The 54,766-nt window shown below is 39.0% G+C and overlaps 8 protein-coding genes and 1 non-coding gene across 14 annotated transcripts; 5 read left to right on the top strand and 4 right to left on the bottom strand.

Annotated features, from left to right (window-relative positions):
* Positions 1–2,766: 2,766 nt before the first annotated feature.
* Positions 2,767–2,839, bottom strand: TRNAF-GAA. The gene has a single exon. It is a non-coding gene; the product is annotated as a tRNA-Phe (tRNA).
* A 240-nt stretch (positions 2,840–3,079) lies between these two features.
* Positions 3,080–6,742, bottom strand: LOC112170561 (cytochrome b561, DM13 and DOMON domain-containing protein At5g54830). The gene has a single exon (XM_024307895.2). The coding sequence runs from the start codon at positions 6,315–6,317 to the stop codon at positions 3,597–3,599; it is 2,721 nt and encodes a 906-aa protein (XP_024163663.1). The 5' UTR covers positions 6,318–6,742; the 3' UTR covers positions 3,080–3,596.
* Positions 6,743–8,071: 1,329 nt separating this feature from the next.
* Positions 8,072–9,655, bottom strand: LOC112173025 (probable CCR4-associated factor 1 homolog 7). The gene is made up of 2 exons (XM_024310570.2): positions 9,481–9,655; positions 8,072–9,360 (listed from the first exon to the last, which is right to left on the bottom strand). The coding sequence occupies exon 2, from the start codon at positions 9,123–9,125 to the stop codon at positions 8,301–8,303; it is 825 nt and encodes a 274-aa protein (XP_024166338.1). The 5' UTR covers positions 9,126–9,360; positions 9,481–9,655; the 3' UTR covers positions 8,072–8,300.
* Positions 9,656–13,943: 4,288 nt separating this feature from the next.
* On the top strand, positions 13,944–16,135 carry LOC112172046 (probable signal peptidase complex subunit 2). The gene is made up of 5 exons (XM_024309213.2): positions 13,944–14,096; positions 14,281–14,432; positions 14,755–14,836; positions 15,524–15,663; positions 15,827–16,135. The coding sequence occupies exons 1-5, from the start codon at positions 13,992–13,994 to the stop codon at positions 15,921–15,923; spliced, it is 576 nt and encodes a 191-aa protein (XP_024164981.1). The 5' UTR covers positions 13,944–13,991; the 3' UTR covers positions 15,924–16,135.
* Positions 16,136–16,337: 202 nt separating this feature from the next.
* On the top strand, positions 16,338–19,214 carry LOC112172045 (B3 domain-containing protein REM9). 4 transcript variants are annotated; one of them, XM_040509306.1, is made up of 5 exons: positions 16,338–16,607; positions 17,404–17,534; positions 18,062–18,350; positions 18,455–18,573; positions 18,808–19,214. In XM_040509306.1, exons 2-5 carry the CDS (start codon positions 17,475–17,477, stop codon positions 19,099–19,101), a joined length of 762 nt encoding a protein of 253 aa, XP_040365240.1. In that variant the 5' UTR covers positions 16,338–16,607; positions 17,404–17,474; the 3' UTR covers positions 19,102–19,214. The 4 variants fall into 4 exon arrangements, with proteins under 4 accessions (XP_040365240.1, XP_040365241.1, XP_040365238.1 ...); XM_040509307.1 differs by having other exon boundaries at positions 16,338–16,822; positions 17,410–17,534; positions 18,062–18,344; XM_040509304.1 differs by having other exon boundaries at positions 16,338–16,822; positions 17,410–17,534.
* A 195-nt stretch (positions 19,215–19,409) lies between these two features.
* On the top strand, positions 19,410–24,067 carry LOC112172044 (chaperone protein ClpB3, mitochondrial). 2 transcript variants are annotated; one of them, XM_024309208.2, is made up of 10 exons: positions 19,410–19,780; positions 19,850–20,068; positions 20,192–20,429; positions 20,591–20,786; positions 21,060–21,114; positions 21,352–21,502; positions 21,591–21,899; positions 22,030–22,295; positions 22,373–23,302; positions 23,424–24,067. In XM_024309208.2, the coding sequence occupies exons 1-10, from the start codon at positions 19,511–19,513 to the stop codon at positions 23,736–23,738; spliced, it is 2,949 nt and encodes a 982-aa protein (XP_024164976.1). In that variant the 5' UTR covers positions 19,410–19,510; the 3' UTR covers positions 23,739–24,067. The 2 variants fall into 2 exon arrangements, with proteins under 2 accessions (XP_024164976.1, XP_040365237.1); XM_040509303.1 differs by lacking the exon at positions 19,410–19,780 and having other exon boundaries at positions 19,942–20,068; positions 20,167–20,429.
* Positions 24,068–26,294: 2,227 nt separating this feature from the next.
* Positions 26,295–29,590, top strand: LOC112169350 (U-box domain-containing protein 13). The gene is made up of 3 exons (XM_024306369.2): positions 26,295–27,092; positions 27,657–28,606; positions 29,278–29,590. Exons 1-2 carry the CDS (start codon positions 26,506–26,508, stop codon positions 28,570–28,572), a joined length of 1,503 nt encoding a protein of 500 aa, XP_024162137.1. The 5' UTR covers positions 26,295–26,505; the 3' UTR covers positions 28,573–28,606; positions 29,278–29,590.
* A 2,179-nt stretch (positions 29,591–31,769) lies between these two features.
* LOC112169095 (stromal cell-derived factor 2-like protein) lies at positions 31,770–34,032 on the bottom strand. Its single transcript, XM_024306048.2, has 6 exons — positions 33,694–34,032; positions 33,472–33,612; positions 33,231–33,371; positions 32,963–33,012; positions 32,736–32,865; positions 31,770–32,049 (listed from the first exon to the last, which is right to left on the bottom strand). Exons 1-6 carry the CDS (start codon positions 33,790–33,792, stop codon positions 31,966–31,968), a joined length of 645 nt encoding a protein of 214 aa, XP_024161816.1. The 5' UTR covers positions 33,793–34,032; the 3' UTR covers positions 31,770–31,965.
* Positions 34,033–46,227: 12,195 nt separating this feature from the next.
* On the top strand, positions 46,228–53,059 carry LOC112169778 (dentin sialophosphoprotein). Of its 2 annotated transcripts, none has more exons than XM_024306833.2 (14): positions 46,228–46,504; positions 47,210–47,413; positions 47,505–47,686; positions 47,834–47,960; positions 48,063–48,257; positions 48,756–48,800; positions 48,903–49,925; positions 50,038–50,142; positions 50,665–50,741; positions 51,204–51,255; positions 51,370–51,456; positions 51,533–51,576; positions 52,032–52,106; positions 52,182–53,059. In XM_024306833.2, the coding sequence occupies exons 1-14, from the start codon at positions 46,403–46,405 to the stop codon at positions 52,747–52,749; spliced, it is 2,886 nt and encodes a 961-aa protein (XP_024162601.1). In that variant the 5' UTR covers positions 46,228–46,402; the 3' UTR covers positions 52,750–53,059. The 2 variants fall into 2 exon arrangements, with proteins under 2 accessions (XP_024162601.1, XP_024162600.1); XM_024306832.2 differs by having other exon boundaries at positions 48,885–49,925.
* The last annotated feature ends 1,707 nt before the right edge of the window (positions 53,060–54,766 follow it).

Genomic DNA, 54,766 nt, shown 5'->3' with positions numbered 1-54,766 from the left:
TAGCATGTCCTCTTCTGTGCCCTAAACCCTAATGCAGAAAGTTTTTGTTGATTTACTTTGCTCTTTTATGAATAGTTGTATGACTTTTTCTTTGGTTTGAGATTGGATTTATCTTGTATTATGAATATTATTCTCATTGTTATAGTTGGTTGAAAGAAGAGAAAATTTTATATAATAAAAGTTTATAATTGATTTTGCATGATCGGATGAGTTTTATTACGTTTTCAATAAACATGTGTTTACTTTAATTAAGATATGTTACTTGTTGCGACAATCTCGCGATATACCTTACCTTTAAAAGAACGCACTATTTTTTTGTGTCGAATATGTTGCTTGTGTGGTAAGTAACATGCGCAGTAATTATGATTATAAACCAAATGTACAACGTGTGTCAAGTGTTTGGCACATCCTACCGAGAAAAAAAAATATATCGTGTATGTTAAATAAGTATCTTGTCCCTGTAATCATTTAAAATTATGACATTTCGCTTATGAACGTTTATGTTCCAATATAAAATGTTCAATTTTTTGTTTTGCTTTAATAAACTCTTGAACTTCAGTGATAGCCAAAATATTTTTAAAGACAAATGTATTGAATAACAATACCAAATTTACTCGTTGACAATACATGTTGAGATTACAGATGAAGTAATCTTTGTGAATGTCGCTGGACTAAGTCAACTAATCATCAAGTTTGTAACATCAAGTTTATTTAGTTAGTGCTTTACTAATTTTCATGTCCAACAATATGAATGCAAATTTCTCAATACTTACAACTCTGCAAATGCATACATCTATTTCATGATTTGTGTCTTCACAGTTCATCACAAGGTCTTGTAAGCACTTTCCTAAGTAACCAAATAAAAAAGTTGAGAAAACTATGAATACATGAAGCTCATAGGGAAAAAAAATTACTTAAAATCCTTAGAGCAAGTGCAGCGGTTGCACTTTGCCCGGGCAAAAGCAAGGAAAACCGACGTGGTGACCGGGCAAGAGCAAAGTTGGTCCTCCACCGGTGAAAGTTTGCCCAACAATTTATTGGCTTTTCTTGACTGAGGGGAAGAAAAAAGGCAACACAGTGACATTTTTCTTGACTGGGGAAGAGGGGCTGCCAGCTCGGCCCAAGGATTCACGTGGGCGACGTCATCACCAGACCCTCCATTGCGACGCGCTGAAGGCAGCGACTGGCTCACGAACGCATGACGGGTGGCGCCGCAAAGCAGCTCGATTGACGCCACAGAGCAGTCGGAAATTTTGCTCCGCCTGGGTTGCTTGGATCTCGGCCTGGGGGCAGCTTCTGGGCGGTTTGACGCCACAGAGAGGCAGGACGAGGTGAGGCGACCTCGGGGGGGCCGGGTCCTTGGCCGGATGACGCCGGAGGACGGAGAAAAATCAGGGTCGGGTCGGACGAAAAACAACGGGTCTGGTGCAGCTGCGAGAGAGAGAACCGGATGGGGGGAAAAATGAAAAAATTTCGTCCTTCGAAATAAAATAGAATTTTTTTTTTTGCTATCTATAGAAAATTTACAGATTTCAAAAATTCATAATAAATTCATACGAACTCCGAATATTGCGTTCCATGTATGCACGAGATCGTATCGACGATCTCTATAACTTTCATGAAGAAAGTTTTCCCAAATTATGTATGTGTAAAAAGTCGATTTTGGAGACCTCCCTAAAATTATATAATAATGAACAGTGTTGACCGGGCAAGAAAAACAACGGGTGTAAACCCATGTCCAGTGGCAGTGAATAGTATCTTGACTGGTCGAATTCTTGACTTCTCGACTTTGCCTTTTCTTGACTACGGGTGAACTTGCTCTTATGGACCGTTTTACAAATATTATAAAATTGTACTTATATGAAGCGAGCCATTCTCATGAGGACTAGTCAAAGATTTTTATGTTAGATCCACTTTTCGATCACATTTCCACAAATCAACCGTTACATGTTTAGATATCTATGTGTAGATCATTTATGCAATTTTTCAACCAAATTGAAAATCGTGATTTATCAGTTATAAACATGAACGATTTATATTTGACAGATTTGGTTCATCCATTAATTTGATCTAGTTTGATACCTTAACGATTAGCAATTTGAAAGAAAATTTCCATAAGTGATCTACTCATGTATACATAAATATATAACGGTTGATTTGCTGTAATGTAATAAAAAGGTGAGTCTCCCAAACAGTTGATTAAGAAGTTCTCAACTAATCCTCATTATAGTGACTGCCCTCATATGAAATACGTGTTTGTATGCCAAGTTTGCCCACTAAAAATGAGGACAACAAGGTTTTAACAAAGAAGGCAAACTAATAACTCATGCTGGATTTCTTAGCTTTTTTCAGGAGTACGTAATTAATGCCCCCAAAACATGCTCACATGTGAAAATGATGAGTTTTCTTTTTATGTTCATATGTGAAAAATTATGAGTTTTCCTCTTATGCTCATATGTGAAAATTAATGAGTTTTGCTCCTATGCTCATATGTGAAAAATAATGAGTTTTCCTTTCATGCTCAATGAAAATGAGGAGTTCTTCTTTTGAGGAATATGTAGATAGACAATTTTGTATTATCCAAGCAGAATACATGTTATCTACATCATAATCTCATAATAATATGAAGCTTGATTAAGAAATCAATCTTAAGCATATCCAAGTCGCTTCAATACAATATCTAGAGAAAAGGAAAAAAGAAGAAAAAAACAATAAGATTAAAAAGTAAGGGAAAAAAAATTAAAAAATAAAACTTGAAAATGAAAATGCGGTGAGCGTGGATCGAACACGCGACCTTCAGATCTTCAGTCTGACGCTCTCCCAACTGAGCTATCCCCGCGACTGTCAGTTAGTCAAACACTTAAAAATTAAACTTTGGCTTATGATTTACAATTACTTTAACGAGTTCAGCAACGAAAAACTGAAACATTATCATAATTAATAGTAACATGTCCAAACTCATATGTTATTACTCTGCAGAGGCCAAGACTATATGAAGTCTTAATCACACGAGGATAGCAGAATCCAAGTTCAAGAAATTCAACTATATGAAGCTCTCTTTGAACCCCAAAATACAAAATTTAGCATTCATCAAATGCCGAGGGCGAAATTGTTTATTTTCTCAACGGAGACTCAAAAGCAAGACAAGAAAAACGACATGGTCAGAAAGAGCAGCAAGCATCTGATGTAGGTTGCAAAGTATCATGCAGCTTCATATTTTACAGGAAAACTGCTTCCATTTATCCTAGAAACTCTTCTTTCAAACACAAATCTAACTAAACATTCTAAGCTACTGTCCGGCGTAACCTAACTCTGCTTACGTTTTATAATAAAAGGCAACATATAAAATGATATAACCTTCCACTGTGTAAAAAGATGTATCAAGTATCCAAAGAGTGCATGTCATGGGGTGAATAGTCTTCAGAATAAATGGTTGCATGGAGCTGAATGTGGCGATCATTGAATGAACCTCCCTTTGACAATGCAAAAGGACCTTTGAAGCAAGTAAACAGGCCTTGTATTCCCCATATATGTGAGAAAACTCTCAAAATCGGTGAAGAGCAGGAGCTCATATCAAAGAATAACTATCTATCTACCTATCTGTTCAGAGGCTCTAATTGAACTTCCATTCTTCCTGATGTATGTGATTCTTTCTCTGAATGTATTCCATTTGGGCTCAACAAATCAACAGAGTCATCCTCCTCAAGGTTCCCCAGCACCCAATTGCTTCTGCCGATACTTCTATTCCTCCTTCTTTGCCTTTCATAGTATTCCAGATATATTACTATCAATACACAGATCAAGAACCAAACTATCAAAGCCAAATTTAGTCCATCAACATTTTCACCGCCATATCTATCACCTAAATGCTTCAGTCCTGTGAAAAGTGCTCCAAAACCTACTACAATGGCAGATCTGCCCCCGATCACATGAAGATACTCCCATAGAACCCTTTTAGAGGAAACCTGCTCTCCATTATTTGGTCTCTTTGGCCTTAGGTATGCATTCACTGGTTGCATACAAACCAAAAATATAGCCGTAGTTCCAAATTTAACATGTAATGAGCCGAAAAAGAAACCACGGAGCTCAGCAACGGCAAAAAGAAGGGCAAGTAGAACGATTACCAAACCTGAGTACTGCAAGTATACATGAATCCGGTACCAACCATCACCCTTAACATGTTTTAAGTATCTAGCCGCCAGTATTCCACCAGGAAGCAAGATAGCCCAAGCGAGAAACATCATAAATCCATGCACTGCTAATACTGGCTGTAAATCCTGCTCTGCCTCTGCAGAACCACGCATAAGCAGCACCCTTATAGGCCTACTGCTGGTAGCAAAATGCATATTTTGATCACCAAGATGATCATCAGTCCATGTAGCACCCATTGCCCATATAATTTTAAGAGGAGTAGTTGGATCGATTATGTTTTTACACTCGGGCTTATCACTCTTACCACATGATGGTTTCAAAGGACGAGTGAACTCGAACGTAATGATCCCATTTTCTGACCTGCACCTCACATATGTCAAATTCTCATGTGTTGGATGCACACTTGAGGCATCCTTTCCATCAATCCAGTAAGTATTTACCCGCCCTTTGCCAATATTATCAATCCAACCCACATAAGCATAGCTGTTCACCATTCCCCTACCAAATCCTATTGCCACGAAACCGCTTTTCTTCTCACCCCGGACTGCAATAGATATAGAATCAGGTGCCAGTGTCCAAAATAAGGTAACTTGCTGATCATCCAAAATCACACTGTTATTATACATATCTGACAGACCCCCATCAACCACCTGTACCTTCCATCCCATTTTCTGGTCATAAAGAGATTGATAGTACACTAGGTCTGGGGTATTCCTGTCTGGTGCCCAAATTAACTCCTTGGGACTGGCTTGAACTCCTTGAGCTTCCGATCCTCCAGCATACACAGTCTCGCTTGCATTCCTCAGTGTAGCATTCCCACCAAGAGGATCTGAAGTAATGTAGAGAGCAACATCATGCCCAGCTTGTATTGAAAACGTGACCGGCACCCCTCTTTCGACTCTCAACACCGGAGCCTCTTTCTTGTTAATGTAAAGAACCTTTGAAGGATTCGGAGGGTCTGGATAATGCACTGCCTGCCCGGAAGTAACCACAAGCGGGGCCTTTGCATCCGCAATAATGAGGTGCTGATCCTCCTTGTCATCCGCCTCTATAGGACCATAACAGTCATCCACATGCTCAGACACATTCAGCTCCAAATGGCCATAAACCACATCCTGGGGTCCCCCATGGTTTTGGGGAAGATAGTAAGGCTGAAGGGTATCCGGTGGCCTGATCGGCCCCACGGCCCAAATCACCGTCCTTTTCTCGGTATGCTTCACCGCCAAATCATACTTTTTATCAGCTGATTCCAACGGCCTCTGGTACCTAATAAACGACACGGCGTCCCTCCGGTGGCCGTAAACCAATTTGGTATTGTTCACCAAGCCATTCGGGGCCGTCCCTTCGTATCTCGTATCGGGGCACACCCCTTTGACGGAGCCGTCCTTGTACACGGTGCACTCGCTGTACTTTGTGATGTAAAAATCATCCACAAACGGCATTCCGTCCTCCTTGAATCCGGCGACGGCCACGTCAGCTCCGAGCATAAACTGGTGTGTGATATTGGGGCGGGCCCACCCGAAAGCCATGTAATTCGTCGACCCGGTGGCAGCCTCGAGCCCAATGTCAATCACATTCTCCTCAGGACGCAGTGTCCATCTAACCCTAAAATCGTCGGACAAACTCTTGCAATTCACCAACATAGTCGGCTCAGTGTGAACCTGACCGGTCCCATTCCCTGAATCGCTCGCCGGCGACGGAGAAGGAGCCAAATCGGAGCTGCCGGACGATCTGTTTACTACATCCCGGAGCACGATGTGACCGAAGTCGGAGGAGGTGGGGAGGTCCCAGACGGCGAGGACTTGGATCTGATCCCAGGTGACATTGTCCCTCAGGCGCACAGTGAAGCTCGCGCTTTTGTATGTCTCGTTGAGCTTCTGGTCGGAGATTACGAAGCCGGCGGTGAGATTATTGAAATCGGGGGCGACGGCGCCCCACCAGTGGACGTCGGAGCCGGAGAGCATGTCGAAATTGGAAACCTGGAAGGAGCAATCGTCAAGTATCTTAACGGAGCCTCTGAGCTGGTGCTGGAGCATTTTGAATTGCGATTCCAAGTTGACGAGAGGGCTGGTTTTGGGGCAATTGGAACCCGGATCGGCATAGCAGAATGCAAGGAGGAGGAGGAGAAGCACTAGGAAGATGGTGGCGGTGGGCTTGCGAGGCATGAGGGGTGTGGAGATCCGGATCAGATCGGATCTTTGGTTTTCGGGAGTTTGGGGATCCAATCAGCAGTTGCTATGTGTAAACAGGAATTCAAAGAGAGAGAGAATGACAGAATCACACCTGATGATGTTGATCGGAGAAACTAGAGAGATGGGGCGGAGGCTCTCCGGTGATGCTCCGGTTATTCAGTGGTTGCTTTGTTGGGTAAAAGAGTAAACAAGAGAAAACGAAAATGGGGTGACTTGGTGCGTTGCGTTGCGGACTGGCACTTTTCAAAAAGAGGTTCGCCACGTTCTCTCTGGAGTTCGAAGATTTTTGGGAACAATTTCATTTACATCCACGAACTATATGTTTTTCGGTGGCCAGGTGTCCATCGTTATTGCTCATACTCATACATGGTATTCGTTAGGTATTGGTTCGTTTTATACGTTCTCATCTTAAATTAGAGACCGAGCAAATATAAATTCTAGAAACATATGCTTCAAGGTTTCAGCGCGTCGGAAAGTCTTCGGTATAGGGCGTTTAACATAACTGACTCTATACATGGAGGGCTGAGATTGCATAATTGTCAAATGTGAATTTGCACCGTCATGTGTAAACGAATTTTCGTTCAGCGATGAGTTGAATCCAAAACTTTGTACTTAAATGAGAAACTCGAGTCATGATCATGAATGAAATGCTTTTGATTTGATTATCTACCAAGACCAACACCATGTTATTGGACGTAGCTTTTGGATAAAAAATAAAAAATAAAAATTGTAGACCTTGTCTTATGCGGACGTTATTTACTAAAAGCAATAACCTCGAAGTCTTCGAATTTGAGATCATGAGATCCCAATATTTAAGCCTTGTGCAGTTTTGCTTGATGTTTCGTTAGTAAGAAATGCAGTGATTTTCATCGTCAACGCCGCCCAATGTGGTAGTCGCAACCTAAAGGGCGCACAAGCCAATCAGAAACTAACTGTTGTCTTTTCAGACTTCCCATTGGCCAATCAGCACAGACGAGCACTTCTGCTAAATGACAGAATTACCGGAGAAAACTACACAGGCTTTTCCGGTGAATGAATTTCTGCACTTGAACTGCAGCCTGTAGATTTTCTAAATAACTGCTTCTTCGACATCTTTAGGCACCACGAGTTCTGCCGACTCTATACTTGTTCAGCCACAATGTTACAGACAATGCTTTGATTACAGCACTATTCTGTTCAGCGAATTAGAAGACTTAAAACGTCTGCAGAACCTTACTTTTAAGTATGAAACTACAAATGAGCGAAACAATTTTTTCTGTTCATACATTTGGGATTCTTGTTAATGAGAACAATTTTTGCTGTTCATACATTTGGGATTCTTGTTAATGAGAACTACGATGAACCAAACCTCGTTATACCATATGTGCATCACAGACGATAGATTTGAGTTTAGAAAAGATTCACTTGGACCACAGATAATCTGGCTGCTTCTGCCAGCTTCCCTTCATTTTGTTCACTCACTACTCTGTTCATATTATGCACCAAGGAAATGACATGAAGGTATCTCACTGCTGCCCCCATACATGCATACAGATATTTCAGGAAGATACATGCGTGATAATTGATCAAAGAACAACTAGCACCTTATAAATAACTGCAGAATTACAAATTATCCAAGAGAAGCAAAGAACAAGAATGCATAGCTTTCCAAGACAGAAAAAAAATGCACAGGCTGAAGATAAAGAGGGAAAGAGCTAATGGAGCAAGTTCACTGGGGGCAAGTTCACTGGGGAAAGTAACTCATTAAACGGAAACTTTTATTGAAACACTAACTGCAATAATTTACAAGAAACTCAACGCTACAGAACCAGTTAAGGTTTCAGTTACAAGCAAGCAAAGATGACAAGTTAAAACTAAAACAGCAACTCTTTTGCGAACAGTGTACAAGGAAATGCTACATGTCTCACACTCAATAGTCTACAAATATTCATCAATCTTTTTGATAATTATTTTCTTTCAATTAGTACTCTGTCCATTTTCAACACCCAGACCATACAAAACACCTGCATATTTCTCGGTAGAGCCACTGAAGAAGGTATCCCTCAATTTCCTAAAGGTGCAAGCTGTAAGCAAACTGTCCGAGCCTGCTTGATGGCACACACCAACTCTTTCCACATCCAACAGTTCTGCAAGCTTGTTCAACCCACCATGGAGGCTGTTGCAAAACTTCATCAAATGCTTGATATCATACACCATTGGGAAGTATATCTTGATCAAATCAAAGAAACCGGCTTGCGTGTCGGGCAAACTCCTACAAGTCAATAGCTTGAGCAGGTATCCAAAATCATACCCGCTATGGAAGGTGACCCAATGCACAGCATCATTCAACACAATCCCTGAAGACATCAAAAGCTCAGCAAACCGATTCACATCAATACCCTTCTCGCTGTTCTTCTTGAAGTCAATCCCACATTGACGCAACAACTCAATGGAATCGCTGGCAAAGATGTCCTCGGTGACATTGAACTCGCGGAAATTGAACTGCCAAATGAAAAAGTTTTCGGTTCCACAGGTAGGCAGGTTCCCATTCTCATCCGAGAAAGTGAGGCCCAACTGAATCAATTTCAACATATCAACATTGTCTTTCAGGGTCTGATAGTTGTAATCACTAATGTTCTTAAAGGCCCCCACAGGGCGAAGAACCACCCCTGGGAACTCGGTATCCATAGCAACATAGTTATACTTGTCAACAATACCACGGATTATATGAAACTCTTCCTCAAGATTATCATTCCACACCTCCCGGATTTGAATCGAATCCCCTTTCGGCAAAATTGACATTTCCAATCTATCAAATTAAGCAACACAGCGACGACTACTCTCAAACCCAGATCTTTAAACACACCCTAATCGCTCAAGAACGAACCCCCAAATGAAAACCTCAACTTGGATTAAGAAAGTTTCCAGCTTTCAGCCAGATCTAGACCAAACCCAAATAAACAAGATATAACAAGCAGACAGAACCTCAGAACCTGAAGTGAAGATCTTCCAGATTGAGTCGCTGCAGTTCTCGGATCTGAAACAGAGAGAGAGAGAGAGAGAGAGAAAGAAGGCGTGAATTAAAGAAGAAAAGCAGTGATTAAAGTAAGTAATAGTGAGAAGCGTAGTGATTAGGAGGAGGGAACAGAGATCTGACCTTGGCTGTGTGAGTTTGAGGGTTGAGAATAACGGATCTGGGAGTTGGGAACAGTGATTTGGGGGTCTCCGGTTGGAAAGTTGTAGGTCAACGAACCCAGAGGAGAAAGAGGAGGGTGAGCAAGAACGTGGCTTCAGACCTTTACTGGAGGGTGGGTTCTTAACGACTGTGAGGGACGGGGGCCCGATAACTGCAAGTGAATGGATCAAGCTCACACGAAACGACCGCGTATCGTCCATTGACGCTGAAACGACGGCGTTTGCCAGGGTCTTCACTTTGCTGCATTATTGGGATCAAATTTTTTTATTTTGTTTTTTTATAAGGGATTTTGTCCATTTACCCCATTTCTAGGGATTTTTTTCCCACTTACCCCATTAAGTTTTTTTAATTCTCTCTTACCCAATACACTCTAAGGGAGTCTTCCCTAATACCTTTTTTTTTGTTTTTAATTTTTTTTTAATACCATTTTACCCTCACCCCCTTGTTACTTAGAGAGAGAGAGAGAAAAAATAGAAGAGAGAGAAACCATGGGAGACTTCCCCGGAGCCCGTCACCGGCAGCCGGAATCCGGTCACCGGCCGCCGGAATCCGGTCATCGGTCGCCGGATTCCGGTCACCGGTCGCCGGATTCCGGCCAACTTTCGCCGGAATCCGGCCAACTTTCGCCGGAATCCGGTCACCGGCTGTCGCCCACTGGAACTTGCTGAAAATCTCACCGGAAAGTTTTTTTGCCCCCAATAGACATCTATTGCCCCCTAATAGAGGGGTAATAGACGTCTATTGCCCCCCAATAGACGTCTATTGCCCCCCAATAGACGACTATCAGCCATGTATTGCCCCCCAGTAGACGTCTATTGCCCCCTAATAGACGTTTAGATTACCGAAATAGTAATTAATCTTCCTAAAACTACACAAATAAAACTTTGATTAAAGAAAAAAACGAGGAGATTACATCAATTCAAAACATCTATTGCCCCCCAATAGAGGTCTATTGCCCCCCAATAGACGACTATCAGCCATGTATTGCCCCCCAATAGAACTTTCAGTCACCAGAATAGGAACTAATCTTCTTAGATTTAGATAAATAAAACTTTGATTAAAGAAAAAATGAGAACATTACATCAATTCAAAAAGTCTATTGCCCCCCAATAGACGCTTTAACAGACTTCTATTGCCCCAATAGAACATTTTTTTCCTTCATTTTTTCTTTCTTTCTAGGAATTCTGCACCATTTTATGAAAAAAAAAAAAAAAAAAAAACAGATAAATTGATCTGGGCACCCAGAGAAAAGCTCTGGGCACCCATGTCATCTTCTCCATTTTTGTTGCAGTCGAAACTGTGCCAAACCTGCCAAACTGGACTCGAATATAAGGAACCAACCATGAAGATCCGAATTCCAACAAGGCGAAGCCCTGACCGGGTCGGGTCGGCACCGTCGTCTCTAGCATAAGAGTCGCTGGTGATGATTTTGTGGTGGTGGTCCTTCTTGCGGTCCTCGGCTCCATGGCCGGCGTTGAGATTGTCAAAGAGGGAGTCGGTGCAGTTGACGGTGTCGCAGGTGGTGAAGCAGAGGCGGAGGCGCTCGGAGACGATCTCCAAAACTGGATCCAACAAAATCTCCTGGCCTCCACGACGACCCAACCCATTCCGGCGACGTTGCGAGCCTGGTGAGACCGGCGGCAGAATTTGAAAATGACGACGGAGGTGAGAGAAAGCAGATCGGAGAGGGATGAGAGAGAGAGAGAGAGAGAGAGAGAGAGAGAGAGACTGCAGATCGCAGAGGGATAGGGAGAGAGGAGAGAAAATTGATGGCATATGGATGTAATTCATTAATTAGATGGAGGGTAAAATTGTTATTTTAGTTCAAATTGGGTTAGTGGGAATTAAAATCTGTTGCTGGGGTAAGTGGGAAAAGTTTGGCTCATTTTGGGGCTTTTGGGCAAGGACCCTTTTTATAATGATCACCCTTTCTAAATCATTTGATTGACAGTATGCTACCTTATAAATACAAAAGTTGATAGGATGGATTGTACTGTGTTATTTATGTGCCAAAGTTGTATCATTTAGAATTTTACTTTGAAATGATAGGCGGATTTTGCCAATTATATTCTCAGCTGAATTCGTTAAAATTCAAAGTGATAGACCAATCAATACTTCTGAAGAGACTTTTAATACATTTCTTCATTAATTAGGCTAACTGTAACGGCTTAATGACTCCAAGAATGATTGAATGCAAACATCATTTAATTAGGATATGAGAATAAAATCAGCGATAAATCGGAGCCAAATATACCTAACATTAATACTTGACAAACGAATATTTGCAACTTAAATTTATAGGAGGAAAAATATCTATATTTATTGGCTGAAATACAATTCCGATAAGAATTGTGTTTAGGGTCGTACTTGATAGGCTAGTGCAGTCAACGCGTTGAAGTCACTTACTCGTTTTCAGCCCAACTTGTGGCCCTTCCAGAATAAGAGCAAGGGTGAGCGAGCAACACTTGGGCTGCTCTACTTCAGTGTTTCAAACTTTCAATAAAGAAATATTTGGGCCTTGTCACTATAATACAAAAGGGAGACGAGCACCGATTGTTGAAAATGAAGCTCCTTCTAACAATCATGAAATTAACATATAGTTTATAGTTTTTTCAGACGCATATGGTGCTTGATGACTGAGGGCCAAGTCAATAAATATGGAGCCAACACTTGAAACATATCTATCCTTTCAACAATAAAAAGAAAAATACTATGATAGAATACAAATACTGATTTTTTTTTTATTATTAGAACGTGATGTCCACTCTTCTTTTGGTGCCATGCTGAATTGCTGATTTGAGTATCAAAAGCTTGTATAACAGTTTTTACAATTGAAAAAAAAATCTTCTAATTTCAGTTCCAAAAAAAAAAAATGCTTGTATAACAGTATCATTTTTGGAATTGGGTGAAAAAGATAACTAAATAAATAAATAGAACAGAAAATTGAAAGTTTCTAATATAGATCATGCATTGTTTTTATTTTATCGATTTCCCTTTCATATGCTTTTTCCTCAAACAGAAAAAAAAAAAGACTAAAGAATCGAAGAGGAGGTTTATTGTAAGAATTGGATAATGATTTGGTACTTAACGGACTTCCCTCGACCATCCAAAGGCATTTATGTTCTTTAGTCATTTGACTCTCGTATGGATTTCTTCTTCCATTCCACACATCATTGATGTGTTTAACAGAAAAAGTCACATCTATTGTTTTTACAAACGAGAGTTAGACACCAATAAAAAGCAATGTGAAGAAATATCTTGAGTCTATATTCATTATTAAGCTCGTATTTGCTCTAATTTGTTGGCGCTTGATTTTAATATGGATCGTTTGTTTGAATTTATTCTCTTGATAGAATAAGAGCAAAACACATGAGATTAACTAGGACGTCAGATACGATCTCATTACAATAACAAATGCTAGAAGCAATAACACTTAAATAAGGGTTACATTAGAGTTACTTGAAATCAGATAAATAAGTCATGGTGGAGATTTTATTTCCAAGTGCTAACACTTGAAGCATTAATCACAAAAAATGATACTTTGTGCATTGCATTATTTCACTTTCTTAAATGAATATGCAATCCATTATATTAAAATAGTGAAGTAATTTAGTTCATTCAACATGGTGTTCATATGACCTAATAAAAAATGTTAACATACCATACTCTTACCTTAAGTATTGTTCTTAAATAATAGATGAAGAATCACCCCCTAAGCATGATATTCAGGTACATTCAAAAGAAAACCCAACGTGAAGCCAACTACAGGGCGCGTACCGAATGAGAGAAGGCATTGGATGGTAAGTACTTGATACAAGAACAACTCTAACTATTAGAACTTTACGTGTGTTGTCTCTTGCAACAAGTACAACATTTTTACATATATTTAACACAAGATATCACACCCATTAAAAGTAGGGTATCAAGTGCGTTAAACCCATGATCTTTACCTTTGATTTAAATTATAGAGCTGAGCTCAATCATCATCATATTCAATTCAACTTGTCTCGCTTGCAAGTTGTTACAAAAATTTGATTACGTTAACCCAAGGGGTTTAATTAAGTAGAAACCTGGTTACACATGCAAGTTGGGCAAATGTGAGCTGGATACTCAAAGAGGTTCAGCGTTCGATCATCCGCTTGTGAAAACACCTCTTCAGAAGAGTTTTATCCAAATTAGGTCCCGTCTCAGATTGATAGCACATTTTACCAGCATCTTGTTTACAAAAATTACAATTCAAGCAAATCACTAAAAAATTATAATTATTAATGAGTGAAAAATGGAAAAGAAAAATATGAGCGAGTGACATGGCAAAAAAGTGTCACGTGCTATTGCGTGGCGAACTTTGATAGGTGGAGTTGATGTCAATACTGGAGGCAGTTGAATCAAAAGCCAGTCCCAGACTCTTGAGAGTTGAGAGAGAGGAGAGAAGCAGAACTTCAAAATTGAAAGAGAGAGGTCGAAATCCCAAAATGCAAGAGACAAAAGACGCGAGCAGCAAGCCCAAAAACCCTAAGAAGGCCAACCTCTCAGATCACAGTTCCATCAAGCACCTCCTCGACGAGTCCGTCTCCGAGGTCGCTCTTTTTTTCTCTTCAATCTCAATTCCTCTCATACATTTTTGCTTCAATTCCAGAAATAATTGGATCAATATATGCATGTATGGATATAGATGGAATATTGTACGATTATCAATCTCCGTGTTTGATTTCGTTCTCTGATTTTTCGACTGTAATGCGGTATTACTGGTTGGTTGTGTAGATTGTTACGAGTCGGGGATATGTGGAGGATACCAAGTTAAGTAACTTGAAGTTGTTGATTGGAACCATTGTGATAACCATTGCTCTATTTGCTCAGTTCTACAAGAAGAAATTTCCTGAAAACCAGTACTTCCTGATTGGATGCATTGTATCATATCCTTTTTCAATGGCCAGCCTTCAGCTCTGGTTACATTGTTCATATAAATCTTTGCTTTTTCCAATGTTGGAAAATCCTAAATGAGCCGCTAGTTTTGCTTTCTGCTTTCGACAGTATTTTATTCTGATTATGTCCCTAGTTTTCATGTCTCTTAAAGATTTATATCATAAAACTATTGCTATTTGATATATTTGGTTTTCAAAGAGGTTTTCGGGAGAATTTATAAACAAATTTCTTGGTATAAAGCATATGAACATGATCGGAAAGTATATGCCAGTTCAAATTCCCTCAAATGTGTTTAATCTTTGACTCTGGCAAGTATATTGTCATCAATGGGGTGCTACAGCTGATCTCCTACATGAAGGAGAAAAATGCAATATTGTTCACTCATCCTCCCGTGGTAAGCATAGTTTCTTCTCTTCTTTTTTTTTTATGTTTTTTCATTTTTTATTGGGTTACGCTCGTACTTTTTCAATGGAGTTGCCATGAGATAGTCAATTGATAGCCTAGTGATACTGTGAGGGATGTTTTTATTTTTGGGAGTGATTCAGATGGTTTTGCAGACATTTTGTTCAATATCTATTACCTAAACATTCCCTTTAGGCAATAGCGTGGTTGTGAGGAAGAACCGAAGAAGAGTAGTCATATACTTTATTGCTATAATTTTGAAAATTCTGCCTTGGTTGCACTCAAACTTTATCTTGGCTTTGTTTACTTAACACTGTCTTGCATTAGATAATTGAACTCTGAACTCGCCAACTCTTATTTACAGACATTACACTTTATCACATCAATATGGCAATGTAACCAAAAGTTTCTTATTTTGGTTAACTATGGGATAGAAATAGACTCAGTAAGAATGTTTAGAAACACAGAGAGTTGGATTTACAATTTCAGAATTGAAGGAATCTGTGTAATCGCTCAGAATTTCTGGCTACAGTTCATCATATCCTCTAAATGGGATGCACATTAAATTTATTTGTGACTTGGAGGATATATAAAAGTTGGAATTTGGTTTATTTGCCTTTGGGAAAGGAAAGAAAGTTGGCTTTGTTGTCCATTTCTAATTTCTTATTCATTTCTGCAGGGATCCTTTAGTACTGGGTTGGTGGTGTCTTCCAAATTACCAAGATTTTCTGACTTGTACACTCTTACAATAGCAAGTGCAGATCCAAAATCAATTTCTGCAAATAAACCGGTGGAATTCACAAATAGTGTTACTAAGTGGTCTCTCTCTCTCTCTCTCTCTCTCACACACACACACACACGAATGTTAATTTGTGTTCATATCAGCATATGTTTACCAATGTTTTGGCATTGCTTCCTGGAGTTTCAAATTGGCTCTAAGTACTCTACTTTCTCCCTCTCTATTGCTCTATAATTGTTTCAGGTTTACCAAGGATGGAGTTTTGGTGGAAGGCTTGCTGTGGAAGGAAGTAGATGGACTAATAAATGATTATGCAAGAGAACCAAAGAAGAGCAAGTGAAATGAATTCCGGTTTTGGGGGAACTCCCGTATGATTCAATTCGCATACACAACGAACTGTTGTTGTATGTGTTGTCTTTTAGAATGAACCTTTGGAAGTGTTGTCATTCAGCATAATATGTAGTCTAAGTTACCATACAGGCCAATTTACAATGAACATCACTCATCAGGGTCCTAAGCATATTTAGTATTTAGTTATTTCAACTTGATCTAGATATTTGCGTACCCAGTATTTACTTTAATGCTTTTGTAGCTGACCAAGCCATGTTGAGCGTTTAATCTCAGCACACACAACATTTAATCGATTCTCACAGAGAAGTAAACCACAAAGGAGCCTCCCAAAATAGAACTAGTGTAGGAGGAAAAACCAAATCAGGTCCAATAGAAGCAACGGCTATCCGAAAATTAAAACAACTCTGCGCAGAATCTTAAAGAATCAAAAGGAAGTGACAGAAGCACCAAAAGAGAAACCAGAAATGACTATGCTTATCAGACTAGTTTTGTTTGAATTGAATTGCTTTGCATTGGAGAATGGGAAACTATTACTAGTAGAAGCACCAAAAGAGAAACCAGAAATGACTGCTTATCAGACTAGTTTTGTTTGAATTGAATTGCATTGCATTGGAGAATGGGAAACTATTACTAGTAGAGCAAGCAACCTATTAACCGGTTTTACAGATGGGAGGTATTCATTCATCTGCTGGTCATGTCCTTGTGCTCTGTTCATTTCAGCCTTTTTATTTTTTAATTATCTTTTTTATTTATGGTCTTATTTTGCCTTGGTGGTTGTTGTTTTATCTCTGTGTTGGGTTTGCAAGACTTTTGCGTTTTCATTTCATCATTTCCTGAAAAATCTTGTGGTCCGCAGTCTCCTTCTGCTGCTGCTGCTTCAGCCTTCAGGTTCACTATCTCCTCTTAGCTTCATTACTGTTTCTTGTTCCTTTTCTTCTTTCTTCCTAGTTATCTACATTGCAATCTAGGCTTGAGAGGGTTCTGCATTTTCTGTTCTTGTTCTTCAAGGGTAGTTTTTTCTCTTCTTCTCCTTCAAGTTTAGGCCTCTTTTAGTTTTTGTTTTAGGAGTTTTCATCTGCTCACTCCTATTCTGATTGTGTTTTGTGCCATGCTTTCCTTTACCTTTGTTTGGCTCTTTTACCTACCAACCACTACAATAATCTGAAGTCATCTGAAAGCTGTTTCTATTATCCAAATGAGGATAGCAGAGAGAGAGAGAGAGTTGAGCCTAAAAGGCTAAAACCACGTCTTAATCTCAAAAAACCCATGTAAAAAATTTCTAAACCATATGAGTAAGATATTTCCCTTCAAAAAAAGAAAAAAAAATGAGTAAGATATCTAACTATATATTTGTGCAAGGCAAGATGCTTTTAAATTTCATCATAACTGTTTTTCCTTTACTTACCAGTATAATTTATGAAAATGTAAGTTTTGGAAACACATGAAGCAATTGTGACCTCATTATATAGCTGCAGGTATTCCCTGGAGAACCAATTGACAACCTCGGTGTTTGTCTCTCTACTCTTTGACACAAGTTCAAATGGCTGCTAGCAAACCAGCATTTTTCACGGTCCTCATTGGTGATTTCTGCCGGCGCCTGGTAATGTTTTCGGCTCCTTTTGTGTTTTCCAGAGAAATTACTACAGTCATAAGTTGCCTCATTTTGATTTCCTTATCATTTGGAGAAGAACTTAATTTTCAGCTTGGCTTTGTCCGATTTAATCCACTCATTAGATTGTGAGTCATATCTCATCTCCACGTATTTTGGTAAACATCTGTAACGCCCTTAGGAAAATAGTGTTAATTATGAATTGGTTTCACCGATTATGGGTGAACAAGTGATGAGAAGCTTAGAAGAAGTATACATTTACTAAATAATCTCAACTCATTTTCTCATTGACTCAATGACTAGTGATACTATTATAATTGAAGGCTTTCAAACACTTTGATTAAATTGTTTTCTATGACTAGTGCTTATTCTTGTATAACTATATGAATTCTTTGTAGTGAGACTTCTTCAGAATGCTCTTTATGTGAAACTATGCCCTTCTTTTGATTTGATACCCTAAAATCTCGTCTAGTTATATTGTTATGTGAATTCAGCTGAGAAGCAATTACATTTTGTAGAAAATGCCAACTGCGTTTGTGGACAAGTTAAGGGGAACACCACCTTGCAAATGTGTTCTTAGAGGTCCCAATGGACAAAGTTGGAATGTGGCACTGGAAGAGAGAGAAAGTGGTTTGTTCTTCTGTAAGGGTTGGCGGAAATTTGTGAAGTATCATTGTTTGGAAGAAGGGGACTTTTTGGTCTTCCATTATACTGGCAAACTTAAGTTTGATGTCACAATTTATGATGAAAGTGCCTGTGAAATGGATTTAGAAGTATCCAAGAGGAGAAGTCTCGCTGATGGTAGTAGTAAGTTATACTATGTTGAGCACTTGTAGTAATTTTGGTGTGTGTTGATTTATCTGACAGAACATCTCTCACTCTAAATCTTGTATCAATTTGGCTCCGTATAGGCGATCAAGTCATGTCTGGGAAGGCTGTAATTGAAGAAACACCAACTGGATTGACGGTGTTCCAGTCAAGGAATTCATGTTTCATGAAAACTTTGGAGACATTTAGACGTTATGATCTGGTAAGTACTTTCTACATATTCATTAGCCAATTATGTTTCTAAAAACCTTTTTCCTATTGTAATCGGAATTTATGAATCATTTGAGTGGAAACACTTGTCGCATGATCAAAATGGGTTATCGTGGATCTAAGTTATCGTCCATGTTAATTAATCTCACTCAACATCCTTGATCCATCAGCCATTAGTAATGGTTTCATTCTCTTTATGTTAATACCAATGATGTTCCAATTGCAGACGATTCCGCAGAAAATAGTGAAAGCTGAGGGTCTTAAGGGACACATGTCTCTAACGCTTCGAGATCCAGAAGAGAGATCACGGATTGTTGAGACTGATGTCACCGTAGATAAACGTTTGAAGCTGACAAAAGGTTGGTGCCAAGGATGCAGGGAGTTCAATATCTCAATTGGGGACAAGGTTGTTTTCGAGTTTGTCAAGCCAAATGTGATTCAACTTCATATCTTCAGAGGCAAAGATGTGCTACTCTCAGGTCCTAAAGTTGTGGACTCTAGCAACTATAGGCAAATCTAGTTCACTGCAGTTTCTTTATGATGCTGTGATTGCAATCTTTTGATTGGAGATGATCTTGTATTTACTTTACTTTAACCAAACGCTATTTATTATCATTCCCCAGACTTAATCTAGGAGCTGCTTTATTGGTTTTGTCATCATCTAAATTTATCAAAATTCCAATTTCCAAGGGGATGGCTTGAGACTTGGGTTGGGTCTATTGGGCTCAATCTTTATTGGGTTTGGGTCAGTTATAAAACAAACGCGGCAGCCGAGTGACGCAAATACTAGTAGACACTAGATTCTCTCTTTCTATAACCTTCTTCTTTGCCTCTTCCCCAAGCCAAGACAGTGACGACACACACTCTCTCTCTTCTCATCTCTCCAAAGAAAAGAAAACCCTCAACAATTCCTGTGGCTATTGTTACTCATGGCTAGCCGGCAAGCGATGAAGCTCAGCAAATCGGCGATGGTTTTGGCGGCCATGAACGGCGCCTCCAAAACCTCAACAAGTTCCCTCTCTCGGTGTCGTGAAACTGCAGTGGCCGCCTCCAAGTTTTCCATGGGCGGCTCCGTGGCTCCCTTCAATGTCGTTTGGGATCGAAATCATGTCGTTTCGGCCAAGTATGCGGCAAACACTCTCAGTCGGAGCTTTCACTCTTCGGGTCCTCGTTTCAACTCCGCCAGCAGCGCTGCTCAGGTCACCAAATGTTCAATTTCTGATTGATTTTGAGATTAATTATGAAGTAAATTGGAGTCGTACTTGCAGGCTCAGCAGAATGAGTTCACTGAGATGGCATGGGAGGGCATAATTGGGGCTGTGGAAGCCGCCAGAAATAGCAAGCAACAAGTGGTGGAATCTGAGCACTTGATGAAAGCTATCTTGGAGCAGAAGGATGGTTTGGCCAGGAGAATCTTCACCAAGGCTGGTGTAGACAACACCACTGTTCTCCAGGCCACCGATGACTTCATTGCTCAGCAACCCAAGGTACATTGTTTAGTTCCACAATTCCCCTCACATATTATAAGCTTTTGAAATTCTCTGGTGTATCCAATTCGGGCATTTCGTTGTTTATAAAAGATTAGATTGAACATTGTGTTCTTGTGGTAGGTGATGGGTGCGACCAGTGGACCTATAATAGGCACACATCTCGGGGCTCTGTTGGAGAATGCCCGAAGGCAGAAGAAAGAAATGAATGATGATTTTGTGTCTGTGGAGCACCTTGTGTTGGCGTTTCAGTCCGACCCACGGTTTGGGCAGCAATTGTTCAAAAACCTCCAGCTTACTGACAAGGATTTGAAGGAGGCTGTTAAACATGTTCGTGGAAATCAGAGAGTCACTGATCAAAGTATGATTCTACCTTGAATTGTCGGTTTCAAATTCTTTGTTCATAGTTAGTATCATAGAGCTTACATACTAAGTGATTGTTTATAGATCCTGAAGGAACAAAATTCTTTGCTTGTTGAGTATTCTTACATGCCTTATATAATGCTTTTTGTCTTTCCGTAGATCCTGAAGGGAAATATGAGGCTTTGACTAAATATGGGAACGACTTGACTGAGCTCGCCAGTCGTGGCAAACTTGATCCAGTTATTGGACGGGATGATGAAATACGGCGTTGTATCCAAATACTGTCCAGGAGAACAAAAAATAATCCCGTTATTATTGGAGAGCCTGGTGTCGGAAAAACTGCAATCGCTGAAGGGTAAGTTTATTTGTTGTTTCATCTTGGTTCTTTAGTAACTTCTAAAAATGTAAACCTTAGTTTCTTGTTGATTTATTCTTGTAAATTGTTTTACCTGATGCATTAGTCTAAATGCTACCAGCGCACTTTTCAAAATCAGTTTAGTTAGTGAAATCACCTAGATGTTTTGCTATAGTTCCCCAGGTGTCATACTTGCCAGATTATTCATCATGCATCCTTTGCATTTTTCTGCATGCTTTCCTTGATTTGGTATAACTTTTATATTGTCTGCAGATTAGCTCAACGGATTGTGCGTGGGGATGTTCCGGAACCCCTATTGAACAGAAAGGTAGTACATTTGTATTGTATGTGGAAAACAAAATTTTAGTTTCAAAACCTTTATCGCCCTTTAAATTTGGATCCAAATTTTGCATTAATTGTTCTAAGTTGGCAACATGCAACGTTCTAAGTATTTTACCATGGATTCAATTCATTCTGAACTATTCACAATTTATTCTATTAAATTAAAAAGTTCCTTGATGTTCTATTTTGGATCTAAATTTGCATTTTGCCGTGTATTCTACAGTTGATTTCTTTAGATATGGGTTCATTGGTCGCTGGAGCCAAGTTTCGTGGTGACTTTGAGGAAAGATTGAAAGCTGTATTGAAGGAAGTTACTGCTTCAAATGGACAGATCATATTATTCATTGATGAGATTCATACTGTTGTAGGAGCAGGTGTGTGTTTTTCTGGCAAAACTAGTTATTTTCTAGTTAACCTGTGAGATTGTCTTTTTATATTCTTGTACACAATTGTTTTTGTTAGGGGCTACAAGTGGTGCAATGGATGCTGGGAACTTGTTGAAACCAATGCTTGGGCGGGGTGAACTACGGTGTATAGGAGCAACCACGTTGAATGAGTACAGAAAATACATTGAGAAGGATCCTGCACTGGAGCGTAGGTTTCAGCAGGTTTTTTGTGGTCAGCCATCTGTCGAAGACACGATATCCATTCTTCGTGGGTTGCGTGAGCGGTACGAGCTGCATCATGGTGTGAAAATATCAGATAGTTCCCTTGTTTCTGCAGCAGTTCTTTCTGACAGATACATTACAGAACGATTTTTGCCTGACAAGGGTATGGTTATAGGCTTATAGCCTTCAGTTTAACTCTCTTTCTTTTTTCTTAGAGGCTTGGAGCCATTATTATATAGCAATATTTTCCAGCTATCCCTGTTTTAGTTTGTAACTTAGCTTCTTTATTTCAGCCATTGATCTTGTTGATGAAGCTGCTGCAAAGCTGAAAATGGAGATCACATCCAAGCCAACTGAGTTAGATGAGGTAGACAGAGCTGTACTGAAGTTGGAGATGGAGAAGCTATCTTTGCAAAATGACACAGATAAATCATCGAAAGAAAGGTTAAGCAAGCTGGAGAGTGACCTCGCATTGCTCAAACAGAAACAAAAAGAATTTAATGAACAGTGGGATCGTGAGAAGGCTCTCATGACTCGAATACGATCAATTAAAGAAGAGGTATTCCTCAATCTTGTCTGGAAAAGCGCATCATTTAATGGCTTGATTTTCTGATATATGGGTTCTTAATTTTGTAGATTGATAGAGTAAACCAAGAGATGGAAGCTGCTGAACGTGCATATGACCTAAGTCGTGCTGCTGAGCTCAAATATGGAACTCTAATGTCCCTGCAACGCCAGTTAGAAGAGGCTGAGAAAAACCTTTCTGAGTACCAGAAGTCTGGAAAATCTTTCCTACGAGAAGAAGTCACCGATCTTGATATTGCTGAGATTGTAAGCAAATGGACTGGTATACCCTTGTCAAACCTTCAACAGTCGGAAAGAGACAAGCTAGTCATGCTAGAACAGGTACTTCATAAGAGGGTAGTGGGTCAAGATATAGCCGTGAAGTCGGTAGCTGATGCAATCAGACGTTCAAGGGCTGGTCTATCAGACCCAAACCGACCTATTGCAAGTTTCATGTTTTTGGGACCTACTGGTGTGGGGAAAACAGAGCTTGCAAAGGCCTTGGCCAGCTATCTCTTCAACACAGAAAATGCTCTGGTTAGGATTGATATGAGTGAGTACATGGAAAAGCATGCAGTTTCACGTTTGGTGGGTGCTCCGCCTGGTTATGTTGGTTATGAAGAAGGTGGACAACTAACAGAAGTGGTTCGTCGAAGACCCTATTGTGTAGTGCTATTCGATGAAATAGAGAAAGCACATCAGGACGTGTTCAATATTTTGTTACAATTGCTGGATGATGGAAGGATAACCGACTCACAAGGAAGGACTGTAAGCTTCACCAATTGTGTTGTGATAATGACCTCAAATCTTGGCTCCCACTATATACTTGAAACTCTTCGTAATACTCAAGACAGCAAGGATGCAGTATATGAGTTGATGAAAAGACAAGTGGTTGAATTGGCGAGACAGACTTTCCGCCCTGAGTTTTTGAATCGAGTTGATGAGTTTATCGTGTTCCAGCCTTTGGACTCCAAAGAGATCTGTAACATTGTTGAGATACAGGTGATCAATCTTCTACGAGTAATGCTTTTACTTTCAGTTGTGATCTAAGTTAGTTGTCCTTTTCTTAGTGACTCGTATTTGAAAATTTGAAATATTTAAAATGCTTCATTTCCTATTGCAGATGAACCGGGTTAAAGATAGGCTGAAGCAAAAGAAAATCCAGCTTCATTATACAAAGGAAGCTGTGGAGCTTCTTGGTAAATTGGGCTTTGATCCGAACTTTGGAGCAAGGCCAGTAAAGAGGGTGATACAGCAGCTGGTTGAGAATGAAATTGCAATGGGACTGTTGAGAGGCGATTTCAGTGAGGAGGATGCGATCATTGTTGATGCTGAGGTGTCCCCATCCGCCAAAGATATTCCTCCACAGAAGAGGTTGCGCATCAGGAAATTGGAGAATGCTTCTTCTAGTGTAGATGACATGGTTGCGAATGACTGATTTTGGAATTCTGAATTGTACATTAGCGGAAGAACAGGTTTGTTTTAGTACGTCTGTACGTGAAGACTTTCTGGTCTTACAAAAGTAGGATTTACAGCAAATGTTCAAGCGAGATTGTGAGAAAAGGAAGAAAAACGAGAAGTGAAGGCTGAACATGAAAAAGATGTGGGAGGCCGTGGTCATTGTCTCCCACATCGTGGATAGCCTCTCCTCTTTTTCCATATATACAGAGCCCATTAACTAAGGGGTAGCTCATGTTTGTGGGTACCCAAAATAAACAAAACAGAAGGACAATAATTGTGTATATAAAGGGTATAAGTAGGGACTTATGAGTGGACAACGCATGGATGACAATGGCGCGAAACCAAACAAACGTGTATATGGAACTCGATCCATATCCAATTAGAGGAATGTTAGAGCGGTAACCCAAAATTTGGGTGGACTTTGATACAGTTTGGAAATGGAGAAAACAACACAAAAGTTGAGGGAGCCTTTCCAGTGTGCTTTAGCTTGGCAGGCATCATCCAACTGGTAAACAAGGAGAATATGTTGACACTCGTTTGCTGACTTGTTATACAAATGTGAATCCACAACATTCTCCTGGCCTTGTACAATCAACGCATACTTCTTATTCTTCTTCTTGATGAATCATATAACCAGATGGTCTATAGATGGATCGCGTGGCATGCATTTCGGCTGGTTTTCATGAATGCGAGCCGTCTGTACTCTCTTGGACCTCCCTCAGCCCAAGATGATTGATACATCCTTGGCTCCTCCCCATCTTACAATACAAGTTATACAACTTTACTTGGCTTTCAAGAAAATCTACACCAAACTTGTATTCTTTTTATTTTATTTTATTATTTATTTTTTTTGAAGGAAAATAATTTACTCATCATTTCATTATACTCAATCATGAATACAAGGCCCCAAACAAGTCACGGGATGGATCGTGGAACTATATGCACGGCAGTACCCAACAATTGATAATTATATCTGCTAGACTTGGGCAATCTAATAATCACTCTATTTTTTAATCCAACGATTCTTATCACTGTGACTAATAATTATATAATGTACTATGAATCAGTTAACTTTTGCTTTGAAGTAGCAGAATATGAATTATGCAAATCATGCCAAATTACCAAGGTTAACTCCAAGTAAATAGAAAAAAGCGTGTATGATTGTACATCCACTGGCAACAACAAAGAAACAAATCATACGACATATGGCTGTAGATGAACATGTAAAACAAATCATAGAACATCTTGTTGGCATTGAAATATTGATTTTGTTATGTGAAACTCGAACACAAACAAAACCACCGAGGAGCCCAAATTAGAAGAACGAATGAATCCAATCCAATATAGGTCCCAACCTCGGACTCTGATCTCAAGTAGAGGAGAGAAGCTCAGAATTTGCTGCACGCACTTTCACACTAACCCACTCTTAGAAATCAACAAAATACTCTACGTGCTTGTCTACCTGGTTATAGTAGTAGACCTTCAAAACGATCTTGGGCCATTTCTGGGCCCTGCACGAAGCTTCTTTAATCAACACATATATTAGCTGGACGGCGTAATAATAATTGAAAGGACGGAAGTGACGGTGTTAGTACTCTACACAATAGCGACCTTACACAGTTACCCATGCAAAACTAATGGCTTGCTTTGGAACCAGACCCTCTCCCACTGTTCACACGACCCCACACAAACCAGAATTAGCTTTTTTCCCTTTTTCCAAACTTTTTTTTTTTATACTTACATCGGAGATAAAGAAACTTTTATTATTTTTTCTTGTTTTCACAGCCACCGGAGAAAAAATGACACGTTTTCTTGTCTTCAAAACAAAGAAAAGGATTCTAATTAAAAAAAAAAAAGGAAACTAAAATTCTTGTTTTCCAACTCTTGTTGGTACTGTATGTTTTAAGCACTCTTGTTTTAACATTTATATACTATCAAGTAAAATAATACTTAACAGAAAAGATAGGAGTTTTACGGATAAAAATTATGGACAAAATTTAAAATTTTAACATTCGTTACAAAGTCGGTTATTCATGTCATTAAAAAATAGATTTATAATTATGAGTACGAAGTCATAAGCAACTTTTTGACCCGTGATTTAAATTTATGAAAGACGGTTATATTATAATTTGCAAAAATAACATCTCAAAAAACTTCAAGGTCAAAAATCTTAGATGAAATTGTAATAAGTGGTTTATCGATCAGTTACTGAAAATATTATAGCACAGATTTGAAAGGATTATAAAATGTCAAAGTTACAAACAATTATAATCCACAATTTTCAATAATAAATCAAGCTCAGAAATCTCAACAAAAAAAAAAACTTTAATGCTTAATAAATAGACTGACTTCTTTGGATAATAACTCAAATAAAAAGAATAGAAAGAAATATTAATATTTTAGAGAGAGATTTATATTTTCTTTTTTATTGAGAAGTGAGAAGATTTGTTTTCTAAAACAAATAAAGTGAGATAGCCTTAATTTCTCTCTCTTCAGTATGAGTGCTGCTGCTCGAGCAGTAAAATCTGCTGCTGGCACTGAGCAGTGAGCAGGCTATTATAAATAATGAAGCCACGAAACAAAGTTACACTCCCCCTCAAGAGGAGACTCCCTGCGTTTTTCTTCGTATTAAATAAACAATATATAAAATCTCACTCTGGCATTTTAGGCTGCCCTGTTTCCGTGCAATGTAGTTCAGTTCAGTACAACTGAAGAAGAAGCTACTACGTACTCGATCAGACCAAATGGCCAAGTGTCACCGCAACGACGTCGGATCTATTGTCCTAGACCGTCCCTCCACCACCGCCACCGCCCACTCCCGCCTCTGGTCTTCCTTCTCCGCCGCCTCATTCCGCCGCTTAATCTTCGACGCCGTCAGCTGCGGCGCCAGCTCCCGCTACCGCCACCGACACGAAACCGACGCCGCCGCCCCTCCCGCCAGTCCTCCCGCCGGATCAACCCTCAAGCAATCCGAAGAGCCGGAGAAGGCAAAGCCGAAACCCAAGTCCGAGAAGCTCTCGGATCTTCTGAACCTGGCGGCGGAATGGTCGGAGGCCGAGAGCGACGCGGTGACCAAGAAGAAAGTGGAGTCATTGGAGGAGCTGAAGCGCGTGGCCAGGGAGTTGCAGGTCGAAAACGACGCCGTCGAGAAGCGGAGAGAGGCGGCCAGCCACGTCAGACTTATGGCCAAGGAAGACTCCGAAGCGAGAGCCACGCTTGCGATGCTCGGCGTCATTCCGCCGCTCGTCGGAATGCTCGACGACTCCGATGACGTCGATGCTCAGATCGCATCACTCTATGCTCTGCTCAATCTCGGCATCGGCAACGATGTGTGAGTTACTTCAATTTTTCTCCAATCTCATTTCTAATACCTTTTGATTTTTGTGTCTCATAATTCTTCTGGTTTGTTGCATGCACTTTTTTTTCTTTTCTTTTTTTTTCATTTAAAAAAAAAAATTTGTTTTTACCCACTTCTATCTTTGATCAATTCAGTAAAAGTTGGATTCGTTTATGTTTAATTCGCATTCTGGTTGCTGTCATTTTCTTCCCATACTGTTTCATCCGCTGTCTTCATCTAGATTTTTTTATTATTAGAACGAATGTCAATTGAAGCTATCTTTTCAGGTCAATTCTCTTTAGATTGGGAGAAGGGGAAGTGTTAGGGTTGAATTCTAGTATAAACCCCTCATCTATTTTTTTTTTTTTTTTTTTTTTTCTGAAACAACCCGGTTCTTAATTGCCGGACTGTAAAAAGTTTGCGACTTTTGTTATGTTGTAATTATTTTCCGGCATTCAGTTAATTTGTTTGTCTTTATAATTTGCAAATGAATAGCATTTAACTTTTGTGAAGTCAATAATTTCATTGTGAATGATTTATGGACCACCCCTGTTGCAGGAACAAAGCTGCTATCCTCCAAGCAGGTGCTGTGCACAAAATGCTGAAGCTGATTGAATCTCCAAACTCATCAGTCTCCGAAGCAATAATTGCAAATTTCCTTGGCTTAAGTGCTTTGGATTCTAATAAACCCATTATTGGATCATCAGGTGCCATACCTTTCTTGCTTAAAATCCTCAAGAGTTTGGACAACACAATTAGCAGCCAAGCTAAGCAAGACGCCTTGAGGGCTCTGTACAATCTTTCAATCTTCCCATCCAATGTTTCCTATATACTGGAAACCGATATGATCCCATTTTTCTTTAATGCACTGGGTGACATGGAAATGAGTGAAAGAATCCTTGCAATTCTAAGCAATATGGTATCTACTCCTGAAGGCCGAAAAGCAATCAGCAGTGTGCGCGATGCATTCCCTGTATTGGTTGATGCATTGAATTGGAACGACTCCCCCGGGTGTCAAGAGAAAGCATCCTACATTTTAATGGTAATGGCGCACAAGGCGTTTGGGGATAGGCAAGCCATGATTGAGGCAGGAGTGGTATCAGCGTTGCTCGAATTAACGCTTTTGGGTAGTACATTGGCGCAGAAGAGAGCTTCGAGGATCTTGGAGTGTTTGAGAGTGGACAAAGGAAAACAGATCTCACAGAACTTTGGCGGGAGTGGAGCGGTTTCTGCTCCAATTTGTGGGTCTTCATCATCTTCTACAAACCCTAATCTAGGTTCCAAGGAGTGTTTGGAAGAGGATGAGGACATGATGAGTAATGAGAGGAAAGCAGTAAAGCAATTAGTACAACAGAGTTTGCAGAGCAACATGAGGAGGATTGTGAAGAGAGCCAATTTGCCCCAAGACTTTGTTCCGTCAGATCATTTCAAGTCACTCATCTCAAGTTCAACTTCAAAGAGCTTGCCATTTTGAGATGATGAGGAGATTGAAGGGAAGAATTTGAGAAGTTAGTCTTCTTTTCATACAATCATATATACTCTTATTCCAGCTTCTAGGCCTTAATCTGTAGCTTTTGTTAGGGTATGAATCTTTTCAAAATTTATATAGTTATCCTAGTAAAATTCTTGTTTAGTCTTGTTGTGTAAATGTGTCAAATGCTTCCTCATTTTGGCTTGAAGATCAATGGCATGGCTTGCAATATTGGGAAATTAGCGGGGAGGGTATAGGCATATAATATTTGTTATGATCATCCAACACCCCACAATGGTCATGGGGTCACTTAACTTTCCACGCCTCCCCATTAGTAGAGTTTTGTCCAACCCTTCGTCCCTACTCAAATTTTAAAAATTGCTAATACACCATACCTCTGTTGGAAGGGGTGTCGGTCATTTTCTAATACATGAAATAGGGACTGGTCAGAAGTCAGGAGTCAGGACCCTTCTTCAATTCCCATCTGGGAACCTTTCCTTTGTTTTTGTTTCAATGTGTAAAAGTCTTGTTTAGAACCCTGCATTTATTTACAGAGTTGAAACTTGAGTGAACAAAAAAAAAAAAATCACAGTTGCATTGCAGTGAGAACATGGATTGTTAATGTCAACCTCCTTCTCGATCTCGTTTCGTTATCAATTGCTTGCTTTGGCCTTGTTTACTGAGCCGGTCTCTATTAATGATTTACAGATCCGACTTCATCTGAGCAGAATAGAAGACTTTAGCAAGCAAGATATTGTGGTTTTCAGAGTTGAGCTGAGCTAGGTGGCTGTTCATCATTGTTCAAATTCATTACCAAAAAAAAAAAAAAAAAAAGTCATCGACATTTCGTCCCCATGAGTGATCAGTTATATCACAAATATTAGCATATAGTGCGGTGCTGTACCCGTATGGCGGTATGGGCATTTTGTAATCTTTGTATAAAAGTTCATAATCTGGCTATTTTGTCCCTGCTATGTGACTTGATTTTGATGTAAATATTTATAATGTAAGATTCATGATCTGTGGGCTGTGGAGTTTTGTTAAGTCATCAAAAATTTAATGAGCAATGCACAGCAGCACAAGTATAATTTGGTTAGTAGAATGATTAAATTGAGGGTGCAGTATATACAATATATGAATATAAGACCATGAAGATGCATAATTTACAGTAATATAGAATGTGCGTAATGAAACCAGATCTGGACTTGCCTTTTATTCAAGGCAGATCGTGCTTTGCATCGTCTCAATGAGATAAACTATAGTAGATTATCATTAGTGGTACTCGGCCCACTTGTATTCTGAGTACAATTATGTATGAATTATATTCTATTTACTAGCTTGTTGCTCCATATGGAAGCAGAAGTTGGTGGCTAGGTCGAAGACTCGGTCCTGCAGCGTCCTTCTAAATTGTGGTGCAGCATGGTCCTGGTTTAATTTGTTTATGCACCAAATGAATTTGCATGTGAGCCATTTTAGGTGCTTTACTAAAAGGTAGTTCAAGACTTTTAAGTACCTGTCTGTCTAGCTAACTAAGAAAGACTACAGCTTAGTTCTCATTAATGTCATTGATTTTTTTGGTTATATACATGGGCACGAGTAAATGCAATTCGACTGGTAACGCTAAAGATTTGTTGAGAGTGTATATGATTGAGGTGTAATTTGTAACCCTTTTGATAATTGGAATAGCTTTTAGGTAAAATTTGATTATGCGATTTGTCCGATGGGAATTCGGCACCTGTAGGTAAATATGCCAATATATCTGAAAGGCAAAGGCACAAGTAAAAAATGTAATGCAGGTTTGTGTTGCTGGTCTTCTATAATTTCCTCGACAGAGACAGATCGATATTAAGTATGGATGGATGACAGAAGTGACTTAGTTACGAGCAAACGGCAATGTGGCCAAACTTGCAACGAGGTGGAGGAGGAGGAGGAGGAGGAGGTTGTTCCCTTATTATATGCCAACTGCTTTGGCGTCTTGCAACTAAAGACTGCTTGTACCCAAAAGAAAGAAGACTTGAATATTCAACCACCCAAGCAAGCTAATTAAAACCTTTTTTAAAAGATCCATCTTGTACCTATTTAGATTGAAATGGATTGGAATTTGCCACCTTTTAGTTGGTTGGGCTCACTTAAGGAAAGTGTTAATGACGTAGTAGGTTCTAGTTTTCAGCTGCTCTATCATTCACTTTTGATTACATGATGTAGCTGGTATTAAAAATGCACTGGTTCTTCCCCTCTAATCACCCGGATGTCATCAAGTACCTGGAAAACAATTTCAAATGGAGCATCGTCTCTCATACAGTCATACTAGACATGGAACAAAACAACGGCTACGTGCTGGACCATTAACTGGTCCGGACAGTTGCTAAGGTCCTTGCTGCATGAACATAATATAATAGGGACCTGGTTAAGGAAGTTAGGAATTGATTGATTCATATGATTAAACTGCCAGCAAGCAACGCCCAGGTTTACTTTATACTTGGTCGTGGGATCCTTGGGAAAGTGAAAAACAGAGGAAAAGGAAACGGGGAGGACAAAAGGGTAGGCAGGCTTTTCCTCAATCAAGCAAGGGAGCTACACACCAGGACAAAAGGGTCTGCTCTGCTTCCCAGTGCTTAGGGACCTAATTTCTAGTCTAGCTAAGCCGTATTTCATGTCTTCTTACGGCACTCCAGCTCTCTTTAAATGCAGCCGTGCATAGCTTGCCTTGATCTGAGCCAGTTCAGTTTGCAGCCGGTTAAACCATATGGTTAACTCTCTCACATCAGATTGAGCAACAATGATATTAGCGGTGGTAAGAAGGTGGTACGTAACACAGTGGGTTGCAACTTGCAAGGAAGAAGGAGCCCAGCGGGGCAGCCATGTTCTGTTAACGGTGGTGAGACCACCACTTTATTCAGCAGTCTCGTCAAATTCATCACTAACGAATTGCGACCACTCGGTTTCTCCAACAAAGGAAAAGGACTAAAGGAGGAGTACTACGAACCAGCCACATGGTTAAAGGTTTAAAAAGAAGCTCAAGGCCCTTTAGCCTTTTAGTAAAACCCGAATTTGGATCCATGCTTTACTACCCAACTTGCTGTTCTCACCCCCAACCTCCAAAATCACAAACCGCAGACAAAAAATTTCCACATAAGCCACTGTCGTGCTCTAAATGCAGCTTCCATCATCTAATTTGAATTTTATGATACAGCTAAAGCTTATTACTCAAAACATTGTTCTCTATTAAACAAAAGATCTAACGGTGAATAAAATCTATTAGATAACAACATCAATAACAGTACTAGATAACATTGTATTCTTAAAACATCTACTACAACAGTTGTGGGCAGCCACCAAAAATTTAAATCTCGTATGCCTGTTTATAAGAGTGATCCATTCTAAAATTAACAATCTCTACTTGGTTTCAGTAACCGGAAGGTATACACCTTCTGCTGCCAGCCAAACATTGTCAGCACGTTTGTCTCTCACACCACAAACCTGCATCATGGTGAATCAAACCATTTCAGTACCACAAAATTCATCTCCACCATTGTAACAAATATGACATATAAAAATGTTGTAGTTGTATTTAAAAGAGTGATTCTTCCGCAGCTTAATTGCTTAACTTGCAGAAACATTTTAACTACAACTGACTTTCTCAATGATATCAATCTATGAATCACTGGAGAGACTGCGAGACTATAGTCCTAAGGATATGTATACACCCAGGAAGTTTGGTGCATGCATAAATGTCTAGGCTTACCCTCGTGTGATTGTTCTCATCCAAAATATATATCTCTTAAGTAGTGAAAGGTTCATTTTCCATGAAACTATGAGGCTTAAGTAGAACCCATCTATGATGTATTCTGGACATTCATTGTCAAAAGAATACGGGCCAGTGCGAACTTATCTGTACTTACACACATGACACATATAGTAATTGACCCAGGATACTCAACATTATTATAACTCCTTGATAATATCATAGATTCAATCACTTATCCTCAATCAATTAGATTTAACAGATTCTATCTACCATTGTACACTCACCAGGCCATCATAATAGGGAATATATAAAGATGAGTTTCATTTTCTCATTTAACCAGCAAGCAGCCAACAAAATTTGAAATTTCAATTTTCATTCAGTGTATTGAATAAATAGGGTTGAATTTCATTGTTCTCACCTCCTGCTGTCCCCCAGCTATGCGTTGGTATTTCTTGTCATGACTGTGTAGGTAAGCACCAGTGTCAACATGCTGAAGTCGAACCCTTTGATCTTGCTTCCAGGTCTTCCCACTTCCTTCAATCATAACCCTGTGAATTGCATAACAACCCAATGCATCAGCAAGGCTTACAAGCAAGGAAATCACTGAGGCACGCCCTTTTATAAATACATCAATTTGCTTCTCACCTCCAGTGATCACCAGTATCAGATTCATGTTCTCCCCCAAAGCAGCTTATCTACACCCACATCGGTTATACAAGTCAATTGAGAAGTAAACCTAACGACCCGAAATTGATTTTCACACAATGGTTCTACACTTGATTATATAAAAAGCAGAGTTTTAAACGTCTACGGATAAAAGATGGAACACCAAATGCCAGCTTAAAGTAAATTGGCAACCACAATCAGATATGCAAATCATTATGGTAAAGGATTAAACAGAGGATTTTGAAACCTCTTGGTTGCCTGATATCGGGGATGCGTGCAAATGGCTGTGCAGCCATTTCCTAGTCCTCATGTGATGCAACCTGACGATCGTCCCACTCGGAATGCTGTCACCTTGCCTGGCAGATGTTTCAAGCTGAGGTCTAACAATCTACAAACCAACACCACACTAACTTGATTATCTCCAATCAAACCGCAATCAAATCGAAAAGCACGACACAACTAAATACAAGAAATTTGTACTAGCATACCCAGTAGCTATTAGCATCGTCGACATTTGGAAATCCAGTGACAGACTGCTGGCCACTGCCAGAGCCATACGGCACGTCGTGCGAGTGCAACCGAAACTTGGTCCTCTCGTGCATCAGCTTCAGCACAGTTCCGTATGTGATCTGCTCAATGCCAATTCATATCCATAACAACAATCAGACTCCGAAAACAGAAATCAAAATCAAAATGTAAACAAAACAAACCTCGACGCCCTCTGAGGTAGGGGTGGTGGCCGCGTAGCCTGTATCGAGGTCGAGGCCGAGGAAGAGGAAGACAGCTAAGCAGAGAAAGCCCATGGCCATGGCCAGGAGTAAGGCTATGAACCAGGTCTGTTGCCAAAACGGAAACTGAGGCTCCGAAGCCCGGCTGGGTATAGTTACTCTTCCCACGACCCGACCCGGCTCTGTGGAAGAAGAAGAATAAGAAGAAGAGGAGGGTTTTCTTCGCGTCAAACTTGGAGACGCTGAGGAAGCCACGGTTATGGATTTTACAGCAATCTGGGGGTTTCGATCGATCTGGGGTCTCCCAGGTCTACTCTTCTGTGTGATTTTTTCTGTTTGGAGAGCGAGCAGCACGTCGGGTGACATGGCTCCAGCCAATCGGAGTGATACACGTCCGCGGTGAGCTGACATGGAGGGATGCTACTGGACGGATAATTTAAAAGCCACGTCGCCACGACCCAACGGACTTGGAATCCTAGAGGAAGTCAGCCCAATAGCCTGAGTGGGTTGGGAGACTAGGTTCATCCCCAGCCCATTGCCAACGTTTCCACATCATGAAATAATTTTCATCACAAAACATAACGTCTCAAAAGCAGTGTTTTTCTTGTTTAGGAAAATAATCAATCTTAACCATAAGTACGAAAATTATAGTGCCCAGCTAAGCATTAGAGTATAACCGATGAAAACACTCGTTACCAAAATTAAATTTAAACAACAAATGATGGAACGCGCCTCACGTGCTTATCAATTTGGGGATTTAGGGTTTCGAATCACCATCTTCGTTCACAGACTTTCACTGTAATCTTCTGATCTGCTTGGGTCATCACTTGGCGAGCTAACTGGCCTGGTTTCGCTAAACCTAATCGAAAGCCTCCTTGGGCTCTTTGTTGTTGTCGTTTGTCCTCCCCAGGCCTACATTGGTTTTTGGAGAAAGGTTCCCAATCGATGGCGATTGCAATCATATTACTCTGAAGTGCACTTTCCAAACTCGACGCTCCTTTTTTAGACATAGTCATCTCCAAGTAATTATCGCCTCCATCGGATCGACATCAACAATTACTTTTGGACTTCCTTTTCGTTTCATCTTCTGATTATTGATGTCAGATCGAGAAGTCCCAAGATAAGTTTTCTCTCATAATCCTTCTATATCTGCTATTTCTCTTCCTTTTTCCAATTTTACTTAGAATCTATCTTAGTCGCTTGCAATAGGATTGTATCTTTAATTACAGGGGTTATGTATTTAATTCCTGAGTGTATGGATTCTTGACATGATTCTTTGTTTGATCTTTTTCGAGAAATAATCAATACTCTTAGTTTAATCATAATGAAAACCTTTTGGTTTCTTGATGGATTCTGGAGCAACATGTGAGGATCTTGGTTCATGATCTTTATGTATGCCCTAAGTAGCTCTATGGGTATAAATCCCAGTGAAGAGTTCACCGGTTTCACCACCAGAATCCTTACTCTTATCCTCTTCTTCTCTAGTGCTTACCCAACCGCTTTGAACCCTAATTCCCAAGCTCAGGCGATCTCTTTCCGAAGGCCTTTTCCAATAAGGCCTTATACCCTATTTCATAGAAATGCGATAGGAAATGGGTCCATCCTGATTAACTTTGGAGATGATAACCTCAATGTTGACCGGTTTGCGGGTTATGCAGACATGCCATCACCACCAAAATACTTATATGCCCATTACTACAAATTTTGTCTCTTTGTAAGATCTTTGGAAAGAAGCTCCACGCTAAAGTGGTCCTAAGCCATGTGTGTGTCAAATCTATGCTTGCTGGTGATGTGTCTATTGTCTTCCCCCAACCTCTAGCTGCCTTCCTATTGGTGAACCTTATTATGAGGAGTTTGAAGACCCTAATGCTACACCCAAGAAAATTGTGTCGAGAAAGGGGAAAGGGAAGGCTTTCCACTACCCTAAGAATGGTTTCTATCCCCGTGAAAACAAGAAAACTGCTTCCATGAAGCCTGTTGTGGTGATCCTAGGCCATTCTTTTAAGGATGCTACTATCAGCAGACAAACTCCTCTTATTACCAACCTTCCGAAAAACAATGAGGTGATTGTCCTTTCGGATTATTCCTCTTAAGAAGTTGACCAGTTTCTTGATGCTGTGGAACCACCAAAACCTAAAGAGTTAGACATGTTACTTGATGATGTTTGTGAAATTAAATTAAAAATTATAATTTCTATATGAGAAACTCGTTGACAATAGGCTGAGGCGCGGGTATCTCGCTCTCTTTAAGGAGATTCAAGCCCTCTATGGAACAATGCCGGTGGACCAGTAATCTCTTAACTTGTCCCCTCCATGATACAACAGCCCAACAACAAGTTGTATGGCTCACGCCAATCTGCACAAATTGGAGGAACCCAAAGCTCCACCAAAAGAACACTTGTCTTTGGCCAAAAAACACACAAAACACTTTGAAATTTTTTTTGGGAAAGTTGATGGGTGAATAATAGAGTAAAGGTTTGGAATATCTAAGCATGCAGCAAATGATGCTATTTATAGGCTGTTAGGACACTCCCTACAATTAATAAGGTAGTAACCAAATGTCATAGGTTACAATAATTAAAACCCAAAATAAATCAAAATAAAACACTATGAGTTACAAAATAAAATTCAAAATAAATTCTAAATTTAAACACATAAATAAATTCAAAATTTAAACACAAAATAAATTCACCCAAATTTAATTTCAATAATAAATAAAATATTAAAATGTAACAACATTCCCCCACTCATTTTAATATTTTAAAAACAAATATAAACCAAAGTTACCAGCCAAAGACGAACCATTATGCGTCATGATTCATGAAGGTGTGCTCTGCATTGAACTTTCACTTAGTGAAACAGTAATCCCTACTCCAGAGTTGATAGTGGTCTCAGACTTGAACTACAACTGCTTAAGGGAAAATAAGAACTATTGCTCACACATAATAATTCAGGTGTTAATATGAGCTTTATTAGCCAGCACATTACGGCCTTGAGCTTATCCCGGTTTTCATGAGTGCATTTCAAGAATAAGCCAAATTCTCATAGAGAGCGGCCCCACTCTCACACTCATATAAGTAAAATCAGTCAATGATGCTCTTGTAACTATGACATCTCACTCATATGAGCTACAGATTTTATGAAGAGTTTTAAGTGAACTCAACTTTCATATACGTTACAAGATTAATGCACTTACATCATAGGGATGAGTAAGAAAATATAGTGCATTTTTCTTACGGCCACCTTATGATTCATTTTTCCCATTGAACCCAGTTTTTAGGATCTCTAATCACCGGGTTGGGTGTCCTCATATATGGCTCATGACAATATAGGCTTCAATCCTATCCTCCTTGATTTACTCCAGACCTTATCTATTGCAAAACCCTTAGTTAAAGGATCTGCAATATTATCACATGATTTAACATAATTCATATTAATAATTCTATCACTCAAATATGATTTCACAGTACTGTGTTTTCTTCTTATAGGAATGGATTTACCATTATAATAATTGTTATTTACTCTACCAATAGCTGCAGTGCTATCACAATGAATCAATATAGGTGGTATAGGTTTTTCCCACTAGGGAATTTCATGCAATAAATCTGAACCAATTTGCTTCTTCACTTGCTTAAGGCAGAGCAATAAGTTCAGCTTCCATGGTTGAATTAGAGATTATTGTTTGCTTATTTGATTTCCAACAAATAGCACATTCACCTAATGTAAAAATATAACCGGTGATAGAGAGAGAATCACCTGACAGAGTATTTCAATCGGCATCACAAAAGCCTTCAAGTACAGTAAGATATTTTTTATAAAATAATCCATAATTTTTAGTACCAAGAAAATATTTCATAACACGATCAATAGCATGCTAAGTACTCAAATTGCATGCGCAATGTCAGGTCTAGTGCAGTCAGTTGCATAGTGCAAACTGCCAATTATGCTAGCATATTCCTTTTGATTAATCACATCATTTTCACTTTCAACGGGAAATAAGAGAACGCTAGAATGAAAAGGAGTAGACACATGCTTGTGCCATCATAATCATATTTCTTCAAAATTTTCTCAATATAATGTGACTGATCAAGAAAAATACCATCACATATTTTTGTTATTTTCATGCCCAAAATAACATTAGCCTCACCAAGATCTTTCATATCAAAATTGCTCTCAAGCATAGTTTTTGTCTCATCAATTACATGAAAATTGAGCCAAAAATTAACAGAACATCCACATAGAGACTAATAATAACATGTGACTTTTTCCAAGATTTATAATATTTGCACTCGTCACATTTATTTGATTTATAACCATTTTCAATCATGCATGAATCAAATTTTTCATGCCATTGTTTAGGAGCCTGCTTTAAACCATAAAGAGATGTAGATAACTTACATACCTTGTGCTCTTGATCAAGTTCTATAAAACCTTCTAGTTGGTCCATATAAATCTCTTCATCTAAATCACTATTTAGAAAATCTGTTTTCACATCCATTTGATGAATAATTAAATCATGAATTGCAGCAATAACAATCAATAATCTAATTGATGTAATCCTTGTAACCGGAGAAAAAGTATCAAAAAAGTATAGATCAGGTTTTTGCTTAAAGCCTTTAGCAACTAGTCTAGCTTTATATTTGTTTACACTTCCATCCGGTTTGAGCTTTTTTCTAAGGACCCATTTACACCCAATGGTTTTAAAACTTGTTGGTAAATCTACTAATTTCCAAGGATTATTAGAAATTAGAGACTCCATTTCATCATTCACAGCCTCTTTCCAGAAAATTGCATCTAGTGATGATAAAGCTTCATGTAAAAAAATAGGATTTTCCTCAATATTATAAACCTAATAGTCAGGGCCAAAATATTTTTCAACTCTAGCTCTCTTACTCCTTCTAGGTTCATTGTCATAAGTTTCTTGAATATGTAAATTAGAAAAAGAAGAACTAGGGTGGGTAAAAATATTTTGTCTAAATTCTTGACGCCTACTATTTTTTGATTTAAAAGGAAATTTTTCTTCATGAAAAATTGCATCACCAGATTCAATCACAACACGATTTTTAACATCGAGAAATCTATAGTTGTACTATTTAAAGCATATCCAACGAAAACACAAGTAGTAACTCTAGCACCCAATTTTTGTATTTTAGGGTCAGTTAACCTCACAAAGGCTAGACAACCCCAAACTCTAAGATAACCCAAAATTGGTTTATGCCCATTCCACACCTCAAAATGTGTAATTTTTGTATTTTTATGTGGCACTCTATTCAACACATAACAAGCAGTTAAAACTGCTTCACCCCAAAGATTAGAGGGGGCACCTGAATCAATCAACATGTCATTTGTTAACTCAATCAAAGTTCTATTTTTTCTTTCTGCCACACCATTAGATGCAGGTGAATAAGGTGGAGTAACTTCATGAATCACTCATAAAGATTGAACAAAAGAATTGAATTCAGAAGAATCATATTCTCTCCCTCTATCACTTCGGAGCATTTTAATTTTTCTATCAAATTGATTTTCAACCTCAATGAGGAACTCTTTAAATTTGGCAAAAGCATCACTTTTATTTTTCAACAAATAGACATAAGCATATTTAGAACAATCATCAATAAAAGTGATAAAATACATGCTACCTCCACGAGTTAAAATTCCCTCAAATTCATACAAGTCTGTATGAATTAATTCCAATAGCTCGGTATGCCTTTCAACATTTTTGTGAGGCCTTCTAGTAATTTTTGCTTTACTGCAAGTCTCACATTTTTCAAAATCTTTTTGTACTGAAAGAATTAAACCCAAGCTATTCATGATTCCCACATATCTACTATTTATATGACATAAACGTGCATTCCAAAAATTCAAAGAAGAGAGCATATAAACTGAAGTAGATGCTTTATTATTATTCTCAACATTCAATTTGAACATGTCATCACAAGCATAACCTTTGCCCACAAATACACCTTTTTTGTGATCACACATTGGTCAGCTTCCATAGTTTGTTTAAAACCAGCATTATTAAGAAGATAACTAGACATCAAATTTTTTCTCATGGGGGGTGTATGCAACACATCTTTCAAAATTAGCACCCTACCAGAAGTAAATTTGAGTTCCACCTCACCAGTTCCAAGCATATGAGTAGTATGTGAATCTCCAAGCGTAACTGTTTTGGGCTCCTTAAAAGAAGTGTATTTCTTGAACCAATCTTTATCATAGCAGATGTGTCTATTAGCACCACAATCTGCCCACCATCATTCAACACTTTGAACCATATTTACATCAGTTATCATTGCCACATATGGTTCTTTAGTGACGTGAGCTTGAGGAACAGTCTCACGTTTTCGATAATTGCAATTTCGAGCAATATGCCCACTTTTGCCACAAACATAACAACTAACAACAAGTGTATTGTTGCTTATTTTCTGAAGGAGGATATTGGTTCTTATTCATATAGTTTGGTTTACCTTTATTCTGTTGGTGAGATTTACCAACTTTTTCATATTTTTCTTCTTTGGCTGCATAAGATAATTTTTCTCAAAATGACTATTGAGTATATTATTATTGGAAGATACTAAATTTAACTTGGAGGTGTCATTGTTTGTATCTTGCATAAGAACATCTTGACCTCTTGCTTCCTCCTCAATGCGGATGCGAGTCATCAAGGTCTCCAAGAAAATCTCCTTTTGTTTATGACGCATGGATTTTTGAAACTCTTTCCATGAAGGTGAAAGTTTATCAATGATACCAGCCACCACTAGATTTTCACCAATTTTGACACCTTCAGATGTAACTTCAACTACAATTATTTGGAAGTCTTGAACTTGCTCCACAACCGACTTGCCATCCACCATTTGATAGCGGAAAAAACGGCTTGCAGCATATTTTTTCGCATCAGCTTCCTCGGTGTCATATTTGCTCTGTAACGCTTTCCAAATTTTCTTGACAGAAGAGTATGTTGTATCATAATAATCATCAGCAAGACAGTTCAAGAGATAGTATCGACAATTATACTAAACGTTTTGAAAATTTTCAACTTTTTCTTCATGAGCAAGGAGTTCATCATCCTTCATGCCTTCGGTACTCTTCTTTGATGGATTCTTCTCAGTTAGCACATAGGCAACTTTGAGAAGATTAAGGTAGAAGATAACTTTTCCCTTCCATCTCTTGAAATGTGCACCTTTGAAGTAGAAAGGTTTGTTGAGATCTCCCACATTGTCAAACGGCTTCTCTTGAGTACGCTCCATCTTGTTGAGTTCTCCTTAAAATTGTTGGTGAAATTACAATAAAAATTATAATTTCTATATGAGAAACTCATTGACAATAGGCTGAGGCGCGGGTATCTCGCTCTCTTTAAGGAGATTCAAGCCCTCTGCAGAACAATGTCAGTGCACCAGTAATCTCTTGATTTGTCCCCTTCAGGATACAATAGCCCAACAACAAGTTGTATGGCTCACACCAATCTGCACAAATTTGAGGAACTCAAAGCTCCACCAAAAGAACAAATTTCTTTAGCTAAAAAACACACAAGACACTTTAGAATTTTTTTGGGGAAAGTTGATGGGTGAATAATAGAGTAAAGGTTTGGAATATCTAAGCATGCAGCAAATGGTGATATTTATAGGCTCTTAGGACACTCCCTACAATTAATAGGGTAGTAACCAAATGCCATAGGTTACAAGAATTAAAACCCAAAATAAATCAAAATAAAACACCATGAGTTACAAAATAAAATTCAAAATAAATTCTGAATTTAAACACACAAATAAATTCAAAATAAATTCTGAATTTAAACACACAAATAAATTCAAAATTTAAACACAAACTAAATTCACCCAAATTTAATTTCAATAATAAATAAACTATTAAAATATAACAACAGATAAAAAGTTGGGCTTTGACCATGCTGGCTCTAGTGGTCCTAAGAAAAGGTTTAGGCATATGGGGATGAGTAAGGACAATGCTCAGGGAAATCCTTCACCTCTTAGTGTTGGCAAAGATAATGCTCAGCTAGAACAGCCAGGGTAGTTTCCTGGCCGGGCTTTCTAGCTCAAGTGCAATACCTTGTTATTGCTTTGAAAGCTAGACATTTTGTGTATCCTAGACACTAGGATCCTTGATGAAATTCAGGCAAATAAAACAATCTCTAGATTGTTCTTTTATTTCAATAAATTTGCTTTTATTAATTATGTTGGCCAAAAGTGGTGGATTGCTTCTATTATGGAATTCTTCTACTGTGAATCTTAATATTATTTATAAACATCTTAGGTTCATTCATTGTGAGATTTCTGATCCTTTCTCACTTGGTATATCACTTCCCAAGAGTTTATAAGCAAATTTTTGGGCTGATATTGCTCATTTTAAACCTGAGAATAATGACCCTTGGATTCTAATGGGTGTTCGATTAAAGCACCCTCAAGTATAAGGGTCAAGTTATAGTGTAGTGGGGTTTTAGATAAGAAATATCGTACCCAAGGGATTGGTAAATCTCACTCTAGTTAGGGAAAACCTAGAGGAAAACTAGAAAGAATATGCAAATGTACAATCACAAACAAAGGCTCACAAGTGAACCAAAGTTCATGGTGAGTATGTGCAAGATGGTGTGTAGAGAGTTGATTTTGATGTTGAGAATGGTTTCGATTCAAATTGAAACAACTAGAGCAAGTAAAGCAAACTAAGCTAAGCTAAACGAGTATCAAATGAATGGGAGTTAGAGCTTAGGCTGTCCACCATAGTCTCCCTTGTAAACATTGATGCTCAAACTACAAGTGATGTAATTCCAAATACCCAATTATTCTCTTAGCATCCGGGTAAGAGTACTAAGGCTTAAACTCTTTTGATTTTATCAATTCCAAATGGGTGAGTCTATAATTGACTACCTAAGAACAAATCCTATTATCGGATAAGTTTCAATTCACTGTTCCTAGATACATAAAAATTAAAGTTTAGATAACCAAGCCAGCAAATTAATCATAGGTCTAGGTGATTTTAACTCACTACCCTCACATGCACACACGATGTGCTTTCATGCTTTCAATGTTTAGATGTGACTAATCTCAAAACACTAAAATTAAGGATGTGAACTCCAACTTGTAAGCTCATGCCTAGGAGGCATAAACCATGACGTGAGTCCTCCGCGCCTTTGAGAATTTAGGAACTAAGTGATGAACTGCATGCCAAAGCACCATTCTCGAGCTTCATAACTAGCTAAAGCATAAAACTCAAGTCCATGACTGTTTGGGATCTCCATTGCATATATTTGTGTTTGAAGGCTCATCCCACACGAAATTCAAGCTAAGTGCTTAATGAGCTTGTTTTTCTTACGGTGGACAATGTACATCATTCTTTCACGTTTGATCACTTTAGTTCGACACCATGTTAGATCATCTGGTAAATCCGAAGTCATTATGTGACCGGTTAATGTCGGAGTCCTATGAGCATAACCAATTTTTAATCATTGCTTAGTTGAAAGAACAACTTGGTATGAGAAGAATAGTTGGGAATATCCCTATCCATCCACCCACAAAACTCTGACAACAAAAAAGGAAACGTGGTAGCAACATAGTTAGAGATTATGACCAATAAACCACATCGTAGGTGATTGGCACCAAGATATCTCTCGGGAACTAATCCACGACACGTATTCTACAAAGAGAATGTGGTTAGTTTACAACATTAGTTTTTTATTAGAGAAAAATGCACCATCAGTGCCTCAACTCTTGTGCATCGGCCAAGTTGATACCCAGACTCTCAGTGCTACCAATGTGATACCTGAACTCATATTTCGCTATCAATGAGGTATTTCCGTCAGATTTCGCTGACGGCTCCGTTAGACGTGTGATATGGCAAGTATGTGGGCCCCCAAAATGCCATGAAATGACTTAAATGACCCTAGATTTTTTTTTTACAATTTTCTCTCTCCTCCTCCTCTTCTTCTTCTTTTGTTCTTGTTGTTGCAATCTCAATCTTCCCAGAAAGCTTTACGTTTTTTTTTTTTAGTTCAAGAATCAACTTTCATTAGTCCATAACAGAATTATAGTATATATAATGTTTACATCAACCCTAAGACTGATTACATGGGTTTTAGAGGAAGAATAGCTTGGAAAAAGTCTGATGCACACATAAAACATTACAATCATTTTAAATCAACCATAATGCAATGGTACATAACTAATTGGGGATAAAAATTGAATCAATCAAGTTCCCCTTTCCAGGGCACATTTGAGGGTACAAGCTTTTGCTGCACCAACTGGACTGGACATATTCGTGGGAATTGAAACATCTTCTGATCATTGAGGAAGAACTGGAGGGGCAATTGTGTGGGTGTTGTATAATTTGCAGTGGTTGCATTTTTGGCCAATAATGTGGAAGTAAACTTCAGTTGTGTCATTGCAGTCATTGCACAGGATCCAAACCTTGTTATTCCGGTAATCCTCTGGCATAACAGTGGCTTCAATCTCTTCATCTATTTTCTTCTAGGTTTTAGACATGTCAATCACTGACTTGAAGCATATTGGACAACAATATTTGTCCCGCTTTATCATTTCGTTGTAACATTCACAATGCCTTGTGTGCCCACATCTCCTTCTGTATGCTTGTAGCAGTAACCCATCTTCCCAAAACTGGGATGTTCGTTGTGGCCTCTCTCTCAACTTCAATCCAATCCTTCACTCTCTCGCCCAGCAGCTCTGCACAGGACAACTCAACATCAACACCACTATCTGTATCATCAGCATTTCCATCAAAACACTGCATTCCAACCTCACCAATAGTTTGGCCTATGAATAAAGAGAGAAGTGAGATTCCAGAAATCATGAGAAACGCCATACCTACCATTGAAGCCGCTTGGACTACTTGAGCTACGCTCTAAGCTTTGGAACACCATTTTTCCCGATGAGTTCATTCTCAGGCTGTTCGAGCTCCGTCCCACCCTCACCGCCTGATCCGCCACTGCTCTCTGCTCGATTTCCTGAATCTTAACTGCCATTTTGGCCCGCGCCGTCTTGCAGTAGAGGGAGAACATTGGGTTCAAGTTCGGATTCAGGTTCGGTTTCATGGTCATCGTGCTCGTGCCCTGAGGATGAGGATGAGAGCAAGACGCGCGAGGAGATGGAGATGGAAACGCCATACCCATAGAAATTGCAATTGGAAACCCTTGGTTTATTTGCTTGTTTCTTGATTTTGGGGGTAGGCTGAATTTTCTTTATGGGAAGTTTGAGATCACAGCAACAAGAACAAAGGAAGAAGAAGAAGAAGAAGAGGAGGAGAGAGGAAACTGTAAAAATAAAATAAAAATAAATCTATGGTCATTTTAGTCATTTCATGGTATTTTTGGGGCCCACGTGCTTGCCACGTCACATGTCTAACGGAGCCGTTAGCGAAATCTGACGAAATTACCTCATTAATAGCGAAATATGAGTTCAGGTATCACATTGGTAGCATTGAGAGTCTGGGTATCAACTTGGCCGGTGCACATTAGTTGAGGCACTGATGATGCATTTTTCTCTTTTTATTAAGTGATTATGCATGAGACAACTAGCTGGTTCAATAAATATATATATATATATATATATATATATATATAACAGAAATTCTCTTCGTTAGTAAATTTGAACTTATGATATTATTGCATATTAGATAGTAATTATACTTGCATAATAATTTTGGTAACAAAAGTATGCACAAAAATGAGAAGTATTTGTGTGCGGGTGTATGAATATATTTAAAGCACGCAGTGGCTTCCCTCCAATTATACACTAGTTCATACATCTTCCCGCTTAAAATTAGACTTCACTCAATACTATGATGGTATCCCAAGGTATGAACGGGGATGGGCCATACATGTCATAGCAATTCTGATCTTATATTCACTTTACTAAAGAGAGACAAGGGTAATATATTATAGGAGGGGTTACAATGCCACTATTCTTTGTTGTTTAAAGGATGTCTGCTGTGTAAATCGCTTTTCATACTGTATTTTGGGTGACAATTGTTGAAAAAAATTTGACAAAATTGAATTTAAGGCCACAAAAATTAAATTAATTGATGCTAATACTCATTAAATTGGCAATTAAAAAATCTTCATAGAATCATTCTATCTTAGTCAGAAAATCTTTCTTAATATCATATAGGTATGATCAAGCCTGGAATTGGTATATGATGATAAAAATTTGGACTCTCTTTCTTGGTGTGAATTTTCCGAAGGGAAAAAGGAAAGAAAAGGCCTAATAATAATATTGTTTTTTCCAAAATTTGTTTTAAGTCTCTCCCCAAGAAAAGGGGAGAAGCATTGATTTGAATGCAGAACCCACGTGGGGCCTTCGGCGAAGAAGATCCAAAGGCGGATTTGAAATCCACATTCAAATCCAATCCACAATCCCGCGGATTCCGAGCCCAAGCCTCGTTGGATTCTCTCCTTAATTTACTTTCACATTCACAATAAAAAAATCAAAGAAAGACAGTCTTGAACCGGAGCGAGTGAACCACATTTACATATATATCTTTTTATTTTCACTTTACCACTCGAAAAAATAATATCCAAAACTCCCCCAACTCAAAAGGTCTCTCTCTCTCTCTGAAAACAAACCCTAACTTTCTCTCTCCTCGAATCCGCCTGCGAATGGTGTGAGAATTAGGGCTAGAGGTTTGAGATCGTGAAGGATCTAGGTAGACGAATAAACGCGAAAGCTGCATAAATGGCATCGACCGACAATGAGCTCGAAGCACAGCTATTGGAAGCTGGGAATCAACTCCTGGAGCCGCCGTCCACCGTCGACGACCTCCTTCCTCTTCTCGACGTAAGCCCCCCAATTTCTTCTGCGTCTCACCTCCTCATGCCTAATTTCGTGTTTTTAGTTTTTAATTTTTATTTTTTTTATCTCCACGCACCCACTTGTTTCTGGTGCTCTGTAAATTGAGTCGTCTAATTGGTTATTGCAATGAACAGATTGTTATATGTGTGGGATTTGTAGTGGAATTTTAACTGTTTCAATTCGGTTGTTGTGTTTTCGAGATCCAGCCTGATTTACATTTTGATATCGGACTGTTTTACATGTTTTCAATGCCTTGTTATACTTTCAAATCCTGTGCATACAGTCAAGGATACCCCTTCAATGCTGCTTTGTTTAACTTAATTATGCATTTTTTGCATGGATTTCTGCATAGTGACTTCACGCTAGTGTGTAATAGAATACAATTTGGGTTGTAATTCTGAAAATGCTCAAGATTTTAGGTGTCATAGAGGTTTAGTGTTTACAGATAGAGAAAAGGAGGTACAAATGACTTCTCAGTATGGGATATTTGGACAAGACATTTATGTTCAGTGTAAGTGATAAAACAGATCAGAGGCCAATCTTTTCCGACTGTCTTTGTTTTTATTGTGCTGATTTCCTCGTTGAATATTATTAGGGCCTTATGCATCAGCGAGTAGCTATGTTTTCTTTCTTTTCTGAAGATTTTAGTGGTTTAATCTCTTGTATTGTTCCTGGCCTTGGTCATACCAGAGGGTTGAAAGTTGTCTATCAAAGGTAGAGCAATCACCAAACAAGTCAATGCAAGCCGCACTTTCACCATCGCAGAAGGCGTTGGTTGTTGATCAACTTTTAAGGCATTCAGATCCTGATGTCAAAGTTTCAGTTGCGTCTTGCATCAGTGAGATAACAAGAATAACAGCACCTGATGCACCATATGATGATGACCAAATGAAGGTACTGTATTGATTTCCAATGCATATACTGGTTGTCCATCTCACTTCTGTAACTCGTTTTAAAACTAATCTCTGACTCTGTCTGTATGTAGGAGGTCTTTCAGCTTATTGTATCCTCATTTGAAAATTTAGATGACAAGTCCAGTCGATCATACACAAAGAGGACATCCATTCTTGAAACTGTTGCAAAGGTCAGGTCTTGTGTTGTAATGTTGGATCTTGAATGCGATGCATTGATCGTTGAGATGTTCCAGCATTTTCTCAAGGCAATAAGGTATACTTTATGAAAAGTAGAGATGGGAGGCACCTCTTTGAGCTATTTTGTCTGTATATAAACCTCTCAAGCTATTTGTTTCGACTTGTGGAGTACAACTATTAAGTCAAACTCATCATTATTTATTTTCCTTTGAATGTTTTCCAGGGATTATCACCCAGAGAATGTTTTCTCATCAATGGAGACAATTATGACCCTTGTTATAGAAGAAAGTGAAGACATATCTTTTGAACTTCTTTCTCCCTTATTAGCTAGTGTGAAAAATGATGATGAGGTAAGTTGCTGCTTTGATGCTTTGATTGACAACTGAATTTTTTTTCCCCTACTTCCTCTTTTCTATTCAATTTACTAACTGATTGCTTTCTTGACTTACCAGGACATTTTACCAATTTCTCGGAAGTTGGGGGAAAGAGTAATTGAAAACTCCGCTATTAAACTTAAGCCCCACCTGGCACAGGAAGTAGAAACCCATGGCATTGCATTAGGTGATTACAGTAAAGTAGTAGCTTCGATATGCCAAGAGACAGCTGGTGACACTGAGCAGAATGAAGTGCACGACGACGAAGATGTGGTAAGATTTTTATAGTTCCAAGATTAGGACATTATTTGGTGTCTGTAATATGTATGAGAGAACTTGATAGGTGATTGCTTCCTCAACTGTATAAAAATGGGTGAAACTGGCTGGTTGGTTACCCAATCATGGTTCAAGGGAGCAGATTGTTCTGTCTGCCAAATTTGTTTCGACTCTTTAAGTTAGTGAAGAAGTGTTGTCTAGTGCTGCTGTTGTGTTTTATTACTAAGCATTGTTGCCTCTGACCATCCATTGGTTCCTGGGAAAGTGTGAGTTAGAGAAGGAAATTCTTTGATCCTCTACTTCTATGGTTCAGTAACTTGCCCTGAAGCACTTGGTGGTTTCAATTCATGCCAACTGTCTTTTTTTTTTTTTTTTTTTCTCTATTGGGATTGGGGTGGTTGGGTGAGAATAGGGGTTTCTTTCATCAGTTTGCTTTTTTTCTTTTTGTTGTCAAGTTAACCAAGTTTGGTTTTGTGGTAACTGTTTTTACTTCAGGAGGACAAGTCAACAATCCGGGAATCTTCGGAAGAGGCAGTCCAGGTGAGTGGCTTCTTCCTCTTTTGTGACTGTCTTCCCTTTTTTGTTTTTAATGGCTTGATTTGCAACATAGTATAACTGGCTCAGGACACTTTGTCTTTGCAGGTGGATAAAGAAAATTCCACCGCAGCAGTTTCTTCTGAACAAGTTGATCCTGTTATTGATGGATCCTCAAAGGTAGTTATGAATAATGGTGGTGCAGCAACTGGGGAAGATGAATGTTCGGCTGATTTGAACTCTTTAAAGAAGCAAGAGCAGGGTGAAGATACCGAGGAAGTCAAAGGTCCAAATACATCAAGTGTTGCTGAACCTGATAGTTTGGAGACTGAGAAGGCTGTTGATGCAAAACAAATGCCAGAAGAAGTTAGCGAGGATAAAGATAAGGATTCTAATTTGTCAACAGCACAGCCTGCAGACAGTCCTCAAGCTGATAATGAGGAAGAAACCGAGGCACTTCCGCCCCATAAAAGTGGCTCTGAAGATGCTCCCAGTTCACCTCGTGAGGTTCCTGATGTGGAGGCAGCTGTGCCTTCAGAAAATGAGAAAGGGTCGGATATAAATCTCTCCACTGCATTGGAGAAGGAATCAACTGATGTTGCTCCCCCATCCCCAAGTGGGAGCCTTCCTGATGAAAGTCGTCCCAAAAAGGCTGGACGACATAAGAAGAAAGATACTTCTAATAAAGAGGCTACACCTGTTACTGATGATGAATCCAAAAGGGCAACTGATGGAACAAGTGATTCAGAATTAAGATCAAGTAAGCACTCTGGGAAAAAGGTCTCTGCTGGGGGTTCTAATGAGAATAAAAGTCCCATTGTGGTGGATGCACCTAGAAAGGAAAGTGGCACTGCTAGTGATTCAGAGGTAAAACAGAAGTCATCTAAGAAGGTTTCTACTGGGAATTCTAAGGAGAATAATACTTCAGTTGTGGTAGATGCACCAAGAAAGGAAAGTAGCAGCACAAGTGATTCAGAGGCAAGACAGAAGTTAGCTAAGAAGGTTGATGGAAGCAATAAGACTAGTGATGAGTCTTCTTTGAAGCAGCAAGAAGATAAGAAGAAGCGTGCACGCAGTAAAGTTTCTTCAAGAAGAAGCTCAACAAAATCCTCGGCCATGGAAGTTGACAAAGTACTATCCCTTTTTGCTTCAGAATTCCATTTGTTATTTTCACTGATATTGCTAATGGTTTTTATTGTTAAATACCTTTTTGATGAACTTACTTTTGTTATGAACTATTTAGGAGATATTGTCGACACCCAAGTCAAAATCTACCAAGAATGAACTTCCATTGGAGGAGACTCCTAAGACAAATTCCAAGAGGAAGCGTCCTTTGGAAAAAGAAAAGGTATGCACACTTAAGTCTCGAGCATTGCAATTCCAGATTTTTCTTTGGTTACATATTTTATGTGTGTAGCAATTGATATTTGGAATCCTGGTTATAAAATTGCATAACAGAACTTTCGCACATTAGTATTTAAGTTATGGGATATGAATCAAGTTATTTTCCTTGCCTAGCTGTAGACTTGGGGTGATAAAATGTCCATGGTTCTTCTGTCTAGAATAAGTGTCTGCCATATTATTCATTATTTCTACTATGATATGTTGGTATTCCAACGAGGGGTTATAGGAACAGTCAGTCCCATGGTTTACTTCCATGTGGTCTTGGGTTTGAACTCGCTCACAGTACCTACCATTTTATTGCCTCCTAAAGATTGTAGCTTTCGGCAGGAGGCCTAGCTTGGAGTCTTGGTCTGCGAACCAGTCTTGGGGAATATCTGGGTTTTAAAAATGTGTGCATTGTTATCACCACTATACATTTGAAGGAATCCTGATTGTATTCAGCACTTTTATTCCTTATGATTTTCAGCAATCTGGTGTAAAAGAGTTTGATGACACTGAGGTGATTGGTTCAAAGATAAAAGTTTGGTGGCCAGCGGATCGCATGTAAGTACTGACCTTCCATATTATGATTTCTCAATATTTTTTTTTGAGATGCACGTAAGTTTATGTAGGAAGGTAAGATTTGGTTCTGTTGAATATACACACATGTAAAAATGTCAATAATGTTTTCTTCATGTCTCTGTAGCCATTATGATTGTAAGTGACTTCTGTTGTAATGATTTTGCAATGCATGTTGTACTCCGCAACTAAGTTCTGCTCCTTTGGTATCAATAGAGATGGCTTGTCATTTTAGCATTTTAGGGTATTATGAATGTTAATGGATAAGAGTCCGAGTTCTGAAAGTAGAAATGTGTTGCTTCACCTAAAGGCAATAGTTTTAGAATGTCCAAATTTTGGCATGACAAGTGTCTTTGTTGAAGTTAGATTATAGATTTTCTTTATGGTTATAGTTGTAAAATTTGAACTTTTAATCTGTTGTTTAATGTCTCAATTGTAATTTTACAGGTATTATAAAGGTGTTGTCCATTCTTTTGATTCTGTTAAAAAGAAGCATGTGGTGAGATGCTAACTCTGCAAGCCTTGTTCCCTTTTAACTGCTGACTTTTGTTCTTAATATTATAATGAAACTTAACATTGTTTTAAAATCTTGTACTATTACCATCTTCTATAGGTGAAATATAATGATGGAGATCAGGAAATTTTGAATCTTAAAAGAGAGAAATGGCTGTATGTAGAAGGTGACTCTGAATCAGATGGGGTAGGTGACTGCCATATTCTATTTGTTAGCTTGAGTTTTCCTTGCTTAAGTTTGTGATTTACCATTTTGTTAACAGGAGCAGGAAAATGATGAGTCGAGTCACGATGGCTCTTCTGAACTGTAAGTACTCGATACCTTGATATGTACTTTCTAAAAACCTGTAGCATTAGTCTTTAAACCGTTTACAGTCTGAATCATGGCTTAGGTTGAATGTGATCTTCAGATTATATCATCGAATCTTCATGGTTTAATAGATTTGTATCATTTAGTATCTGATGTCACCTTGTGTTTTAAATTTGATGTCATGTCATGTCATTGATGGTCCTTCAGCATTCTGCACATTGAGTTTCACCTGTTGTATCTTCTGCTGTTTTTGTTGGATTAAAATTCATTTTTTTTTGGTTCAGTATTTGCTATTCAGGATTCGGTGCTTTTTGAGTTTTGTATTTCTGTGCTTTAGGGTTTAGGTTTAACACAAACTTTCTCAATATCTATTATGTTTCCTTCTGCATATTTGCTTCTTTTTGCTTCCATGACAAGTTTTCATTTTGATTACCCTTTTTAATGTTCACCAGGCCCCTGAAGAAGAAAGTGAAAAGTAATCGTGATGGATCAACTAAGAAAGAAAAGATGGATGCTACACCCAAATCGTCAGTGCTATTTTTGTTGCTTAAATTTGTTTTGACTATTTTCTTGATTTCTCACGTTTTAAGTCAATTTTGTAGGGGTGGAGGAGCTTCCTCCAGCAAATCAAAAGGCAGAACCACAAAGTCTGGTCGTAAGCAGAGAGACAGCAGTAAACCTGATGGCAGATCCAAAGGTGATACATCCAAGGCTGTTGGCAAAACAGATGATGATCGTGTTGGAAAATTAAAGGATCAAACTCCAAAAAGTGGTGGTAAATCAGTGGATGTTGCTCAGAAGACATCCAGCAAATCAAAGAACAATGAGTCCCAGACACCTAAGAGTAGCAAATCCAAGGAGGATGATAGCAACACCCAAAGAGCTTCAATTAAGTCCAAGCAAGACACGCAGAAGGCTGGGAAGTCAAATCAAGGCACACCAAAGACTAGTGCCTCCACTCCCAAGGGTAAATACTCTCTGAGTAGTAGCAAAGCAAATGGCAAGGTGAAATCTGTTTCAAAAGCTAGAGAGAGTGAGGATATGGAGGAGGACTCTACTGATTCGGAAAAAGCACCAGAAAGGACCAAGGGAAAGTCAACAAGTTCATCTAAGGCACAGGGAAGCCAGACCAAGTCTGGTAAGAAGCGAAGGAGAGGAACCAAAAGTTAATCATTCTTGTCTCTTTCCGTTAGGTTTTGCCTTCATATTTGGCAAGATCCCCAGATTTGTGGCAAGAATTGTTACATCCCCTGTTTGATAGTCTAGCGCATGTCGGTTGTAGGGGTAAATCTAGTTTTATTTTATAACCATGTTATTAGAAAAGATTATTGTTATTTTGGAGGCAACAGTAGAGAAGTTTGGGTTAGCTTTGTTGATTTTATAGATAATGTTGGTAGATCTGCAGATGTGCTGCCAGAGTACCGAATTCTAAATTAAAGGCTGTTGTGTTCTTCCCCTGCAATATCAACCCGCAGGTAGAGTGAGCTAGTTTTAGATGTTATAATTGTCATGACCCCGACCGACCTGGTGCCTGTTCATGGTTGTTTCTATGATGGAAATTCTATCATTCATTTTCACCATTGTCAACCACTTAACCGTGACTTAGGAGTTGCCACAGGTGTTTTGGTAATTTGGTGCTATACCCTGTCGTATGTATGAAAAATAAAAACCAGAGCACAAGTGGGAGAAGGAAACAAACATAATGTGGTATGTGGGTCTGTCTGTGTTGATATAAGCGATAAGGCCTAATCCTTGGAGAAGATTTCCCTAAGGAGGGAACGTGACACATTTTCCCCAGATTTGTGGTAGGCAAGTCTCTGTGTTTGTTTCCCTAATCCTTGGAGAAGATTTCCCTAATCCTTGGGGAGGGAACCAATTGAACATGACCCATTTTTTCTTGATTAAAACGAGGGAACATAATCATTAGTGTGATTAAATATTATAGTGCTGATTGATTCGACTTTTGCGTTGTACTTGGTTGATGAAACCAAAAGGAGGACCAAGGCCTAAGATATAAGTCCTTTGGTTAAAAATTTGTCTTTGGCTAGGGGTAGGTGTGCAGATGGATCGATAATTGTCAAGATGGTTGAAGTAATGATCCCTGTAGCTGGATCGCTGGCTTCGACTTTCGCAATTAACTAATCAAAACTCAAAAGTGGGTATAATTAATTAAAGGTGCATGGCCGGGCTGCTAGTACCTTGAGTCCTTTTTTTTTTTGGTCTGAAGTACCTTGAGTCGTTGAACAGCAACTTATACATTAACTGGGACGCACGCATATATACATAGATCCATCGAGTTGTTGCAACCCCAAACCACCCCAGGTCATCATCATCATCATTATAATATCCTCAGGACCAAAACTAAAAACAACTTCATCATATGTATCCAACACATCAAGTAACTGAAACCATAAGTTTTTGATGACTACCTGAAACCATAAGTTAAAGGCAAATCTCTTATTCTTTCGTAACAGAGCCTCAGGTGGGTATCTAACTAATATAATTCCTTAAAGAGAAAAATTCAGCTACTGTCCCTAAACTATGCTGCCAAGGTCAAATTGATACCCGAACTCTCAAAAGTATCAATGTGATACCCAAAGACGTATTTTGACATCAACGTGATACTTCCGTCAAAAATCTTTTACGACGCCGTCTATTTGTTGAAGTGGCAAGCACGTGGGTCTCATGTGATATTTTTTATCAAGGGTAAAATTGTCTTTCTCTACTAATTAATTTAAAAAATAAAATAATAATAATAATAATAATAATAATAATAATAAAACATCTCTCTCTCTCTCTCTCTCTCTCTCTCTCTCTCTCTCTCTCTCTCTCTCTCTCTCTCTCTCTCTCTCTCTCTCTCTCTCTCTCTCTGAATCCACCGCATTGTACTGCCGCCATGGGTTTACGCATCCGTGGCGCATTGGCTCTCGCCTCTCTCCTCCTCCTCTTCTTCTTCGTCGGAACCTGCTTCGCATTGCCGGAATATCCTCAGAAGCCCTCCTCCTCCTCCTCATCCTCATCCTCATCCTCCTCATCCGCTTAGATCAACTCCAACTCCGTCCTGGTGGCCCTTCTCGACTCGCATTACTCCGATCTGGCCTAACTCGTCGAGAAGGCCCTGCTCTTGCAGACTCTCGAAGAGGCCGTCGGCGGCCACAACATCACCACCTTCGCTCCCTGAAACGAT

Source organism: Rosa chinensis, chromosome 6, assembly GCF_002994745.2.
Source record: "Rosa chinensis cultivar Old Blush chromosome 6, RchiOBHm-V2, whole genome shotgun sequence".
Taxonomy (NCBI): Eukaryota; Viridiplantae; Streptophyta; class Magnoliopsida; order Rosales; family Rosaceae; genus Rosa; species Rosa chinensis.
This window is presented reverse-complemented; position numbering and strand designations above follow the sequence as displayed.

Coding starts and splice junctions, on each gene's coding strand:
- LOC112170561 (XM_024307895.2), bottom strand. CDS start 6,317: ATGCCTCGCAAGCCCACCGCCACCATCTTCCTAGTGCTTCTCCTCCTC.
- LOC112173025 (XM_024310570.2), bottom strand. CDS start 9,125: ATGTCAATTTTGCCGAAAGGGGATTCGATTCAAATCCGGGAGGTGTGG.
- LOC112172046 (XM_024309213.2), top strand. CDS start 13,992: ATGCAAGAGACAAAAGACGCGAGCAGCAAGCCCAAAAACCCTAAGAAG. Junction 14,097..14,280: donor TCGACGAGTCCGTCTCCGAG/GTCGCTCTTTTT, acceptor TTGGTTGTGTAG/ATTGTTACGAGTCGGGGATA. Junction 15,664..15,826: donor ACAAATAGTGTTACTAAGTG/GTCTCTCTCTCT, acceptor TAATTGTTTCAG/GTTTACCAAGGATGGAGTTT.
- LOC112172045 (XM_040509306.1), top strand. CDS start 17,475: ATGGCTGCTAGCAAACCAGCATTTTTCACGGTCCTCATTGGTGATTTC. Junction 18,351..18,454: donor AAGTCTCGCTGATGGTAGTA/GTAAGTTATACT, acceptor GGCTCCGTATAG/GCGATCAAGTCATGTCTGGG. Junction 18,574..18,807: donor CATTTAGACGTTATGATCTG/GTAAGTACTTTC, acceptor TTCCAATTGCAG/ACGATTCCGCAGAAAATAGT.
- LOC112172044 (XM_024309208.2), top strand. CDS start 19,511: ATGGCTAGCCGGCAAGCGATGAAGCTCAGCAAATCGGCGATGGTTTTG. Junction 20,430..20,590: donor TCAGAGAGTCACTGATCAAA/GTATGATTCTAC, acceptor GTCTTTCCGTAG/ATCCTGAAGGGAAATATGAG. Junction 21,503..21,590: donor TCATACTGTTGTAGGAGCAG/GTGTGTGTTTTT, acceptor TGTTTTTGTTAG/GGGCTACAAGTGGTGCAATG.
- LOC112169350 (XM_024306369.2), top strand. CDS start 26,506: ATGGCCAAGTGTCACCGCAACGACGTCGGATCTATTGTCCTAGACCGT. Junction 27,093..27,656: donor CTCGGCATCGGCAACGATGT/GTGAGTTACTTC, acceptor CCCCTGTTGCAG/GAACAAAGCTGCTATCCTCC.
- LOC112169095 (XM_024306048.2), bottom strand. CDS start 33,792: ATGGCCATGGGCTTTCTCTGCTTAGCTGTCTTCCTCTTCCTCGGCCTC. Junction 32,866..32,962: donor GATACTGGTGATCACTGGAG/GTGAGAAGCAAA, acceptor TGCAATTCACAG/GGTTATGATTGAAGGAAGTG. Junction 32,050..32,735: donor TAGCTGGGGGACAGCAGGAG/GTGAGAACAATG, acceptor ACCATGATGCAG/GTTTGTGGTGTGAGAGACAA.
- LOC112169778 (XM_024306832.2), top strand. CDS start 46,403: ATGGCATCGACCGACAATGAGCTCGAAGCACAGCTATTGGAAGCTGGG. Junction 48,801..48,884: donor CTTCGGAAGAGGCAGTCCAG/GTGAGTGGCTTC, acceptor TAACTGGCTCAG/GACACTTTGTCTTTGCAGGT. Junction 49,926..50,037: donor CGGCCATGGAAGTTGACAAA/GTACTATCCCTT, acceptor TGAACTATTTAG/GAGATATTGTCGACACCCAA.